Source organism: Capricornis sumatraensis, chromosome X (genome assembly GCF_032405125.1).
Source record: "Capricornis sumatraensis isolate serow.1 chromosome X, serow.2, whole genome shotgun sequence".
Taxonomy (NCBI): domain Eukaryota; kingdom Metazoa; phylum Chordata; class Mammalia; order Artiodactyla; family Bovidae; genus Capricornis; species Capricornis sumatraensis.
Window position 1 is genome coordinate 138477649 of NC_091092.1, and position 72089 is coordinate 138549737.

At 45.5% G+C, this 72089-nt stretch overlaps 1 protein-coding gene across 2 annotated transcripts; it reads right to left on the bottom strand.

Moving 5' to 3' along the window:
- Positions 1–8103: 8103 nt before the first annotated feature.
- On the bottom strand, positions 8104–47440 carry CLCN4 (chloride voltage-gated channel 4). Of its 2 annotated transcripts, XM_068962367.1 has the most exons (11): positions 47297–47440; positions 43913–44012; positions 39345–39532; positions 36401–36523; positions 29322–29528; positions 29141–29221; positions 27503–28048; positions 25875–26061; positions 24386–24784; positions 17469–17685; positions 8104–8628 (listed from the first exon to the last, which is right to left on the bottom strand). In XM_068962367.1, exons 1-11 carry the CDS (start codon positions 47438–47440, stop codon positions 8538–8540), a joined length of 2283 nt encoding a protein of 760 aa, XP_068818468.1. In that variant the 3' UTR covers positions 8104–8537. The 2 variants fall into 2 exon arrangements, with proteins under 2 accessions (XP_068818468.1, XP_068818469.1); XM_068962368.1 differs by lacking the exons at positions 29141–29221; positions 47297–47440 and having other exon boundaries at positions 43913–44000.
- Between the last annotated feature and the right edge of the window lie 24649 nt (positions 47441–72089).

The window sequence follows — 72089 nt, forward strand, 5'->3', positions numbered from 1 at the left end:
GAAAGGCTCAGGTCTCTCTGTGGACTGACAGAAGTTTGAGAAATGTCAGAAAAAGAAATCATCGGAAGGGAGCTAGCACCAATTTCCACTTGGTTCAGAATCCCTGGCAGGACACAAGTCAGGGAGCCCTGGGGGCAAGCCTGAGGCATGAAATGAACATGGAGCCACGCAGTAGGGAGGGAGGGATGAAAGATGTTCTACTTGCAGCAGCAGCCCTGGGACTCAACCTGTCAAGCAGCCTGCGGACTGAAATTTACGTGTGTGTTTTCAATTTCTCTGACAGAATCTGTTTGGATTGAGGATGGCTGTTTAATCTTTGAAATATGTGTTCCATCACAAATGCTGGAATCACAGAGAAATTGCTCCCTTCATTCTGGGAGCCAAACCCTGACCAAAGGGGTTTGGAAATCCCCACAAGGTGCTCTTTGGTTATTGCTCATTCAGAAAGAAAAAGCCGTTTCTCTAATGAAACGCAGTGCTGAGGAACTGCCAGAAATAGATGCTCCCTACCTGCTTTCCCAGATGGTAGCTTCTTTCTAGCCAATTAACTATCAGTGAACTGGGGAAGCACTGTAACAACAGGCATGCTGGGCTCCCCTGGGCTCAGCCAGAGCATGGAGTCCTGGGAGGACATGAAACTCTGCCCGTCTTGATTCACAAAAGCCCAGAAAGAAGCCTGCCTGACCCGGACACTTTATTTGCAAGGTCATTCCGGTCAGCTTGAGCTAGAATTAAAACCGGTGGGTTGCCACCTTTCGGACAACTGTTAGTTCACTCTCCCCCCTCTGGCTTCTAACTACTTAATGTTGAAGGAAGTGCTTCCCAGGTGGCTCAGTGGTAAAGAACACATCTGCTAATACAGGAGACGCGGGTTCAATCCCTGGGTCAGGAAGATGCCGTGGAGGAGGAAATGGCAACCCACTCCAGTATTCTTGCCTGGGAAATCCCATGGACAGAGGAGCCTGGCGGGCTATAGTCCCTAGGATCACCAAGAGTTGGATGCGGCTGAGCATGCACATTGAAGGGAAATAGCCAAAACCTATAAAAGGCTGCTCTTCATGAGTTTTACTAATGAGACATCTTTCTATATTAATACCATGCCCCACAGTCAGGTTTCTCTGTCTGCAAGAGTAGTGGGTATAGGGTTTTATACTGTCTGAAAATAAGTCAGTTAAACAGTCTAGTCGGAGAAGGCAATGGCACCCCACTCCAGTACTCTTGCCTGGAAAACGCCATGGATAGAGGAGCCTGGTAGGCTGCAGTCCATGGGGTCGCGAAGAGTCGGACAAGACTAAGTGACTTCCCTTTCACTTTTCACTTTCACACATTGGAGAAGGAAATGGCAACCCACTCCAGTGTTCTTGCCTGGAGAATCCCAGGGACTGAGGAGCCTGGTGGGCTGCCGTCTATGGGGTCGCACAGAGTCGGACACGACTGAAGCGACTTAGCAGCAGCAGCAAACAGTCTTGTGTTTCAAGAACTCTTGCTCTAAATCTGAGGTTAATTAATAGTTCAGCATCCATGTGAATTTATGCTTTTCTGCTCAAAAGTCATTATAAAATAGAATATACGTATGTATAACTGAATCACTTTGCTGTACATGTGAAACTAACACAACATTGTAAACCAACTATACTGTAAATAAAGTCAATATAAAGCCATAGAGAAATGGAATTTCCCATCAAGTGATTTCTTTCCAATAATTTCCCATTAATCTGGAGTCAGTGAGGGTTTTTTTTTTTTAAACATCCCTTAAGAGAGCTGAGATTTTGGTTCTTCTGTTTGCTTTGTTTCATTTCTGTTTTGGGGGTGGAGGGAATGACTGAAAGAGTTGGTGGGAAAGGCAACCAGTTAGTTCAATTTTTGTTTATTTTTAGCAGTCTTAAAATGTCTTATGTCCATTAACTACACAAAATTAAAGTAACTTCCAGTTAAACTTACTGGGAGGACTGCATAACATGAAAAGGCTATAATATTTACCATTTGTATGGTTTATTCCAGGCCAAGTGCTTTACACTGATTAACTCTCACAACCACATCTCTAGTGAAGAGCACTGACCCACTCTACAGTAATGGGGAAACCCAGGCTCAGAGAGGTATGATTCTTTAACAATGTCACACACCCAAGAAGCTGCAGAGCTGGAATTCAAGGGCAGTTCTACAGGCATCTAAGTCAGTATGACTCCCTGAAAACCCAATGCTGAAAATCCGTTAGAATGTTGGTTCTTTTTGCTCTTCAGACACCACTCAGTTCAGTTCAGTTCAGTTCAGTTCAGTTCAGTCGCTCAGTCGTATCCGACTCTGCGACTCCATGGATCGCAGCACGCCAGGCCTCCCTGTCCATCACCAACTCCCAGAGTTCACTCAAACTCACCTCCATCGAATTGGTGATGCCATCCAACCATCTCATCCTCTGTCGTCCCCTTTTCCTCCTGCCCCCAATCACTCCCAACATCAGGGTCTTTTCCAATGAGTCAACTCTTCGCATGAGGTGGCCAAAGTACTGGAGTTTCAGCTTCAGCATCAGTCTTTCCAAAGAACACCCAGGACTGATCTCCGTTAGAATGAACTGGTTGGATCTCCTTGCAGTCCAAGGGACTCTCAAGAGTCTTCTTCAACACCACAGTTCAAAAGCATCAATTCTTCAGTACTCAGCTTTCTTCACAGTCTAACTCTCACAACCATACATGACCACTGGAAAAACCATAGCCTTAACTAGACGGACCTCTGTTGGCAAAGTAATGTCTCTGCTTTTCAATATGCTATCTAGGTTGGTCATAACTTTCCTTCCAAGGACCAAGCGTCTTTTAATTTCATGGCTGCAATCACCATCTGCAGTGATTCTGGAGCCCCCAAAAATAAAGTCTGACACTGTTTCCCCTGTTTCCCCATCTATTTCCCATGAAGTGGGACACCACTAGACCACAGAAACTTCCAGGCATGGCTTTAATACCACAGATATGCCAATGGCTTGATTTCCATCTCCAACTCTAATGATTCCCCTGAACTCTGGACTGGAATGTCCAATAGGTATCTCCAGTGTAGCACTTCCAAAATGGAGCTATTCACCGCTACTAGCCCACCTCAGTAGATGGTGAACTAGCTGTACCATTTCATATCCATCCCACAATAAATCTGCTGGTTCTGCCTTGGAAATACAACCAAAATTCAAGAACCTCTCTGGGACAAGCCTCTATCCCAGCTCACCTATTTGCAATAGCTTCTGGGCTTGCTATAGAACAGCCAGAATGGTTTGTGTACCAGGCAAATTCAATCACATCCTTCCTCTGAATTCTGTATCTTTCCCTGGCCTTCCATGATGGAGAAGCATCTCCTTCATCTCCTCCTCCCTGACAGGAAAAACAAAACCAACTTTAAAACCTCCACTGCCTCCCCAGGCTCCATACCCTGTAGCTACTCACCGCTGGTGGCCCTCGGTATCACCCCAGGCCTGCTTTATGAAGGACAGTTGCTCGTGTGGGCCACGCTGCTGAGGGTGATCCTCCTAAGCTGTCCCTGTTGAAGGGGGCTCCCCTCACTGCCTCTTCCAGGTCAAAGATACATGAGCATTCTTGGTGACTTTTTTTTTTTCAAATTTTCTGTAAAGTTGACCATTTCAAAATACAAAACTGGTCAGAAAGGATGAAATTCAAACCCACTAGGCTAAGAACAAGGGATTTAAAAGCTGAGCCAAGCTCAAATCCCAATCTCGCACGACAATCTTAAGAGTGGATCTTTAACCTTGCCAGGCACTTCCGCAGTCACCAGAATCAGGTTTTGAAGGTTCTCTAGGGTAGCAACAGGCTGGGATATCGCAGCCTCTCTTCCATTTTATAACATGCTGCTTGAGGACGCATGCTCATTTCATTTTTCTTTTCTTTTTTTTTTGTATATTTTCTTTTATTTTTTTATTTTTTTTTAAATTTTAAAATCTTTAATTTTTACATGTAAAAACCCTCCTGCACTGTTCGTGGGAATGTAAACTGATACAACCACTATGGAGAACAGTATGGAGGTACCTTAGAAAACTAAAAATTGAACATATATGATCTAGCAACCCCACTTCTGGGCATATATCCAGAGAAAAACGTACTTTGAAAAGATAAATGCACCTCAATGTTCATTGCAACACTATTTATAATAGCCAGGACATGGAAGCAACCTAAATGTCCACTGACAGAGGAATGGATAAAGAAGATGTAAAGAAGATGGAGTGGATAAAGAAATAATACAATGGCATATTACTCAGCCATAAAAAAGAATGAAATAATGCCATTTACAACAACATGATAGACCTAAACATGGTTGTACTGACCGAAGTCAGTCAGACAGAAGAGAAATACATGGTATCACGCATACCTGAAATCTAATTTTAAAAAATATACAAATGAACATACTTACAAAACAGAAACAGACTCAGATTTTGAAAACAAATTTATAGTTACCAAAGGGGAAAGGTGAGGGGAGGGATAAATTAGGAGTTTTGGATTAAGCTATACACACACTAATATATATAAAGTAGGTAACCAACAAGGACCTTCTTTTTAGCACAGGGAACTCATCTACTCAACACTCTGTCATAATCCACAAGGGCAAAGAATCTAAAAAAGAATGAACGTGTGTATAACTGAATCACTTCGCTGTATACCGGAAACTAACACAACACTGTCAATCAATTATACTCTAATAAAATTTTTAAAAATAAAAAGTTTCTTTAAAAATACAGAGTTCAAACATACAATGTTTAGTAATTTGCCAATGTTTATACAGAGTGTTACAATAATTAAAAAAAAAAAACCCACATTGCTATGTCATCATTCCAACACCAAACGTGAATGTATTTCTTTCCCAGCACAACTAGAACTGCAAATAAATAGTGAGACCCACATCAGTGAAAATGGAGTCTGGTTCATGTTCCCCAGTGCAGACAGGGACAAGCTCCCTCCTCATGTCAACCATTTCAAAGGTTAGAAGCAGAGTCTAATAAAACACTGTCCACATGAAATGAAAATGAAGACATAATATTACAATTACTTGAAATTCAATAGTTTTCCTCCTTGAGTTTCTCACCTTTTCTAGCTCAGCATCAGAATAATGAATACAACGAATGCTGAACAGATTTTGCATGTGTTGAGAATTTAAAGGAAACGGTTCTCACCTAAGTGAAACAAACTGCTGGAAATTTTTTTCAGTTTCTGTGACTTATTAGGGCCAAAAACAAACAAACAAACAAAAAAAAACCTATTGACATGTCCTCTCCTTTATCAAGTCATCTAGAAACTTCAAATAGAGAACTATGAGATTGCCACAGCAAACACTGAATATGGATTTGCTTCTAGCACACTTGCCTTTCTGTAAAAGCCATATGCACATGGGCATTCCCAGGGGATGTGCTGAAAAACACAAGAAATCCACGTCACATTCAGGATGCTCTTTATTTGCCATCTGTCCTTCTACAACACATTCCTTCAGTGATAGAAAAAGACAGCAAGAAGTAGGTCAATGTGCCTCATTACGGAACTCCTTTTCCATTACATATTTATATTTTATTCACATAAAAAATCTATTCAGAGAGAACCCAGAAAGTTCTACAAATGTCTACAAACTTTGGTTCTGGAAAAAGAAACAAAAACAGTATTCAACTTGAGTCAGAGTTCCAGATCTACTCATCTCGTTCGCCAGATCACCAGGTAAAGTGGACGAAGTTCTACATGCGGATACAGCACACTTCAGAATCCCCAACCACGTGCAACAAAGGGCCCAGCGGTATGTTCCCTGCGAGTCTGCCTGAGGCCAGGGTCAGTGGCTAGTCAGGGCTCCAGGGGAGCCAAGCAGTTGGCTCTGGCAGTGGTGCTACAAGGCCCCCATCCCAGCCCTGACCTGGCTGTCTAGTGCTGGCCCTCTGAGCCCCAGTTGACTCTAAGCTAAGGACTGGGGGAGAGGACATGACCATGGTTGACCTCAGCCCAGAGTCAACTCCCCCCTCCTCTCCTCTCCTCTTCCCAGGCCTCAGCTGGAGGAGGGGGCATTCTGTGGTTTTACTGAACTTTGGCTGTCTGTTCACTGTTTTGTGTTCCCTTCTGAAGCTCCATGTTTCAGCTAACAGGGTGTCCTGGATTACATAAATCCAGGCTATGACTAAAACTCTTTGAAGAGCCTATACGGGATTAAGAGGGGAACTACATTAAGACTTTTGAGGACTGAAAGCCCAGGAGAATCCAGCTTCACTCGCACTGTTCCATAGAAACCTCAACAGCAACAAAACATTATGACCCACGTAGGTCCTGTGAGTGCGACCACAAATGTCATTCTCTCATAGGACCTAAGATTATATTCTACTACCACAGACTGACCGTTCCACACTGAAGTGGCTATCTGCTATTATTTGGAAGGAGGCCAGTTAATTACAGACACATATTCTATACTTTTGTCAGAGGGATCTGACTTCAACTCCTTTAAGTTTTCAATCAGGTTAAACCCATCAGTATATTTTCTTGTATCTACCAGAAGTTTCACCAAAACCCTCTTATAGTTGGGTTTCTCTCCAGAATAAACATTTTTATTAGGGCTAAGAAAGGATGGCTTCTAATTGGGAGTGCCAGGTCAAATCCAAGAGGGGAGGGGGCAGTAAGGTCACAGGAGAGTGACTGACGTCAGCAAGACAGAGTGGGAAGATGGCAGGAAGAACAATGACAAACATACAATGACAGCATCCAATAGAGTAGACACCATCCCCCTCCCAAGGGCCAATCCCCTTTCCTTATTCAGAGAGTTTCAATCTCATTGAGTGCAACATGCCTACACAGCTAAATACTCTCCTTCCCAGACTCATGTGCAATGGGGGGCACCAGAATTTCAGCCAATGGAGGTAAGCCAATTATCTCTAGGAAAGCTCTGTGTTCCCCACACACACACAAAATACACCTTGTCACCTGCCTCTTCATTCCTCTTCCAGCTTAGAGAGCAGTTATCAGACCTGGCAGGTCAGTGACCATCTTGTGACTACGAGGTAGGAAGCCAACGGGTAAGGGGTAAGGATGTGGAGAAAAAGTACCAAAGGCCACGAGTCATCAAGGATACCGTGGAAACCGTCCTGAGAGCCCACCTCCAGGTTTCTTAGTCCACTCTTCACTGTGTGTTTTCTATTATTTGCAGCCAAATGCACACCTGATACATCAAAAGCCAATGATGAGACTGAAAAGGATGAGGATGACTCAGGGAAAAGGAAAGAACAAAGACAAAAGGGAAAGGACAAGGGGCATCAGTCTTACCGAGGTCACCCAGTGGACCTAAGAAACATAGCTTAATTCCTTCCCACAGACACGACCAAAGTCCTGACTAAAAGAATAAATGTATCATTACGTTCAACTCAAAGATGCTCAAATTGGCTGTCTCAAATTTAACTCTGTCCTCCTGTGCTCTGATTGCTAATATGAAAGTGCATGCTTATACATTAAAGCTGGATGTTTTGCATCCTACAGAGAGGAGAATGGAACAGATTTAGAATCAATTTAGTATTTCTCTTGCAATCCATTTGGAGGAGTTCCCACTGAGAACTCATCTGCCTCACCCTCTCGGCAGCCGTATTTAATAAGATCTGAGAAGAAAAATAAGCACTAACACTGGGTAGTCTGTTTTGACACTTGTATATGCTATTTGGAAATTCAAGTCACTATGGCAAGCTGGCAGAATATAGGACATGGCCCTTGGAAAGCGCTAGACTGATCGATATTTAAGAATGCACAGGCAACAGCAATAAATGAAGCAGATGCAATGGAGATGCAAATCAATGATGGGTATGTATACCCTCAAAATAAGGACAAATCTCTTTCTGTGGCAGGAAACAGCGCAGCACCAAATGCTCAAAAGTTCATCGTGCAGCCCCCAGGTGCTGGTCTTGCAGAGAGAAATGTTTTCTTCATACTCAACATGGCAGAAGACCCAATCTTGGTTCAGAAACTGAGGGATAAGCAACAAAACAGGCTGAGAACAGGAGCCAGCAATGGCTGGTCACAAGTGAACCCACTAGCATACTTGCAGCTTTTGCTATGTTCACATTTAATTTCTTTTTCTTTTCCAACAAAGTAAGTGCAAATATCTTTAGTCTGATTCAGTAACATAGCAGCCAAACCTCAGGAACCAATAAATAAGGACACTGACATGTCAATACCCCTCGGCCTTTCACATTCAAAGCTTTACCAACACCAGCCTGCAACAGAAGGGGCAAATGTTTCTTGACTCAGCAATTGTGTTCCAGATCCTTGTACAAACCACATCATTTACCCCCACCCACATGCCCCCACAGCAGTTACTAAACTCACAACACAGCTTGAAACTCATAAGGGGTTAAAGCTATAAAATGCCTACTCATAGATGTATATTTTTTTAAGTTTCATTCTTTTCCCCTTCCTTTCAAACAAAGCTTTTGTTTCCACTGCTCCCAGTGCATGACGGTTCATTAGGATAATAACTATCATTTGTTTATTTCTTTCTAATGATACAGTTGTATTTTTCTCAAATAAACTACCATCTTGTTTCTAATTAAACATGATGGATTCAGGGTCCTGGTTTGCCATCTGGGCCATATGTCTCAGAACATCTTTTTTCGTGATGATGCCAAGAAGTCTCCTGGAGAAGAAACAAAATAGAGGAAAAAGGTCAGCCTTGCAATATTGATTCACACATCTCTCTGATCCCCAGAGCCCTTCCCACCTGGGCGCAGAGAGAGACCACATTTCCCAGCTATCCTTGCAGATGGGTAGGGCCAACTGAGAGAGCTCTGGACAATGGCATGTGGGTGGAGGTGAGTGATGCCCCTCCCAAGTCACCTGCACATTTCCTCTCTCATTTGATGGTTCCAGACAGAGGAGCCAGTAAAGGACTCTGAGGTCACAGAGGATGAATCGGGAGCAATCAGATTCAAAGACCTGGACCCTGGGATGACTGTGTGGTACAGAGCTCACACCTGCTGCAACTCACACTGGATGTGAGTGACATGGGAGAAAAATCAACCTTTATTGTGTTTGGCCACTGATATTACAGCCTTGCTTATTATTGCAGTAAGCCTATGATGACTAATATATACTCACCCAATTTTTAAGAATATAATCAGTTAAAAAGGGCTTACAAAAGCCAATGTCAAAACTTGATCACACTGCAGAAATCCCATGTGTAAGGCATTTTAAGTCTAAGAAGTTTTAAGTATAACAATTGGTTCAATTTTAAACCTATCTTACTGGAAGGGTTAAGTTTGACATTCATGTCTGACTATTTATATAAATTACCTCCTTTTCCAAAGTTCCATGGCTGTCCCCTTACAAAAACAATGCCACTTCCCAGAGCCCCTGGTATAGGGCCACCTATACTGTAAACTGTCCAACTCCTACTTTTTACAAACACAATGTGAACAGTGTTCCTGGGTCATGAACACACACTTGCACAACTGTTCATGGCAGCCCTTGCCTCTTCTCAATTTTATTAAATATTTAAATGAACATCTGCTGGGGTCAAATCATGTCCCCTGGGGAAAGTGAAAGGAGTGAAAAAAGGGGATGTACACAAGTTCTCCAGGGAAAAGAAGTTCCACTGCAAACTTAACCTGCAAAATTCTGCTCACCTCATCTTCATCATCCCCAAGAAGAGGAGAAGAGAGAAGGAAGGCAGTCTCACCCTGCAATATTGTATGGCTATTAAAATGAAAGGTTTCTGGGGCTTCCCTGGTGGTCCAGTGGTTAAGACTCTGCTTCCAATGCAGAGGGTGCCGGTTCAATCCTTGGTTGAGGAACAAAGATCCCATAAGCCACACAAGGTGCGTCCAAAAAAAAGAAAAGATTTTTTTTTTAATGATAGGTTTCTCCTATCTGTGAAAAATGATGATATACCAAAAAATATGAAAACAAAGCTGTACTACACTGTCATTTATTTAATTAAAGCCAAAGTATCAAACTCATCTCTTACTAATAGGAAGTGAACATGAAGACGGGGGCACAAGTACTCATAGCAGTATTGCAGTAAGGTATAGCTGGTGAAACAGACAGTGGTTAGTGAAACTGTAAGGTCAGAATTCTGACTTCTTTGTCCATGACCACGCTGGGCCTTAACCTTGAAAAAGCGATTGATTTTTTGTGTTAGTTTCCCCATCTAACACACCCCGCGACAGAGAGGGACTTCTTTCCCTCCATCTCACTGGAACATCAAGAGAGAGAGGGAAAGAGCAAGAAAGGCCTTTAAAAGCATGATACACAGAGGCTTCCCTGGTGGCTCAGTGATACAGAATCTGCCTGCCAATGCAAAAGACATGGGTTTGATCCCTGGTCCGGGAGGTTCCCACATACGCCACAACTACTGAGCCTGTGCTCTGGAGCCAGGGAACCACAACTGCTGAGCCCACGTGCCACAACCAGTGAAGCCTACACACCTAAAGCCCATGCTCCACAACAAGAGAAGCCATTGCAATGAGAAGCCCACACACAGCAAGGAAGAGGAGTCCCCACTCACTGCAACTAGAGAAAAGTCTGTGCAGCAACAAAGACCCAGCATAGACAAAAACTAAATAAATAAGTTTTTTTTAAAAAAGCATACTACTAATGTATGTCAAAACCACTACAATATTGTAAAGTAATTAGCCTCCAATTAAAATAAATAAATTTATATTTAAAAATAAATAAATAAAAAGCATACTAAACTAATTACAAATAGAACATGCATAGGATCTAATATAGTTTCCATACGTGAAAAGGAATAGTAGTAACTCTCTTCCTTCTTCTCAGTAACACCCATACAAAATACAAGGTAAAGAGAAAAAGAGCAGATATGACAGTAACTTCTGTGTGACTGAGTCAAATTTGCTTTTCCTAGTTGTCTATTAACTGCAAAAAATGAAGATAACTGGAAATTAGCCAGCAGTTTACCTCTAAACAAGACAGTAATAAGTTTTATAATAATCACATTTATAACATATTTATGTTAAATTGCTTGAAGTGTTTAAACAAGCCACATTAAATTTTAGTTAATGTTTAATATTTATACATTGTCAATAGAGAAAGTAAATAATTGACTATGAATCTTTAGAAATATTACAGGTAAAATGCTGAAAGTGTTTTTTAAAAAAACACGCTGAACAAAAAGAATAATGGCAACACAGATGACAAAACCGAAAGAAAGCACCACAACTAAAGCAATAGTCTCAAAAACTGGAGAAAAAAAGGTACCAAGCACAAAAGAATTAGAAAATCAACATTCTGCAACTCCCAGGGCAATCATTAGTTTAGTCAATCATTTATCAATGGATTCCAAAACCACTGGGTAAATGGTTGCTGGAAAACAGAAAATTCACATGGTCTCAAAATATCCCTCCACAGATTACGTACAAAGAGAAAAATGTCCCCTTATAACAGAGGGCTCTGGCCATCACCACCTCATCCCAGTGATGGAGCTTATCACCAGTCAAGTCAGAAAAGCTGACATTATGACGTCATCAATATTGGAACATTGCCCGAAGCTACTTAAAAAAAATCAAACCATGAGGAAGCAATCAAACAAATTCACAATGTGGGACTACTGGTCTGAACTCTTAAAAACAAATCTAGGTCATAAATAACAAGGAAAAAAGACAGGAAGCTCTTCTAGATAGAGACTAAAGAAGCAAAAGAAACCAATGCAATGTGTGAACACTGAAGGAATTCTGGACTGAAAATGATATGAACTAGATAGTGAATGATATACGTAATTACTGGTATGAAAAAGAATGTCCTTAGTCTTTTAGAAAATGTATGCTTCAAATATAACTGCCCAAACTTGGAAACACTTAAGATGTCCTTCGGTAGGTGAGTGAATCAACAAACTGGTCCAACCAGACAATGGATATTACTCAGCACTAGAAAGAAAAACAAGCCATCAAGCCAGGGAAAGACACGAGGAACCTGAAATGCACACCCCTCCCTCCCCTACACACTGTGTGACTCCAACTCTATGACGTTCTAGAAAAGGCAAAACGATGGAGACAGTAAAAGGATCAGTGGTTAGCAGAGGTTGAGGGGAGGGAGGGATGGACAGACAGAGCACAGAGGATGTTTAGGGTTGTGAAACTATTCCTGATGATACTACAATGGTGGATACATGTCATTATCAATTTATCCAAACCCACAGGATGCACCACACCAAGAGTGAACCCTAAAGTGAATGATTACTGTTGTTTAGTCACTCAGTCGTGTCTGACTGACTCTTTTTGCAACCCCATGAATGGTAGCCCTCCAGGCTCCTCAGAATACTGGAGTAGGTTGCCATTTCCTCCTCCAGGGGATCTTCCCAAGCCTGGGATTGAAGCTGCATCTCCTACATTGGCAAGTAGATTCTTTACCACTGAGCCACCAGGGAGATGGATCATAGTTAATAATAACATCGCAATACTGGCTCACTGAGGGCAACAAATATAAACCATAAATATAAGATGTTAACAGGAAGAGAAACAGAAAAGACCAGAGAGGGAACTCTATGCTTTCTGCTCAATTATTTCATAATTCTGAATGGCTCAGAAAATACAGTCTATTAATTCATGAAGACAAAATTCTCAGGAGGGAAGAAAGTGGTTGTCTGAATGGAAGGGCCAGGGGTGGTGAAGGAGGACAGAGCTAAGAACCATTGCCCCTTCCAGCTGTGTCGGGCTTTCCTAGTGGCTCAGATGGTAAAGAATCTGCCTGTGATGTGGGAGATCCAGGTTCTATCCCTGGGTTAGGAAGATCCCCTGAAGAAAGGAATGGCTACCCACTTCAGTATTCTTGAGCTTCCCTGATGGCTCAGACATTAAAAAATCTGCCTACAACACAAGAGACCCAGATTCAATCCCTGGGTCAGGAAGACACCCTGGAGAAGGAAATGGCATTCCACTCCAGTATTCTTGCCTGGAGAATCCCTTGGACAGAGGAGCCTGGTGGGCTATAGTCCACGGGGTTGCAAAGAGTCAGACATAACCGAGTGACTAACACTTTCTTCCTTCCGCTATTTGAAGCTACTTGACTTTAACCATTTTTATAGATCAGTGACTAAAACACACTTCTAAAATTTATAAAAATACAGTAAAATCAAAGATGCCCCATAAAACAAGATGCTATTATCCTAAATCTGCCAAGGTGAGTCTGAGTTCTGATGGAGTCAGCTTGTACTGCCGTAAGAAAGTACCACAAACTAGGTAACTGAACAACAGAAATGTATGTTCTCCTGGTTCCGAAGGCTGGGAAGGCCGAGATCGTGGCACTGGCCAGTTTGGTTTCTCCTGGGTGTGGAGACGGCCACCTCTTTGCTGTGTCCTCACACGGCCTGTTTCTCTACGCAGGCATCGCCAGTGTCTCCTTTCCTTCTAAGAACATCAGTCCCATCTGATTAGGGATGGGGCTTTTATGACCTCATTTAACCTTAACTCCCTCCTTAAAGTGGGCTTCCCTGGTGGCTCAGTGGTAAGGAATCCACCTGCCAACGCAGGAGATGCAGGTTCAATCCCTGTGTCGGGAAGAGCCCCTGGAGGAGGAAATAGCAACACACTCCTGTATTCTTGCCTGAGAAATGCCACAGACAGAGGAGCCTGGCGGGCTACAGTCCATGAGGTCGCAAAGAGTCAGACATGACTGAGTGGCTCAGCATGCATACACACACCTGCATACAGACACTGTCTCCAAAGACAGCCATATTGGAGGCTGGAGCTTCAGTCTATGAATTTGGGGCCTGGGGCACAAAATTTAGTCCATTACAGTCCTTCAACTCCCTTTAAACTAAAAAATGAATAGTTAGAAGGCAAGCAGTTTATGCCTATAATACACAACTAAGAAAGGTGCGATCATCAGAGAAGTAACAGCACGTGAAAGGAGGAAGAACCTTTTCATCTGAGGTGGAAGGAGTTCTGAGGCTGGTGGCCACCAATCAGCAGAGTCATTCAGCTTAAAAGTCTCTTTGGTCCTTTCGGACATTTGTATTTGAAAGCCTGGCTCAGGACACTACCCTCCAGAACACTTGGAGAACGTAACTCAAACTGGATGATACTCATGTTCCTTGGTGGATGACAAGCTCCTTGATTTTCTTTTTTGTAACACTCTTTGAGCCTCCTCCAGTTCTCCCTCACACAGAAGCTCAGTGAGATGCTGAAGAAACCAATATTGCTTTCAAAAAAAAAGACTTGGTAGCATCTGCAAAGTGACAAGAACTTAACTGTAACACACACAGGCACTCTTCCCATATCTATAAAGCCTGGGTTTTGTTTCCTTATGTCCATCCTTAAGACAGTATCAAAACACTAGGCATCTGCAGTCCTGACAGCCCTGTCTTAAAGCTTGGTAACTATAATGTCTGAAAGTCAAGCTGGTTGTAACGGTTCTGGGGAAATACGGATTCAGGAGCTGCCTTGGCTTCAGGCATAAATTGTGCCTTGGCCTGCAGAAGTAATTCAGTCCAGTTCAGTTGCTCAGTCATGTCTGACTCTTTGTGACCCCATGGACTGCAGCACGTCAGGCTTCCCTGTCCATCACCAACTCCCAGAGCTTGCTCCAACTCATGTCCATTGAGTCAGTGATGCCATTCAAATATCAAAAAAGAAGAAAGATGAGCAACCTCCCAGAAGGAGGCAGCATTCAATCCAAGGGGGTTTGTTAGTGGTATGAAATGTCCTACTTGAGCTAAATCAACTGTTTCAATGTCCAGCCTCTTTGGGTAGCAGTTCAAGTGAAACTCTGGAATGATAAATAGTCCATCTATGACCATGAACATAATTCAGATTAGAGCACTGGGGCTCTTGTAAGAAGACCACCCTGGTCAGGACCTAAAGACCCACCTAGCATCTCCTCTGCTCCCTTTTTCTTTCTAGGTCCCCTATGGGGAAAATCCAAAATTCACTCTTGGCCACTGGACGCTTCCAAGACTTCAACTTTATGAGGACAAAGACTTCTCTGGCTCCTGGTCTGGTTTCATGATCACCGTAGAGCCCAGGCCCTGAGCAGTCCTTCAGACTACACTAGTCAAGGGTACGAGCTGTGGGGTTCGGCCAAGAGCTGGGACGGTACACGGTGATGGAATAGATCAAAAACACGAGCTGGCTTGAGCCGGGCCTGCCCTGGCTCAAAGCCCAAGGAGATGAAAGGCCCCGCAAACAAGGATCTCCTGCCAGCACTAACGTATCAGCATCTGTGTTTGTTTAAAATATGTACAGCGAGAGAGAGTGAGAGCGATTTTGTGTTCTCACAGAACATTCGGAGCCAATTTTGGCACCCAGATCTTCACAGGAAAAACTCATGGGGCTCCGTGAGGTGTGAGCGAGCGTCAAGGGCAGAATTTCCTGGCAGAACTGAAAATTCCAATGATAACTGACATGGGATTATTATTTTAAAGGGAAAGAGAAACTGCAAGACACTTGAGAAGACACGGGTAATCGCGGTGGTATTTCTGCCGAGCACTGGAAATTCAAGCACATCAGTGGGCTTCAGTCGTTTATCAAGTGGGGACCTCAACCAACAGTAGCCCCTGGGAGCTGGTTACAAGTATAATTCTCAGGGCCCCTCCCAGATTGGAAGGATCAGTAACTGCAGGAGGGCCTGGTACTCGGGGTTTAACCTGAAGGTTTACTCCTCTCAGATTCTGATGCCCGCTCAAGTTTGAGAACCACTGGGTGCCTTTAAAAACCACCAGTAGAGGGGAAGTCCCGGGCAGTACAGTAGTTAAGACTCTGCACTTCCACTGCAGGGGGCCCAGGTTCAATCCCTGGTCTAGAAACTAAGATTCTGCAAGCTGCACAGCTGACCAAAAAAAAAAAAAGAACCCACCAGGAAAAATGATCTCTAGCCTCAAATGCTTATTCAACTGTTCATTGACTGCCCCTCCTCAAGCACAAGACACCCACCAGCTGTAGTCAGAGCTAAGGAGGACACTCATCCCGTCAGCTAGGAATTCTCTGGGTCAAGTGCAAATTCAGCCCCTTGCAGAGACCCGTGCTGCCCGCCATGAGCAAGGCGGCAGGAAGAAATCTCTGTGAGGGGTGCCTGCTGTGTGCTCAGTCGCTCAGTCGTGTACAACTCTTTGCGACCCTATGGACTGTAGCCTGCTGACAGAGGCTCCTCTGTCCGTGGGGATTCTCCAGGCAAGAATACTGGAGTGCATTGCCATGTCTGTCTCCAGGGACTGAACCTGCATCTGCCTGCGTCTCCTGCATTGAAGGCAGATTCCTTACCCATAAGTCACCTGGGAAGCCCAAGTGAGGTGTGCTCTGTGGCTACCCCAGGCCGCCAGCCCAGGGACACTCAGCTGGAAGAGGACTATCACTTGGGCCTGATGAAGTCTTTGCTTTGACGGGGGCTATGCTGTGCACTGGAGGGTGTTAAACAGCATCCCTGGTCTCTACCCACTGGATGCCAGTAGTAGCATCTGCCCCCTCCACTTATGACACCTCCAAATCTCTGCAGGGCCAATCACCCTGCTTGAGAACTGCTGGGTTAACCAGGAGCGAGGTAGCCCTAGAAACTGTGTCAGAGAGTTGAGCCTCAGGATTCTAAAGGCCAAAACTGCTATTTCAGGTACCACCTCCAGCTCATAAAGCAGTCAACTAGGCAGAGAATCCCGGATTCCAAGCTACCTGAACCAAACCAATTCCTTCCTCCACCCACGTTTCTAAGGCCCTCACATTTAGGGAGAGCCCCTGAGCCCAAGGCACAGCCACAGGGCACTGCACCTCTCACACCATCATGAACCTTTGATCTCTACAGCACTGGTTTTCTGCTTCCTGATAACATGGTGCGGAAGCAATACTGCTGTGGCAGAGATTGACCCACGAGCTACCAAAGCTTACGGCTCTGCGGTCACATGGGGAAACGTCAAGTCATTTTCAACAGGCTGGTGCATCAAGGAACAACTTGAGCACAATGTGCACCTCACGTTTGTGCATGGTGATTTGTCTATGAGAAAAGTCCAGAATGGAGCACCCAGTGGCATGGGAAAACCCAGCTGCAGCCCTCGCCATGCCCGCTTCCACAAGCCAATTGCATGGCTTTCTCAAGGTGAAGGGACTGATATCCTTCTTCTCAACCACTGCATGTGTGAAAAATGTGCAATAGTTTTTATGAGATTCCCATCTCTCTTAGTGTGTCACCGACGGAGTGTTGGAGCATCGTGCACCTCAAGCTATTTTTCTCATCAGCTCTGAGATTTTCCTTGCTCATTTTAGCAGAACAGGGTGAACCTTCTCCAGGAACCTGGACCACTGTGGGGGCTGGGGTAGGGAGCCCCAGCCCCTCCCCAAGGGCTCCCCCCTTTAGACTCAAACTTCAGCCTCAGGGCAGAAGACAGCAGCCCCACTTGGAAGCCTGCCTCCAAGCCTGCTGGCATCTCCTCCTGCACTCGCCACAGCCTACTGACATTTCTTAGGAGGACTGGTCCCCTGTCCCCATCAGCCTCCCATGGGCCCTTCATCTTATGCCACCCACGGTCCGGCCACTCACCCGCTCCGGGTCACCAGGCACTGGCGGAGTCCCAGCTTCCGGAAGATGTCCACCACCGTCTCCATCGGGGTGTGGTCAGTGACCGTGAAAGGGCTGAGGTTCAGGACGCGCCGCAGCTTCAGGGGCTGTGGGCTGTTGGCCGGCAGTTCGGGGGGCTCCTCGGTGAAGTACATGACCGAGTCGCTTACGATGCCCTCCTGCCTCTGTCTGGCATTCTCTGGAATGGGCCAGCAGGACAGTGAGCTGCACAAGACTCCCGTGTGAAGTCCCTCTCCCCATCCCAGCCCAACCCACCCCACCCACAGCCATACACGACTCCCCCTCCCCAACAACCTCAAATCCCACAGAGAAGGGGAGCAGAGGGCAAACTGTACACTCCTAATGAGGGGCTTCAGCCAAACAGCGGTGGAATTGGCATCTCTTTCTCTTAAGCTAATGCTGTGCGAGACTCCCCTGCTGTGTGTGACCTGATCATCCATTGCAAAGACTTGCAAGATGGGCCTGAGCAGGATGGCTCCTTCCTGGGAATGCACTGCCTTTGCCTGGATGCCAGGGCACCCCTGCTTTCTTAACACACCTCATCAGGGGCTGAACTCTGACATGAAAAAAAAAAAAAAAAAAAAACCTAATGAGCTGCCCAATGACCTTAATACATTGCTTTGTTGTACTTTCACAAACTAACTTATAATGAGCCCAAATGGCATTTATAAATCCTGAAAGGAACAAGAAACCGAGAGGACCATCCCAGACTTACAGCCCAGAAACACAGCCTAATTCCAAATATAAGCCTTGGGACCAAAAACATAGCCCTAGAAAAAGCTGCATTCCCCACTCCTCCCCCACCGCCGATCCTTTGGATTGTCTCTCTTAAAAAAAAAGGGGGGGCCGTTTTGTGGATTTCTCAAAGAAAGACAGTAACACTGATATGGTAACAATTAGCCTATTTCTATCTGTAGACAGGCCCATGTGAAAAAAAGCTGCAGAAAAAGTAGGGTAACAGGAACTCATTAGAAATACAGCTTTATGTGGTACTAGAAACCCAGGCTATTTTAAGTCACACATGAAATAAATCCATCGGTCTCCAGATATTTCTCCAAGGCGATTTTCCTTCTGTTGGAATTTTAATCTTTCTTTTGGTTCATGGGAAAAGGTTAGGGAAAAGGTACAGCAAGGCTTGCCTTAAAATGGATTCTGGTTTCTATAATACACTTTTTTTGCCTTCTCAAAGACGACTATTCACCTATATTGTTCTTTGAAAAATAAAAATTCTAACTGCTGGCTCTAAAGCCATTTATTGCCACAGAATACTCTAATGGAAAACTGGCAGCATTCGGGATCAGACTGAGTTTGAAAAGGGGTCTCTGTTTAAAAGGGGAACAGAGGGCCCGCTGGGCAAATGCCTGCACAGTATGTGTGTCAGGTTCAATCGAGTTACATCAAATGGAGTAAGATTCAACCCCAAATACCAGATGACACTGGTGCACAACGTGTTTGCAGATGTAGATGCTACATGATACAGACCGCACACTTCTCTCCTAAATCAAGACAGTCCTATCCTAAAGCACTATGGTGAGAAGCAACAGTCAACACATACTTACTACTCATTTTCATGAAAGTGGAAGCATTAGCTGCTCAGTCGTATCCAACTCTTTGTGACCCCATGGAATGCAGGCCACTGGGTTCCTCTGTCCATGGGATTTCCCAGGCCAGAATACTGGAGTGGGTTGTTATTTCCTTCTCCAAGGGATCTTCCTGACCCAGGGATTGAACTTGGATCTCCCGCATTGCAAGTAGATTCTTTATCATCTGAGCCACCTGGGAAGCCTACTCATTTTCATCGACAGATTGGTTTTCTCAAAGTCCCACATAACAGGAATTTCACCTATTTCAACAGTCCAGTTGAACATCAGGTTTGGATCAATCCACAATCCCCAATCCGGAACTGATCACATGGATTTGTTGCTGCTGCTGCTGCTGCTAAGTCACTTCAGTCGTGTCCGACTCTGTGCGACCCCATAGACGGCAGCCAACCACGCTCCCCCGTCCTTCATAAAATCAAACACAACTTAGCCAACTGTGGATCCACTTGTTGAAATAAATAACAAGCTTCTATTGCCTCTGAATATACTGATTGAGTTAGAAGCCCTGATTCTAACAGCACTGAGCTCTGTCATTTCTTGCTCAGTGCTGTGTTCCCAGAGCCTGGACAATACCTAGAATACAGCAGACACAAAACAGATATTTGCCAAATGCACACATGAGTCAATCATTCAAAATGAATGAATGAGTGAGTAGGTCTACTGACCATCAGTGCCCTTGGCTCTGCCTCCCATACACAACACAGTCTATCTCACAAAGGAGGCATTAGAATGAAAGCCTTGAGCTCTCCGCTGCTCAACAAAAAGGCACCACTTCATCAACACTTTCCTCATCATGTCAGGTTCACAGAGGGTAATGAGGAAAGTGTTGATGAAGTGAATTTCAAAAACTGTCACAGGCCAAGGAATTTTAAAAGACTGAGATGGTTAGATAGCATCACTGACTCAATGGACATGAATGTGAGTAAACTCCAGGAAATAGTGGAGGACAGAGGAGCCTGGTGTGCTACAGTCCATGGGGTTACAGAGTTGGACATGACTTAGCGACTCAACAAGTTACTACAATGGCTTCAGAGCAATAGTTCTTAACTGGGAGTAATTCTGCCTCCACCCTCAGGGTAGAGAGCAAGGATAATACTACAGCGCAAAGGTAAGCACCTCACAACAAAGAATGATCCAGCCTCAGTGTCAATGGTTGAGAAACTCTAATCATATTTTTAGGGAGGTAATACTCTATCATCCTGTTCATTAAAAATGCTTCCACAGATAAACAAGGTCCTACTGTAGAGCACAGAGAAGTATATTCAATATATTGTGATAAACTATAATGGAAAAGAATATGAAAAAGAATGAATGTATATCTATGTATAACTGAATCACTTTGCTGTATAGGAGAAAGTAACACAAGATGGTAAATCAACTATACTTCAACAAAAAGTCAAAATTTAAAACAATTTTAATTTTAAAAAAGCTTAGGCAGATACCAGATATCGAAGTTTAAAAAAATAAAAGCTTCTATAAAACACATATAACTAACAAGAAAGGTTAAAAAGGAAAACTAGAAGCAACTATAGTGGTGGTCAGTACAAAGCTGTTGTGGTTAAAAAAAAAAGAAGTAAAAACTATTTAGAAGAAAAAGTAGAGTATTTTGTGACAAATTATAGCTTATAAGGGCTTTCAAGGTTGCATCAGTAGAAAAAAAAAAAAAAGAAAAGAAAGAAAAGAAAACCTGCCACCTCAATGCAGGAGACACAAGAGACACTGGTTCAATCCCTGGGTCAGAAGATCCCCTGGAGGAGGGCAAGGCAACCCACTCCAGTATTCTTGACTGGAGAATCCCAAGGACTGAGGAGCCTGGCAGGCTACAGTCCGTGGGGTCGCAAAGCGTTGGACACAACTGAAGGACTTAGCATGCATATAGCTTATAAGGCATGGAGAAGTTCCTCTGCACATATGTTTTCATCCCCAGCAGAAAGAAGCAGATGACACCACTGTTCCCCATGGCCTCTCCCATCATTAACAGCACTCTCAGGAAGACTCTTCAGGGACAAAGAGCTCACCCAACAGATCAGACATGTTTCTTGGTGCTCAGTTCTGGACAGAGAGCTTTTGTAAGCAAGCCTCTTCCATACGCTGGAGAATCATCATCAAATCATCCACCAGGCAAAAAAAAAAAAAAAAAATGAGAGTTCCCTTAACTCTGGCCCGTGATTCTAACTTTCCATCCCTTTAATCATCTTTGTGGCTTCCCATGGAGTCCTCTCTGGGTCTGTCCTCACTTAATTGCAGAATTCAATACTAGAAAAGCCTCAGCCTACTGAATGCAGCAAGAGCTGCATCATTGCAAAGAGTGCCAAGAAGTAAAGTCCCATGTCCCAGGACCTTGCACAGGGCCATATACTGCCTCGTGTGTATGTGATGGTGAAGGGGGCCACATGTACTAGCTGCTCTCCAATAAAGACAGCAGCTATGGCTTGGCATACCAGAGATGGACTGGATATACAACATTCCCAGCTTAATAGGAGCAACTTATATACTATTTTAAACATGATACATAAGAAAAAAAAAATTGTTCTTTGTCTCATCTACTGGGCTTCCTTGGTGCCTCAGTGATAAAGAACCCACCTGTGAATGAAGAGGCATAAGATACTTGGGTTTGATCCCTGGGTCAAAAATATCCCCTGGAGAAGGGCAGGGTGCTCACTCCAGTATTCGTGCCTGCAGAACTCCATGGACAGAAGAGCCTTGCAGGCTACAGTCCATGGGGTCGCAGAGAGTCAGACACAACTAAAGTACACCAGCTTTTTCTTATCTTGGATCTATCCAAAATCTCTGCTCCTGAGTTCCCTGGAAGGAAAACTGGCTTGGGATCATTACTAGCTCAGTTGTGCTCAAGCTCAGTCAAGTCAGACTCTCTGCGACCCGGTGGACCGTAGCCCACCAGGCTCCTCCGTCCAAAGGGATTCTCCAGGCAAGAATAATGGAGTGGGGTGCCATATCCTCTTTCAGGGGATCTTCCCGACCCAGGGATTGAACCTGCATCTCCTGCATTGGCAGGCAGATTCTTTACCACTGAGCCACCTGGGAAGCCCCTACTAGCTCAATGTTCAGGTCCTTTTTCTATATCCACAAAAGGGCATCTCATTCCACAAACACTCCACCAGGGTACTGGACTCTTCTGGAAGGAAAACAGCTTTTCTGACTGCTCACACCCAAAGACACCTTACCTTCCCAGAAACCATGTAAATAGCAGCTTTTACACTATTTTCCATCTGATGGAAAGCACATAGGTACTATTTACACTGCGTGCTGCCTCTCCAAACACTTCAAACATAGCTTCTAGGAGAGCACTCAGTTGGCAAGCTGAAATTTCTTCTCGAACTGGTTGATGACAATTACTGCTTCCCACTTGATTACAGTAATGGGTTTCAGCAAAATTAGTAAGCTGTCTCTTAGCAGGTGTGCCTGCAGCTACACAATAGGTAATGGATTCTGTGACATTTATTACTTGAGTTTTAAAATTTCAACCTTTGCTTAAAAGATTTTAGGGATTGAATAAATTTTTTTAAAGGCTGCTGATTACATTAATTTAAAGAAACCCAACCTACTATACAACTTTTTAAAAATTTCATTATTTATAAGGCTATAGTCATGCTTAAAGGCACCTACCTATTAAGTGACAGGACCTATAATAAAGAGAAAGCAAATGTGCTTTTGTGTCTAAAACATAAAATCAATTGTTGCTTTGGAAAGAGGTAAATATGTTTCAGGAACATGATAAAATTAGACACTATAGCCTGCTTAAACTTATTTTTATAAAGCCTTTGATGAAGATACTTTAAAAATATTTTAAAAGCTACTTAACATTGTGAAAAGGTTCTAGAAATTCAAATGGAGAGCCTGAGAAATAGTTAACAAAGGGCAGGGATAAGCAAAGGTATGTTCCCAGTGAGGCGCTCTGCCATCGCACCTGGAAAAGTCCCTGAGGCAAACTTCATAAACGTTCTGGAAGTTCAATTATCAAGGGCACACGGGAGTTAGGCCATGGGCCCCCAGCATACTGCGAGACAGAGGGACATGCTGAGCGGGAGGGCATTCGTGTTGACCTCGCATTGAGGATGCATTCTGTGGCTCCTTGCCCTGGCTACATCAGGAGGTCTGGCAGCACCACCACGGGGACAAGGGGAACGCTTCTCCCTGCCAGGGCCTTCACAGACTCACACCTAGGCCTGTCTTTGTAATCCTTCTGCCTCTTGCTCCCCTTTCAAGGTGCCCATCCATAGGTCAACAGGGGACCTCAGGCTTGAGCCGCCCATCTCTGGGACATAACAAACAGCTGGGCACCATTTCCTTTCTCCTCTCACAAGTGAATAGCCTGCCCTTTGGCACAGCTCGCCCAGTTAGCCTGTGAGGAGGAAAACCATCCCACAGTACTGACTTGACCCACGTGGAACCCACGTGACTTGACCTGCTAGAACCAGATATGACGTCATGAAGTGACATCAAGGGCTTGAGCCCAAGGGAGGTTTCTGAGGCAAAGAACTCAGCATCTAGGTTGGTGAGCCCCCTGGAAGTCCATGGGCACTGGCCCATTCACAAAAACCTCACCAGGGAGGAGGGGATGGGGTTTCACTGTTTCGTTGAATGGGAACTAGATGAGGGATTGTGTCTTGCTAGGTGCCCTTCCCAGGAAGGGGGATGCCATGATCGCACTCCTTACTGGCCACTGCTGTCAGTCACCCTACTCTACTGGCCTCCCTCAAGAGTTTGAATAAATTCAGGTCAAAGCTACAGGTGCACAGCCCTCAAGCATCGTGGTAAAGCTGCTCACTGATCACTCCATTCAGAGCATGCACTCCTAATATACAGTGACGAGATATTGCTATTTTATGATCTTTTCATTAAAAGTTTGATCGAAAAAAAGAGAGAGCTTGGGAGAAATGCAGGGTCTCAGGTGGCGCTAGTGGTAAAGAACCCATCTGCCAATGCAGGAGATGTAAGAGACGTGGGTTTGATCCCTGAGTCAGGAAGATCCCCTGGAGAAGGGAAAGGCTACCCACTCCAGTATTCTGGCCTGGAGAATCCCTGGACAGAGGAACCTGGAAAGCTACAGTCAATGGGGTCGCAAAGAGTCAGACACAACCAAAGCGACTTAGCAGGCAGGTACCACCCCAGACCTCCTGCAGTCTGGCCAGATCCCCAGGTGAAACGAACAAGCCTTCAGCTTGGCCTGAAGCCCTCTGACCCTCATCCACCCTCTCCAACCTCTTGGAGAATTTGGGGGCACATTTGTCCCTGGAGACTCCCTACTTTACTCACTTATGGCAAGAATCAGCTCTCTCCTCTGGGCAAAGCCAATGAGGCGCTCTGAGTCCCTGGAGACGACCACGGGGAAGCCGTTGTAGTCAGTCTCCTTGATGAGTGTCTCCACGTCCTCGACAGTCATGCTGTCCTGGGTGAGCACGGACAGGGGCGGTTCCCCCCGCCGCGGCCGCATGACATCAGTGGCCAGTGTGCGGTGGGTGAACTCGTCCTTCACGTCCAGGAACGGGTATCCATTCAAGTGGATGTGGGCCTCGTAGATGCCTTCCTTCCCGAAGGCATCGGCCACCCACTTGCTGGTCACAGCCGCTGCCATCAGGGGCACGATGTACTCGAGGCCTCCCGTCAATTCAAACATGATGACCACCAACGACACCGTCATCCTGGTAACACCACCTGCAACACAAGAGAGGAAGGGAATCACAGGACTCCACTCCACACCTGCAAGAGGACACAAACTGTGGAGACCGACAAGCCGGCTCCATCCTCCTGGCCCTTGTTCTACAGGAATGGTCCTACACGGTGCCCATGCTTGGACCTTGGTAAACACAGCCTCGCATCAGCACCATAAGTCACATCTGTCTGGGTCTCCTCCTGTGAATGACAGTGAGGTGTCTATTCATCCAGGACCACACCCTCTGCCTGCAATGCGGAAGACCCGGGTTCGATCCCTCGGTCGGGAAGATCCCCTGGAGAAGGAAATGGCAACCCACTCCAGTACTCTTGCCTGGAAAATCCCATGGATGGAGCAGCCTGGTGGGATACAGTCCACAGGGTCGCAAAGAGTTGGACACGACCGAGTGACTTCACTTTCACACCCTTTGCATTTTGGTGAGTGGATCCTATATGGGCTCTGCAGGTTTCTGTCTCAGTACATGTGGCTCTTTTCTCGAACCCCTCAAGCTGGAAATGGTAGAGATTTCTAAGGGCTATAGATAGCCATGTCCCAAATGGCTCAGTGGTAAAGAAGCCACGTGCCAATGCAGGGGACGTGGGTTCAATCCCTCGGTCAGGAAGATGGCCTGGAGTAGGAAAGGGCACCCCACTCCAGTCCTCTTGCCTGGAAAATCCCATGGATGGAGGAGCCTGGTGGGCTACAGTCCATGGGGTCCCAAAGAGTCAAGCACAACTGTGCAGTTAAATGATGACAAACAACAGACAGGAGATGCACCCATCCTTGTGTCCCTTGGTATTCAAAGGAAGAATCCAAACTAACTCCCGATCTTGCAATGAAGAACAGTTAGAGCCGGGTCATTCTTCCTTCACTGGGGTGGGGGTGGGGGAGGGCTGTCCTATAGATTCTAGGATGTTGAGCAGCCCCCTGCTGCCTACGCACTATTTTAGATGGTACAGTGGCAAGATGGCAGAGATCCCATCAGCCTGGGTCCCTGGATGACTAAGCAAAGAAAAGCCCTGCTACTCACATCTCTCTCACACACACAAACCCACGCCCACACACACACCCACACCCACACCCACACAGTACCTAGGCAAGCTGCAGCCCCCACCATGGCATAGAGCCCTGGGGTGACACAGTCTGCACCAGGCCTGCACCAGTTCCTGAAGATGATCCAGTCATGGTGATGGTAAGCCAGCTGCTCCACACCAATTCCCACCATCCTGCCTGCCATGGCCCCCACAGCCATGCTGGGGATGAAGAGGCCGGACGGGATCTGCAGGGAGCACAGGAGAAACATGCATGAGGGAAGGGGTCCCCATTCCCGCCGCCACACCCCCAAGGAAACTCGGCCTCCCTCAACAAGCTGGTATCTTCCTTCAGTCTTCAAAGGCAGCGCAACGCTTCAAAATATGGGTCAACTGGGAAACCATGGACCAGTGATCTACTGTGACTTGGAGAGAATGCAATTTTACACTTTCATTTCCTTGCCTTCAAAAGCTGGCCTGGTTTGCCTGCTGTGGATTAAAGGATGATAAGCCCCACTGCAAATAACATTCAAAGTGCGCATCTGTCACTTGAGATACCACTCTCTCTCTCCTTGCCCATCATTCAGAGCAGCTTTTAAAATTAAATGTCACGCCACCGCATGACAATGGAAAAGCAAGGCCTTTAACTGTGCACAGGTCAAATAAAGAAGCTAAAAACATCAGTGGACCTGCCTTGCATCTTCCAAAAACCTTGTCATGAACTTACTGGCCTCTTGAAAATACAGTGGCCAAACACCTGTCAGAGAGACTATATAAACTGAAAGGCCTCAGTAATAGCGCATTTTGTATTTTGCTGTGTGAGAATACATGTTCATCCCTCTAGTCATCGGACACATGGTACAGAAAAGACTTGACTCTGTTCACAGAGACTGCACATGGCTGCCGATTGTGACCAGCAGCTGCATTTATGAACCGCAACCCCTTCCTGGCTGATTGTCCTGAATCTGAGGATGGAAGTGGGTCTTTAACCAAATTCAAGTTAAGTTTGGATCCTCCGGTGTAATTTCAAGAGTGTGTGACATTCCTGAGGAAATTATTCCTTGAACATCTCTTATCCCCACCCCCGTTCATCTAATCCCCTGTGACTTCAAAGCAGACTTCTCCCAGCAGGCACCAGAATGAAAATAAATCCCTCTGCATCACAGTCACCTGTTTAATAACGCCTATTCTTCCTTGTTCTCAAAGCAAAAATTCAGGTTTGTGTTTGACCACTGCACCCAAGTACACAGCTTCTCAAGACTTTTTTAAAAAGAAACAATTCATAGAAATACCACAAAAACAACTGTGGTGGAACACAATTGGATTCTGGAAGGTTCCCAGTGTTCTGCTCCTGGTCTGAGGTGCTGGTCACACAAGTGTATTTTGTGAATGTTCACCAAGCTGTACACATCTCCGTATGAATGATATACTCTGAGCCTTAGGTTCTTCACTTGTAAAATGGGGTTAAAAATCTCTACTCCAAAAAATAAAAAAAACTACTCCACAGGCTTAATGTTTCTCAAAAGCATTGTTTTTTGTTGGTTGAAAGAATGTCAAGTGGCTGGCACCTGAGACCATTCAGCAAAGCTCAGCTCCCTCTTTCTCCTGGCATGACTGGATTCTGGGGTCCCATCTTCAGAAGGACAGGGTTGCCCACCACCCCTGGCACCTTTCCTCCCCTTCACTGACCTTCATGCCAAAGGTGAATATGGTAATGATGATCTTGAAGATCAGCGCCAGGGCCAGCTGCCAGATGGCCGTGTAAACCCCAACCCCGGCTGGCCGGTCAGGGATGTCATCCACGGGCCGCGTCATGTTGGGGTCGTTGATGTAGTCACACAGCTGGGAGGACTCAAGGGCCCCGCAATCATTGAAGAGCTCGGAAATGAGCTCACTTGTGCTGCGGCGTGTGTAGGGGTTGGGGTAGGCAACAATGGCGGTGATGGCAGTCACTGCGATGACCTCCAACACTGGGTACTTCCCCAGCTTGGTGGTCTTGCGCCTCCGGCACCAGGCGATGTTGCAGCGGATGAAGAGGGTCCCCCACAAGCCCCCGAAGACCCCAAGCAGGATGAAGGGGAAGAGCTCAGCCATGTACCAGGGCGTGTGATACTCCACGTAGAAGAGGACAAGGCGGCTGTTCCCGAATGGATTGATGGATCGCAGCGTGAAGGCTGCCACCAGGGCCGCAAAAAAGGACCGCCACAGGGTCTTTAACGGAAAGTAGTAGCTGACCTACAACCAACGAGTGAAAAGTAAGAGGCTGATAGACAAAAGAGCTGCCCCAAGGCCCCAGACCCACTGATCAGCAGCCCCCTGGTGGCATTTGCCATGAAAGTCACGTTCAAATCAAAGATGGGAGGAACTTACTTCCTCAATCAGTGGTGTAAATAAGGCCCAAACACACGAACAAAGATATTTTAAAGGACTCTGTCTAAAATTGGAACAGATACCATTTAAGGTGCATTTGAGCTATTTTATAAGAGAAATGCGAACACCGTATCATAATTCTGTTTATGGCAGAGAGAGCCTCCTAAAGGAAAATCAATCTCTGATTTGATTCTCCAGACAACAGAGCCTGGGTTGAAACTCCTGGCTCAGCAGATGTATCTGGAAGGTGCATGAGTTAAGAATGGTTTTTACACTTTTAAATGGTTCAGGGAGAAAAAGAATCTATATATATGTAACTGAATCACGGTGCTATACAGCAGACATTAACACAACATTGTAAATCAACTATACTTTTTGGGGAGAAGAGAATATTTTGAGACGTGAAATATTCAAAAGGAGGACAATATCTGGTGACAGTGATAGAAAAGTCAAACTTCAACTTTCATAAGGAAGGTCTCTTTGGAAGACAGCCAGGCAGCACACGTGCACGTGGCCTGCTGCACCCTCCAAGCTACAAGGGCTGAGATCAGTGGCTGGGACTGGGAACCAAGACACGCAAAGCCTCAAGTATTTACTGTCTGGCTCTTGACATACAACATGGGCCAAGCACTGGACTAGATCCATTCCGGTGGCAAAAAAATAAAAATTGTTTATTCATTACGTTGCTTATGGAAGAGAAAGGAGACCAAATTTCCACCCCGCCCCCTCAAAATCACACTGGCAATTTTTAAAACAAGACTTAAAAAAAAAGGTATTTCACGGAGAATACTGTGGCTCCTTCATGAGTTGTAGGAATCTTTCAATCCTCCTTTGGATCCAGTCCTCAAGGGGGTTGAAGAAGAACACCTCCTGCCTTGCTGACACCCCATGTGTTTCTCCCCGCAATGTGTTCCTCAGTGCTCAGAACCATGGGGCCCCTCCACTGCCCATGCTCACCTCTTCCAGACTGAAAAGCACACCCCCAATCGGGGCACCAAAGGCCACAGAGACCCCGGCAGCGGCTGCGGCTGACAGCACCTGTGAGGCAAAGAGCTCCCATCAGTTCTGGGTCTTTCGAGAAAGTCAGCAGGTGCAGGTAAGCCTGGAGAGGGCGGGGCTTCACCCTGAGCATGCTCACCTCACGCCTTTTGCCCTCGTTCTTGCTGTACTTGGAGAAAAGGCTGCTGAAGAAGTTGCCGCAGCAACAGGCCACGTGCACCAGCGGCCCTTCCTTGCCCAGGCTCAGGCCTGAGGACACCACCAACACCAGCGTGACAGTCTTGATCAGCAGGGTCCACTTGCCCAAGTAGCCCCTGATGATGAAGCCACTCAAGATGGTCTTTATCTGAAACACAGGACGGAGAAGGTGGGGGAGTGAGCCGCCTCAGTGCCTCTGCCAGGAAAATAACACCTGCCTCCTCCGAGAAGCATCTTTCAAGCTGAGATTCACTAAATTGTATGGAACAGAGGCTGCTTTCGTTGGTAATTTAGCTATAATTTGATATTATAATTTATATTAATGCATACTTTTATATAGTAATGGAACCCTCGAGACAACTCACTGCATAGTAAATCTTAATAATTCCAGAGTAATGACATCATTCAAGGAATGAATAAGTAATTATCAGTCTAATTTTATGTATAGCATTTTATCCTATGCAGGTTACCCTCTGTTGTGTTAAAGATACATGTCTCTATTTTTTTTAACAGATTAATCATTTTAATCAAACAATCACAAATCATTAAATGATTGATGAACACATTGTCAATAATGGAGCAAATAGAAATCCTGATGCATGTATCTATTGATTTTAACTGTCAATTTTTGACTACTGAAAGATGGCCAATATAGAGACATCTGGCTAGCTTTGTTGCAAAGCAAATACAATAAAATATCAATGGAACTTTAGATAAGGGTTGGCTAACTATGGCTGGTGGGCCAAATCCAGACCACAGCCTATTTTCATATGACCCACAAGCTAAGATCTTTAAAACCTAAGCTTTTAATCATTTTAAATGTAATATGAAAACAAGGTAAAAGAAGAGGGCAGCAGAGGACGCGATGGTTAGATGACATCACTGACTCAATGGACATGAATTTGAGTAAACTCTGGTTGACAGTAAAGAACAGGGAAGTCTGGCGTGCTGCAGTCCATGGGATCACAGAGTCAAACACGACTTAGCTATTAGTGAGAACAGTTCCTCAATTTTGCCTCTTGACTCACAAAGCCTGGGCTTCCCAGGCGGCACTAGTGGTAAAGAATCTGCCTGCAATTTAGGAGATGTGCGTTCGATCCCTGGTGGAGAAGATCCCTGGAGGAGGAAATGGCAACCCACTCCAGTATCCTTGCCTGAAAAATCCCATGGACAGAGGAGCCTGCTGGGATACAGTCCATGGAGTCACAAAGAGTCGGATATGACGGAACATACACGCATGCACTGGATACAGAAGCATCACCAACGGATAAATAACATTTTATCTTCAACCTCTCCCACAATTGGCTGAAATGAAGTGAATGTTTACTGCCTAGCTAGCAATTTACAAGCCTGTAATCAGAGATTCATTAGACACAGAGTGAGCCAGCCAATGAAATTTGTGGTCAGTATCCATTTTCCCATTGTATAATGCATAATGGGACAATCTCAGCTCTTGTCACCGTCAGGATGTTTATATAACATCAAAGTGCCTCCTAGTGGGCATTGCTCTGCCAAGAAATCAGTTTCTTGAATAGCTATCCCAGTCCTTCTTGAGCTTGGTGCTCAACAGCATCCTCTGGGGACTTAGAAACCAAGGAGGACTAGTTAATCCCCTCCCCCGGAAATCTGATGTAATTGATCTGAGGTGTATCATGGGCACAGGGGGTTTACAGACTCCACAGTTCAGTTCAGTCGCCCAGTCGTGTCCGACTCTTTGTGACCCCATGAATTGCAGCACGCCAGGCCTCCCTGTCCATCACCAACTCCCAGAGTCCACCCAAACCCATTCTAAAAGGCAGCCCAGGTAGAGAGGCACTGTTCCCCTCCTGAGAAGAGCAATACAAGTATTCCTAATTTCTCACTATTTAAGGGCAGTCCTGAAATACTCTTTGGCTTTTCCTCAGCTGTAATGCTAATACTGGAAATTTTACAATGGGTTTGAATGGACCATTTTCACCTCAGGAATTACTGACAGAGATCTGTTTTTCTTAATTCAAAGAGAAAGACCAACAGTGAGCAATCATGTGGGCATCTGTTTGAAAGAAATCACCAAGCTCCTTCCTAGAAAACACAAGGGAGGTCTTCCAGCTCTCTAATCAGATAAACTAGCCTTTAACTAAAGGTACACAAACTAGCAGTGGTTAAACTGGTCTTTAACTAGTGGTAGTGGGCTTATTTGAGCCTGTGCTCTGGGGAGCCCATATCCCTTTATTTAAGGGATGTTTTATTATGCCTGCCACAATCCTGCCCTTTTGTATTGCCTAGAATAAAATTATCTATAATTTTTTGTCAGTTAATGTGGATTTGGACCCAAGGGTACACTTGAAGAGCATGATACCATTTAGAAAATTATAAGCATCTAAATTACCTGAGCCATTGCCAGCCATGACATGTGGTGAACTGAACAATGTGAGAGGTATTTCATAATTCTTGAAAGTGACTGAATAAAATTGTCATGATCAAATTAGGGATTAAAGAAGGCAAATTTGTTCCCAGCAGATGCCAAAATCTAATCACCCGCTTTAATTTGAATTAATAGAGACTGAATCAAGCAGGGCTTTAAGGCAATGTATTGCAGCACATTTGTGAATTGATGATGGTAACTTTAAAACCTCTGTGCTGTGTGCTGTGCTTAGTCGCTCAGTCATGTCCGACTCTGGGACTCCATGGACTGTAGCCCGCCAGGCTCCTCTGTCCATGGGATTCTCCAGGCAAGAATACTGGAGTGGGTTACCATTTCTTCCTCCAGGAGATCTTCCCGACCCAGGGGTCAGGACCTGCATCTCCTGCATTGCAAGGCGGATTCTTAACCACTGACCACTGCATCCCAGATCACCTCCTATGATGGGAAATCTATTTTCTAAAAAAGCTCATTTAGTGTCTTTGCCGAAATGCAGATCAGCTCGGTATCTCAAACTGAGTGGAGTTGGTTGCGTAGTTAGTTGGGTTTTGACTGGAAGGATGTTATTTGTACCCATGAATGATTTCTTTGCATTTACTTTTTACTCTCCTCCTTTCCTCCAAGAACTGGGGTAAATGTTAGGAATTTCTAGCTCTACTATAATAACAATGAAAATCTGCTACTACTGAGTCATAATAACTAAACTTCAATGATAAAATCTCCATTGGGTTCCTGACACTTGAAAAAATTATTGTGAACTCTTTTATAAATAGAGACATGAATCTGTTACATACTATATACAGCTGAAAGCATATTCATGTACCTACTATCATGTCAGTTCAGTCCAGTTCAGTCACTCAGTCATGTCCAACTCTTTGCTACCCCATGAATCGCAGCACGCCAGACCTCCCTGTCCATCATCAACTCCCGGAGTTCATTCAGACTCACGTCCATCAAGTCAGTGATGCCATCCAGCCATCTCATCCTGGGTCGTCCCCTTCTCCTCCTGCCCCCAATCCCTCCCAGCATCAGAGTCTTTTCCAATGAGTCAACTCTTTGCATGAGGTGGCCAAAGTACTGGAGCTTCAGCTTCAGCATCATTCCCTCCAAAGATATCCCAGGGCTGATCTCCTTCAGAATGGACTGGTTGGCTCTCCTTGCAGTCCAAGGGACTCTCAAGAGTCTTCTCCAACACCACAGTTCAAAAGCATCAATTCTTCAGCACTCAGCTTTCTTCACAGTCCAACTCTCACATCCATACATGACCACTGGAAAAACCATAGCCTTGACTAGACGGACCTTCGTTGGCAAAGTAATGTCTCTGCTTTTGAATATGCTATCTAGGTTGGTCATAATTTTTCTTTCAAGGACCAAGCGTCTTTTAATTTCATGGCTGCAGTCACCATCTGCAGGGATTTTGGAGCCCCAAAAAATAAAGTCTGACACTGTTTCCACTGTCTCCCCATCTATTTCCCATGAAGTGATGGGACCAGATGCCATGATCTTCGTTTTCTGAATGTTGAGCTTTAAGCCAACTTTTTCACTCTCTTTCACTTTCATCAAGAGACTTTTTAGCTCCTCTTCACTTTCTGCCATAAGGGTGGTGTCATCTGCATATCTGAGGTTATTGATTTCTCCCGGCAATCTTGATTCCAGCTTGTGCTTCTTCCAGTCCAGCGTTTCTCATGATGTACTCTGCATAGAAGTTAAATAAGCAGGGTGACATTATATAGCCTTGACGTACTTCTTTTCCTATTTGGAACCAGTCTGTTGTTCCATGTCCAGTTCTAACTGTTGCTTCCTGACCTGCATACAGATTTCTCAAGAGGCAGGTCAGGTGGTCTGATATTTCCATCTCTTTCAGAATTTTTCACAGTTTATTGTGATCCACACAGTCAAAGGCTTTGGCATAGTCAATAAAGCACAAGTAGATGTCTTTCTGGAACTCTCTTGCTTTATCGATGATCCAGCGGATGTTGGCAATTTGATCTCTGGTTCCTCTGCCTTTTCTAAAACCAGCTTGAACATCTGGGAGTTCACGGTTCACATATTGCTGAAGCCTGGCTTGGAGAATTTTGAGCATACCCACTCCCAAGTTTAGGACAGACGAGCAGGAACCTGTGAACACCTTGTCTTTGCTTTCTCAGTGGACTCTTCCAATCATTTCCTTGCCTTTCCTGAGAGCTGTAGCACATCTGGGTATGCCTAAACAGTATGCTTGTTTCATAGAGGCTGTTTCAGAGCCTCTACAGAAATGGAACCATACTTCACATATTCTTCTCTAACTTACTTTTTCCACTTGATATCACTTTTTTGAACTTTATTCACATCAATGTGTTCCTTGCACTTTGTCACACAGGAAACAATGCTGAACTTGGTATTTGACTCATTTTGGGTTCAGCTGTCATAAATGAAGTTGCCATCTGTGGATGAACATCAGGTCCACCAGACACCCTCCCAGACAGAATTCCCTGTCTATGAGCTGGACCATGCACCTCTGGTTCTTGGAAGAGGAAGATGGTATCCCCACTTGCAACACCTTTTATTGCTGCCTTCAATTTCCCACCAACTCCCCACTACCCATCTCCTTATTTTGACAGGCAGCTTGAGTCCAAAAGCACCTGCTGCTGGGTACTGAGGTCAGAAACTAAGATGCCAATAATCTGTTTTCTTTGTCTCAATATCCAATAAAATGCAGTCAGTTCTGCCCGGACACTTGTTTGGAAAACACAAATTTGTTCCAATATGATTCATGCATCAGGGCAGAACTTGAGCGTGATGCCAATTTCGCGTCTGTTTCTGCACGATTTCCTCTGAGAGAAACACAAGGCAGAAAACTGCAGCTGCCAAACTGAGCCAACACACAAGCACACGTCTCGGACTACTCCCAGCTTGCATGCACACTAGGGCAGTATTCATACATTCCTTAACCATTTAACATGTGTCAAACTGTGCTACTGGTTCTGTGTGGTTCCCATCTTTTTTATGTGCCACCAATGAGGTTTCTGGGCACTGTGCCCCTAACTCCATCTTCCCAACAAGCTCTGTGGTTTTGGTGATGCAGTTTCACATCGCCCTATGACTTGGCATGCATATAGTACATTAGGAAATTCCCAGGTGGCTCAGTGGAGACATGAGTTCAATACCTGGGTGGGCAAGATCCCCTGGAGAAGGAAAAGGCAAACCCACTCCAGTATTCTTGCCTGGAGAATCCCAAGGGCAGAGGAACCTGGCGGGCTACAGTTCATGGGGTCACAAAGAGTCAGACACAACTCAGCACGCACACACAGTGCATTACAGCAGCACTGGCTGTACGGAGCAAATATGTTGGTACTGCAGCTTATTTTTTAGGTTCCTCCAGCAACGTGTTAATATAAACTATCCAAAATTCAGCATGAAATTGCCTTCTTAAAACATCTTTTCCTGGAACAAGATAATGCTGAGCTTTCCTTTCAACAATCCTTTAATTACCCCAGCCCTTCCCATGAACCGCCCGGACCAGCAGTGCTGTCGGCGGCGCTGCCAAAGACTGTGGGTCCGCTGCCATGACTGCTCACATCTTTATAAACTCAGCATCTCCACTCTGGGAGCTGCTAAAGCACCAACCTGAAGGAGAATGCAACAGCAGTGATTACAGTGATCATCTAAGAACTTTAAAAATGATTTCTGGCTCAAAGCTGCACTGTCTGGGTTTTTCGGGAATTGGCTCAATTATGGTTTTTTGAACCCAGCAGATCCTCTGTGGTTTGAAGTTTAGTCTCGGGCATTCTTCCTGATCGATGAGGTCACTTCCCTCATGCTCTGGTTACCAGAAAGAGCTGAAAATACTTATAAGAACTCTAAACTCACACGGGTGCATTCACAGCACATGTAGTGAACATGGAATTTACTTTTTAAAGATTGCTATTATCCTCTCACAAGCAGAGCAAAAATGTGGCAAGGGAGTTTAATCAATAAACTTTCTGAACACCAAACTTCCACTGTTGCCCTTTTTCACATCTTACCATTGATATACTTGCATACGTGCATGCTCAGTTGCTCAGTTGTGTCTGACTCTTTGTGACCCCATGGACTATAGTCTTCCAGGTTCCTCTGCCCTTGGGATTCTTCAGGCAAGAAAACTGGAGTGGGTTGCCATGCCCTCCTCCAGAGGATCTTCCAGACCCAGGGATTTCGATCCCTGGGTCTCCTGCACTGGCAGGCAGATCCTTCACCACTGCACCACCTAGGAAGCCCTAAATGCACTTAAGGGTTACTATAGGACCATGCCTGCGTGTGTGGTTAATGAACTCCAATTCCACAGGCTTTAAAACTTCTGCCTGGTATGCAAAGACAAGAATTGAAGCATCTGAGAATAAACAGAGCATAAATCCTGAAGCCAGACAGCTGGGTTCAACTCCCAGCTGACCAGCTTAGTGACCTTGGGCAAGTTACTTCACGTCTCTGCACTTCACTTTCCCCAACCATCAAATGAAGAATAAGAGTACCGACCTCATAGGCTCTCTGTGAGAACAAATGAGTAAACAGATGTCCAATGCTGGGAACCATGCTTAGCACCTAAGCGCCACATAAGTGCTTGCTCTTCTAATAATTGGCACAAAAAGCCAGTCCCCACTCACCTCGGGTATACCAGAGCCACAGGCATATGGTGCAAACACTCGTACCAGGGAGACAGCCAGAAATGCAAACAGCAATGCCCACAGGATGTACATTAGGTAATTCAGAATGTAAGCACTGGCACCCTAGACAAGACACAGAACAAGAAAAGACACGTGAGCCACTGCAGACCCAAGCAACACGCCTACCCCTCTAGAATGAGAGAGGACCCTCTGACCTGACTGGGCAGCTTCTCACCTGGTCCTGTGTCAACAAAGAGGCAGGTTAGTTTTATCAGCTGTTGCTATTGCTACAACGGTTCACACAGACACAGCACCAGGTGCTTTTCCGGGAGCTGTGTACACACATCTTCCATCAGGTGACACCTCAGCAGTCCTGGAAACTGTGAATGAGGCTTGGTTTGAATCACTCTGTGCGCTCGAGTTAATAAAAGGCATGTAACAGAAAATTCTGCCTTCGAACCCCCAGAAAGTTTGTTTGGTCTCGTCTGTGGTGGATCAGCTTCTTTGCTTTGGTGAAGGCCAAACCCATGCTGTGGGTTCATGTTTGGGAACGCATGTACACCTGTGGTTGATTCATGTCGATGTATGGCAAAACTAATATAGTATTGTAAATTAAAATAAAGGAAAAAAATTAAAAAAAAAAAAACCAAAGAGGAAGTGTGTGAATTGCCTTTTTTAAACTTTTTATTTTGTATTGAGGTATAGCCTATTAACAACGTTGTGACAGTTTCAGGTGGGCAGAGAAGGGACTCAGCCATACATATATCCATTCTCCCCTAAACTCTTGTCCCGTCCAAGGGGAACTGCATTTTAGAATACTGCTACTCAGATGTGGACCCTGGACCGGCAGCATCACCTGGCGTGGACTGGAAATGCAGTCTCAGGCCCTGCTCCAATATTCCAAATAATCTGATGTGTGGGGAACACCTTCTGAACCAACAACACAGACTGGAGTCTTTGAGGCTGAGGACCTGGTGTGCTGGGCAGAGACTACAATTCTCTAGGCCTCAGCTTCTTGCCACCATCTGGATCTGTCACATGATGAGCAGGAAAAGCCAGAGTGCCTCTAAGCCAGGCCACTGACACGGCCATACGTGCCCCTGTAAAACACAAAAACACGCTCCAGGAGATAGCTCTAGCCTTAACAACCAGAGATATTCATTCACACCTGATGTGGTGAGAAATCAGGAATACATTTTACCCGGAGAAAAATGGACTTTTCTGTGACTAAAAATAACATCTCACCTTGGATTCATAAATCTTGGAGATGGTCGAGAAGCTGGATGGCCACAGTTCCCCCCAAAAGTGGGAGCGAAGAAACCAAACATGGCAGCCAGCCAATTCAGCCTGCCTACCTCCATCCATCCAAGTGAGAATCTATTTTTGGAAGTGATGGAGAGCACTGAGGATGTGTGAAATTTCAAGAGCCCGTCAACTTCAGAGATTTGACAGAATTCATTTTCAACTCCACTGAGAAAGGTTGAGCAAAATGGCAAAGTGCATTCCAGAAGTCTGCAACAGAGGTAAATCAACTGGACAAAGGAGAATGCGGGAGCGAGGGGGAGAATATGCATCTTCCAAGAACAGTTATTTGGTGAACGGTCCTCACAGAACCCTGACGTGAATCCTGGCAACCTAGCTCCCTATCACCTGGGTTTCTGATCTGTCGATGACCCTTAGTCATTGTGGCAACCACTGAACTCAGTTAAAAATTAACTCTTTTCCTGGACAAAGATTTGTGTGGATCTGAAAGTCAGAGTGCCATGAAGGCTAGCGCCTGGTCTGTGTTTCACTGCTATAGCCCCTAGGCTGGGATATTCCTGTTACAGAAGGCCCACAAACATCCTCTCTGATGTGTTCCTAAGATGCATTGGAAGATGATAACTGTCTCCACAGGGAGACAGCACTTCTCATCTGCTAGGAGGGCTACGATCCAAACCAGGTTAACAACTGGGGTCGGTGAGGATGTGGGAAAGCTGAACCCACATACGCTGCTGCTGGAACGTAAAAAGGTGCAGCCACTTTGGAAGACTGGCAGCTCCTCAAAAGGTTAAATATAGGGTTGGCATGTGACCCAGGAATTCCCCTCTAGGTATGGACCCCAAAGCAATGAAAACATATGTCCACACAAAAACCTGTAGATAAGCTTTCAAAGCAAAGTCATTCTTAAAAGCACAAAAGTGGAAGCAACACGTGTTCCTCAGCTGCTGAGTGGAGAAATGACATGTGCTGTATGCAGACAATGGCATGTTATTTGGCCATGAAAAGGAATGAAGTCCCAATTTACAGTATGACACAAATGAACCTGGAAAACATTATGCTAAGTGAATGAAGCCAGGCACAAATGTCCATGGATTGTATACTCCATTTACAAGAAATGTCCAGAATAGGCAAATCTGCAGAGATAGAAAGCAGATTAGTGATAGGTACAAGGTTTCTTTGGGGGTGATAAAAATGTTCTAAAATTAGATCAGGGTGATGGTAGCACAAATGTGTGAATATTCTAAAAAGAATATTAGCATATTCATGTAGATGAATATTAATTCATTAATATTAATATTGATTACACAGATTAGTGTATACACATAGAATATCCTCTGGAATATGAATTACATTCACTAAAGCCATTTTTCTAAAACAATATCTTTTCTCCTTAGTTAGAAGTAATAAAAATCAACCCTATTTCTTTAGCATGATCAAAAGACCAATCTCGGTAAGAAAAATAAAACCAAATACCAGGTTTTAAAAACTACATACGTTGTACACATGAAATAGTGGGGAAGGACTTTCCAATTGAAGTTTGAACCCTAGAGCTAGAAAAAAAGCCGAGTGGGAAATGGTACTCATATTAGCCACAGATGAAGGTCAGAACAGAAGGTGAGTGCATGGACATTCCCCAACACCAGCCAGGGAGCTCCCAGCCAGGACACACCCACACACTCACCTCTGACTGATTCACCAGCAGCTCCGACCACTTCTGCCACAGGGGACACTTGTCCCTGTCCTCAAACGTGGTCTCATTGGAAGTCCAGCAGCACTGCTCATGGCTATACCAGAAGGCGGACAGGCAGATGCCCTCTTTCAGGTCGGTCATCCAGTCGACAGCGAGATCGATGACCCCGGCCAGAGTGCCTGGAAGAAGCAGCAAAAGCCACTGAGATGCAAGCCGGCTGGACCTGGGCAGCACGGAAGGCAGGCAGAGATGCCCACGCCCTGGGCTGCCATATGCCCCAGAAGCCTCTTTCAGCAGTCTTGAGGTCACCTGAGCATGTGGTAGGGCCCATGGTATGGCAAAAGTAGCACCCAGCCCACTGAGACACAAAGGCCAACGATATACAGTCCTCGGGGGTCTTCGATCACACAGGAGGGAGAGGCCTGCAGGGCAGAGTTCACTGCAACCCCCTGGGGCTTTCAGAACCCAGCCCTTCTAAGTTTTAGAACTAGGGTACCAACACCCAATAAAAGATGGAACCCCCTCAGCGACTTCCAGGGCAGGATGCTGGAATAACAAACTTATCTCTCCAGAAAAGACAATTCAGACAAAATGGAGAGAAATCAACTATGACAGCCTCATCATTTCAATCAAGTTTTATATCCAAGTGGAACCCAACTTGAAAAATGTCACTTATTAGCATCTTCTGAATTTTTACATTTTGGTTGAAGGACTGAGGAGCAATGTAAGTGAATAACTACTCTAAAGGCCAACAGAAGCAGGATAAAATAGAGTGTGCAGTGGGTCACAAAAGGCCATCTTACTAGAGTAATCCATTCCAGTCCTTTGCGAAGGCAGAGAATACTTTCAAGCAGCCAAAGTTTTCAAACTTTTACTAGCCTTTACTACAATATTATTTCCCTGCCAGCATCAATACCAAAGGTAGCCATACACCAACAAAAGGCCCCCTGGCCCTGTCACTCTCCTGTTGCATCAGCAGTCACCCACTGTTCTTTCCAGCACTGCCCAAATCCTCAGCAGCACACAGGCTCTTTCCTCAGTCTCCGAGTTTCTCTCCAGGCTCCTCTCTCTCCACCACTATCCCCACATGCTGCCCACGCCATGCTCCTGAGCACACCAGGCCCTCCTCTCTGCACTTCCTCAGACAGTGCTACCCTCCCCAAACTGGGCAAGCTCCTATTTATCTTCCAGATCCTGGCATTTCCATCACCTCCTTCAGGAAGCCCTCCCTGATTTCCTAAGTCTGGGCTAAGTATATTTCCCAGGCATCCCACCATCCCCATACTTATTACATCCTGATATGACTATATTTATATATGTGTGTGTATACACACATACACACACACACTCTGACTAGTCTATAAGTGGGGCAGGGAGAGAGTCTCTTGTCTGGTTCATGTGCCACCGTGGGAATCAGGCCAGGGATCCAGATCCTGTGTCCCCTTTAAGTGGGCAAGGGCCCCCAGCCTTGTCCACTGTTGTATGCATGTCAGGTGTACAGCTGGAACTATATATCAGGTTGAATGAATGAGAGCAGCAAATGAATGAAAATCAGAAAACTCAGGTCCGTCCATTCCCTCAAGGGCTACTTACTGAGCACCTGCTTACTATGGAAGTAAGCTCCACACCCTGGGGTACAGCACTGAACAAAGCAAACTCAGGTCCCGGACCTCACGGAATCACACCTCATGCAGGGAGAAACACATTAGACTAAACAAGTAAGCAAGGGGGCTTCCCTTGTAGCTCAGTTGGTAAAGAATCTGCCTGCAGTACAGGAGACCCAGGTTCGATTCCTGGGTTGGGAAGATTCCCTGGAGAAGGAAATGACAACCCACTCCAGTATTCTTGCCTGGAAAATCCCATGGATAGAGAAGCCTGGAGGGCTACAGTCCGTGGGGTTGCAAGAGTTGGACATGACTTAGCTACTAAACCACCAAGTGAGGGGCTCTGACAACAGGTGTAAGTGATGGAAAAAAGAATACAGTGTGCTCCAGGGGCGGCCTCCCCCCACAGTGGTGCTGGAGAACAGGTCCTCAAAAAAGGCAAACCAAGAGTCGCCATCTGACCAAGGAATTCTACTCCTCGGTGTCTGCCCATGAGAAATGAAAACATATGTCCTCACAAAGATGTGGGCACAGATGTTCACAGCAGCATATTCACAAAAGCCAAAAAGTGGAAACAACTCATATGCCTGTCAACTGCTTAATGGAAGAACCAAATGTGGTCCACCTAGGATGGCAATAGAAAGGAATGAAGTATGGACACATGCGACAGTGTGGATGAGCCTTGGCAACATTATGCTTAAATGAAGCAAGTCAGAAAGGATCACATATTATATGATTCCATTTTATGAAATGTCCAGAATAGGCAAATCTACAGAGAGAGAAAGTAGATCAGCAGCTGTCTAAGACTAAAAAGAGGCTGAGGGCACTGCGGCTGATAGCTAAAGGGTAGGGAGGTTCTTTGGGAGCTGGTGAAAATGTTCTAAAATCGACCTTGGTGTTGGCTGCAAAACTCTGTGAATACACTAAAAACCACTTTAACAAGGTGAATTGTATGGCATGTGAGTTACAGCTCAATAAAACTTTTACATACATACACACATACTTACATAATGGTAGGGGAGGGGGATGAAGCTCTGAGAGAGAGAGAGAGAAAGGTACTTTTAGAAAAGGTGGCAAGAAAGATGACCTTCGAACAAAAACGTTGTATGGAGCAACAGCGACCTCCAGCGGTAGCTCTGGGTTAACGCCCCTCATAGGAACCGCAGTTTGGGCCGCTCCATCTTAGGAGTCAGAATACCCAGGCTGCCACTAAGGCGGTGACAGGCCAGGCAGTGGGACTCCTGGGTCTCACCACCATTAGACAGCTGGGGAATGGGAAGGTGAATGGGTCAATTTTCTGGATTTCCTTCCCAGTACATCCAGATCAAAAGAACACTTTAGCTGCCTTCATCGTCAAGATCATCCATTTCTTGCCTCCCTCCTCTATTCATCTCCTGATGTGACCCTTTGCCAGTGGTCCTCATCCCTGGCTGCACATCAGCATCACAGGTAGAAGGGACCTTACTCAATGCTAGGGCGTCATTTCTGGAGTACTATTTAATTGCAATTTGGGCAGTAGTCGTTTTAAATCCCCAGGTGATCCCACCTAAAAGAAGTGAGGGAAACTGGATTACCAGAGAAGCCAGGTTGTTGGTATCTGATGTGTTAAAGTCAGCCCAACTGGGCTCTTGGATCAGTTAATAAATCTAGGCCAGAACATCTACTTGGACTCCTTCATTTCCCACGTCCATCTCTCCTTTCCAGGAACCAAAAATAACCCTGGGTAGAGTTTTATAAATCTATTCTAAACAAAGACATCAAAATTCACAGCAAACTATTTCTCTGCCTTCCTTTAAAGGTCTTCACATTAGCAGTCAAACAAAGGGGTGGCAAAATTTTGTATATCTATGAACTGCTACCAATATCCATGGAGAGCGGAAGGGTAGGATGGGGCGAATGCACAGCTGCTGTGACTGGAGGGAGAGCACTGCCACTTCAGCACTTTTCTGGGCCCTTTATGACCCACCCTGGCAACCGAGCCCCTCCCACCATTGTAGATGTAACAAATGAGAGGTGGCCAGAAATCAGAGTCCTCCAATCACAAAATTTCACTCTGTGCCCCATGGGAGTGCTGTCAGACAGCAAGTAACTACACTGGACCCATATCACAGTCATTCTCTGATCAGTCGTATAACCATAACTATGATGTTACTACAGGCAGAGGGTTTTCTTAAGGAAATCTCTTTAACTTGATCAGTTTTTTTCCTCTTTGACATTAACCTTCACAGCCTCCTAAGAGTAAGGAAATTTCAGGAAACGATTTCCATGGAGGGCTGGAGTGTTTGCGATTAAAAGGGGAGGCGTCCCCTCCAGACACACGTTCATTTGCTCTGAAAACACTGATGGGTCACAAACATGGTGTTGGGATTATAAAAATGAAGAAGGGTCAGAACAACCCAAGGACTGGAGGTACCTCTCCCAGGCCTCTCTCAGACCCTGCAGCATCTCATGTTACTGGGAGCGTCTCTCAATGTTCATCCCAGGGCCTGCCACTGTTAGTCAAGTTCATTCTCACAGGATGTTTTAGAGAGCAAAATGTTCCCATCCTTTCTAGCGTGCTCCATAGCCAAGTCCTACAGAATGTGAAGTGTGTGCTTTTGGTCACTCAGTCACGTTCAACTTTGTGACCCCATGGACTGTAGCCCGCCAGGCTCCTCTGTCCGTGGGATTCTCCAGGCAAAAATACGGGAGTGGGTTGCCATTCCCTTCTCCAGGGGATCCTCCCGATCTAGGGATTGAACCCGTGTGTCTTGCACTGGCCAGTAGATTCTTTACCGCTGAGCTACCAGGGAAGCACAGCTCTCCTGGTGCCGCTCTCCAATGACTGTACCTGGTCCACTCATGCCTTGGGATCTCCTTGCTTCACTGATGATAGATTGGTAAGTCATGTATTTTGCTCTAAGGTATTTCAAGCCACAAACTCCTGGCATGAAGTACAAGAGAAACAGCACATACCTGCCAGCAGGCCGATGAGCAGCATGACTGCCCATCCCGACCAGGCATCCAGCAAACTCTTGATGAACTCCCATATGGACTCCTTGCTTTTGCTGGTTATCTAGAAATAAAAAACCATCAGAACTGATGTGGATACACGTTCCAATTCAAACTTCCTTTTCTGCAACTGTTTCCTCAGGAAATGGTGACTGAGAAAACAAATGTAATTAAGCAACTAGATGGCCACTTAGGTGATTCTTTCAGTTACCGAGCATGATGGTCAAATGGGCTTTCTCGTTCACAGAGCTATGAAGATGACGATCTCCAAGGAATCAGAATCCCCAAAAAAATCACTTAAAAAAACCTTACTAAGCATGACTGGATCCCTGAGTATTCCAAAGTCATTCTGAAGGGAGACATCACTTCGGTGTCAGCATTTTCAATACGAATCACTATTTCAGCTTATATTGTAAGGCCTGTTCACAAAAGACCCTCTTCAACAAAGGTTTCATTTCCTTCTTTGGTTTTCCAGGCTATATGTTAACAGCAAGAACATCCTGGTCAAATACATTTTATTTAACTGGTACATTGCAAGCATAAGAACACGTGTGTGTGTGTGTGTGTGTGTGTGTGTGTGTGTGTGTGTGTGTGTGTGTGTGTGTGTGTGTGTGTTTACAGCTATGGACTTTTGGACATCTTTTTTCTAAAGTGTTTAACTTTTTTATTGAAGTATAGTTGATTTGCAATGATGTGTTAATTTCAGGTGTACCACAAAGTGAGTCAGTTTTTTTATATATCTTCTTTTTCAGATTCTTTTCCACTATAGGTTATTACAAGATATTAAATACAGTTCCCTGCACTATACAGTACGACCTTCTTGTTATCTATTTTATATGTAGTAGTACGTATCTGTCAATCCCAAACTTCTAATTTGCCTCCTCCCTACTTTCCCCTATGGTAACCGTAAGTTTGTTTTCTATGTCTGGGAACGTTTTTGTTTTGTAAATAAGTTCATTTGTATTAAATAAGTTTATTTGTATATTTTAGACTCCACATATAAGCGATATCATATTTGTCTTTCTCTGTCTGACTTACTTCACTTAGTATGGCAATCTCTAGTTGAATCCATGTTGCTGCAAAAGGCATTATTTCACTCATTTTTTACGGCTGGATAGTACTCCACTGTATGTATACACCACACCTTCTTTATTCGTTCCTCTGCCGATGGACATTTAGGTTGCTTCCATGTCTTACATGTAAACAGTTAAGAGTTTTCTCTAATATGCTCAGGAGTGGGATTGTTGAATCACATGATAACACTATTTTTAGTTTTTAAGGAACCTCCATACTGTTCTCTATAGTGCTATACCAACTGACCTTCCCACCAATGGTCTAGGAAAGTTCCTTTTTCTCCGCATTTATTATTTGTAGACTCTCTCTCTCCAGCATTTATTACTTGTGGACTTTTCGATGATGGTCATTTTGACCTGTATGAGGTGACAACCTGTTGTGGTTTTAACCAACAGCAAGAATGCTGAATGAGGCAGCATGGACCACACTTTCCAGGCAGATGGTTAGGTCTACACACACTGTAGGAGCCCCCTTTTCCCTCCCTGTGTTAACAGAATCCTACATCCCTGAGATCATCATTCCCTACACCCTTAAGAGCAAGGGCTGGCAAACATTTCCTATAAACAGACAGAAAGTCAATATTTTCAGCTTGGAAGGTCAGATTGTCTCCGTGGCAACTACTGGAGTCCGGTTGTCGCACAAAAACAGCCATAAAGAGTACGCGCAGGTGTGGCTGTGTGCCAAGGCAGTGGGACTTCTGGGAACAGGCGATGTGCTAGATTTGCCCAAGGGCCACAGTTTGCGACCCCTGTTCCGGACGGAAGGCTGCCCCCTCGCCTCCATTCCTCCAGGTCAGAGCCAATCACCTGCATCAGTGTCTGTGGGACCTCACTCCCTACACATCTCTCAGCCTCCCTTCCCTGCCACTGTGTAACGTGGTGTGACTCAGGCTCACTCTGGATATGGCGGCTCATTCAGACTCTCTGAGCTGTTCTCGCCTTTGTGGCTGCCGCATCTCTGACCTGACTTCTCGGTGGAAGGTGCTCCATCCTTGCCACTCTCTCCCCTTTTCACTTATAGCCACTCTGCTGGTTGCCCTCCCTCACCTAAGCATCCATCCCTGGTCCCCAGCCCCTCCCACGGAACCCACTAAATCCTGGCAACACTCCTGATCTCTCCCTCTCCAGACCCAGGCCACCTGGACCACTTCTAAAGCTTCAGCACCTACTCACATGCCAAGGACACCTCATTCTCCACCACAATCCTGACCATGCCCTTGAACGGTACAGGGATACAGGCTGGACAAACAGCTCAAACTCACAGCAGCTAAAACACAACTCAGTGGCCTCCCCCTAAAATCTGCTGCTCTGCTTTTCTCCCATCTCGTCATCCAAGGCCTCACCCCCTTGTGACCACAGCCAGGCCATCATCCTGACCCCAGTATTGCCATCCTGCCAATGGCTCCTGTGAAGGATCGTGACCCCAAGCCTCTCTTCGTTGGCACTCTTGTCAGATCTTCTTCCTTTCTCCTGAACTCATTTCCAACCTTCCTGTTTACCCCCTGGTGGAACATCTCTCTTGTGGCCATCAAAGGGAAATGTCAACTCTTATACTCAGTCATTCCCAATGTGGCCCCATTGTCCATGCACCCAAACTCATCTCCAGTCCTCTCCTTCCTTGAATCTGCCACCAGACCTCAGAGCTCCTTAAACTGCCTAAATGTGCAGTCTTTCATGTTCCTGTGACCTAAAAAAGGGCAGCTCCTGATTAGGACCCTTTCCCCTTCCTCTGCCTAGCACACTCTTACTCATCCATCAACACGCCATTGAAATACCACCCTCACTAAAAAGTCCCTCCTTCACGGCCCCTCCTAAATGATCCCACAGCACTTGATACACAACTTTATTGGAGTCCATTAAAATGCATCTTGATGCCAGCGAGATGCCAGGTGCTGTAATATGCGCTTTCATACACACATAGCCTCATTTATCTATAGGTATAATTAACTTCATCCTTGCAAATGAGAACACAAGGTCCAGAAATAGCACCCCAGAAGTGACCCAGCCTGAAGGTGGCATGGTCAGGATGTACTCGATCTATCTGGTTCCAGAGCCCCCTTCTCGCCCTCCACACCACACCCTGGTATGACACAGCCTCCCACCCAAAGCACCTGGTACTATAAGTATCTGTTCACATCACTTCCTTCTCTTCTCTCGAACCTGCCTTAGAACATGACACATGAATCCAAGTACTAGCTTGGTAACTATCTGCTGAAAGCAGGACTAAGCCCTCTGAAGGGATTCCCCTCAATGTAGCTTTATGAACAGCACAGACCTTCCTGTGTCTGTCGGTGTCCCGTGATTTTTCCCTCAGCCAATCGATGGTGTGGAAGTCCTCATATGTCCCCACATCAGGGAATGGCTCGTCGAGGAAATCCATCAGGTTTCCAGAACCACTGATCACTCCTGTATTGACCATGCTACTTACATCTGGAAGAGAAAATCTGTGGTTAGAAGTGAAAGCAGGGCATCTGCACAGTCCTGAAGGACAGTCTATGTGCTCTATTTTCTGGTACCAGAAAGACTGATTTCAGCATAAGTGGTTCTGCTGTGATGAAAAGAGTCTGTCTTAGTCAGCATCGACTGCTGTAACAAAAAATACCACAGACTGGTTGGCTTATCAACAACATACATTTATTTCTCACAGTTTCAGAGGCTGGAAAGGCCAAGATCAAAGCACTAACAGATTTAGTGCCTGCTGAGAGTCCACTTCCTAGTTCATGTGGCCGTCTACTCACTGTGTCTTCATGTGATGGAGGTCTCTGGGTCTCTTTCATAAGGGCACTAACCCCATCCAGGAGGGCCACATCTTCATGACCTCATCACCTTGCAAAGGTCCCTCCTCCTAATATCATACTTCCTGGGTCAGGAAGATCTCCTGGAGAAGGAAATGGTAACCCACTCCAGTACTCTTGCCTGCAAAGTCCCATGGACGGAGGATCTTGGTAGGCTACAGTCCATGGGGTCACAAAGAGTCGGACACGACTGAGTGACTTCACTCTCACTTTGGGAAACCCAAACATTAATTACTTATTATTTGACGCAGCTATGTGCTATAAAGTCACCATGGCCACTGAATTAGTGAGTACTGAAGCACTGTCCCTAAGAGAATTTTAAGGTTAGGTTATTTGACACCTTTATCACAACATCAATATATAACTTTATTTTGTGTTTCCTTTTTAAGACACCTTATCAGATACATATGGACTTCCCAGATGGCTCAGTAGTAAAGAATCCACCCACCAATACAGGAGGTGTGGGTTCAATCTCTAAGTTGAGAAGATACCCTAAAGAAGGAAATGGCAAATCACTGCAGTCTTCTTGCCTGGGAAATCCCATGGACAGAGGAGCCTGGTGAGCTACAGTTCATGGCGTTGCAAAAGAGTCACACACAACTTAGCAACTAAACAACGACAGCAAAAATATCAAATATATATTGTTGACTCATTCGCATTGAACTCACAACAACAGCACTGTCACTCATGCTGCAGGAAGCTTGTCTAACACACGTATTTTCTCCTTAAGGCATAGCGTAGCCTTCTCAGGCTCAGAAACACTACAGGCCCTCCTGCCCTGAATCTCAGGGCTGTTGGAAACAATGAAATTACCAGTAAAAAAAAAAAAAAAAGGAACAAAAATGGGAAAAATATGGCACTAAACAAATTGTGAAAAGGACACTTGTTTCTGGTCTGGGAACTAAAACAAGATGGCTGAGCACCACCTTCTCCAACCTCAGCAAGGATCACGCATTTCTGGCAGCTCACCATGTGCACTCAGCAAATGACTGGGCCAGCACCACAAGTATTGAGTGCTCTGGGGCTTACAAATATATTTTAGTGAGAAGGCAAATTCACCAATACGGAGCCAGTTATACTGACAGTCGACTATACATATTTCTGGAAAACCTCACATTCTGCAAAAGCAGGACATCAAAATGAGAGAGGTGGTGGAGTGGAAGGGAATAGGGTTGAGGCCTATCACTCAAAACCAAAGCACTGTAATCAAACCAGTAACCAGCTCCCCTAGGAGATAAAGTGGACCATGCAGGCAGGCAGCCCCTAGGGCTGTAGTGTGGATAGCCAAGACCTACAAAGGTCTGTCAAGTCAAAGCTATGGTTTTTCCAATAATCATGTACAGATGTGAGTATATAGAATATATATATAGAAGGCTGAATGTAATATTCAGGCTGAATATAAAGAAGGCTGAATGCCGAAGAACTGATGGTTCTGAACTGTGATATAGGAGAAAACTCTTGAGAGTCTCTTAGACAGCAAGGAAATCAAACTAGTCAATCCTAAAAGAAATCAACTCTGAGTATAGTATTCTGTGGAAGGACTGATGCTAAAGCTGAATCTCCAATACTTTGGCCACCTGATGCAAAGAACTGACTCACTGGAAAAGACCCTGATGCTGGGAAAGATTGAGGGCAGGAGGAGAAGGGGGACGACAGAGGGTGAGACGGCTGGATAGCATCACCGACTCAACAGACATGACTTTAAGCAAACTTCGGGAGATGGTAAAGGAAAGGGAAGCCTGGCGTACTGGAGTCCATGGGGCTGCGAAGAGTGAGACATGACTGAGCGACTGAAAAACACCACCACCAGGAGCAGCAATGGGTGAGTGAAAATGCTGGTGGGACTTAACTGGTGGGAGAGTCATTCTATGGTCTGAATGTTTGTGCCCCAATCCCAAATTCAAACGTTGAAACCCTAACCCCCAGTGGATAGTATTAGAAGGTGGAATCTTTGGGAAGCGATTGGATGCTAAGGGCAGAGTCCTCATAAATGGGATTAGTGCTCATATAAAAGAGGCCCCAGGGAGCATGCTGGCCCCTTCCACTGCATAAGTACACAAGAAATCTGTGACTGGGAGAAGAGCCCTCAGTCAACCATGCTGGCAGCCTGATCTCAGACTTCCAGCCTCCAGCACTGTGAGAAATAAATATCTGTTGTTTATAAGCCACCCAGCCTGTGGTATTTTGTTATAGCCGCCTGAACAGACTAAGACAAGCCAAGAGCCATGCCAGGCTGGAGGCACACTGCCCTGGGCAAGCTGCCCTGAGTGCAGGCACTCACTTCTAATTTTCCTTAAAATCCAGTCAAAAGGGCGCCTGCTGCCAGGGCAGTAGCAAAGTTACGTGTTTCTTCCTCTCCTGCCTAAGATAACAATTCCGCTCCCATCACCCTGGCTCCCCTCATCTGGAAAACAATCGCAAATAAACCAAGACATCTCCTGCAGTTATACTACCATTAGAACCTGATTTACAGATCGCATAGGAACTCATTCGACCCAGAGAAAACACTCTGCAGCAGGACCAACACTCACCCCAGTTAGCGAGAAAAATCATACACTCTTACAAAGACAAGAGGAATAAGCACTAAATTAAAATTACTTTGGCAAACGGCATGGCAATGTGAATTATAAGGCGGAGACCACAAAAGTGCCAGAATAAGACGGTTAAAGGGAAGGGTGGTTATTAAACTATTTGAGCACAAGCTTCTCTCACTGCTTTATGTATTTTTATATCTGGAGGACTCACCCATGACCTGACAAAACTGCATTTTGATCACACTGAGAAGTCGCTACGGGCAAAGTGGAGTAATCACCCTACACACAGTAAAGTGGCCATAGTAATGGATTTACTGACTGCGCAACTTAGGTGCTTTTAAAACTTTAGAAGTTTGAGGTTTGAGCCATGCCAAGGTGAAAACTATACCCACTGATGAGTGCCCAGCAAAGAATACTGCAGAAGTCATTAGCAACCAATAAGAAAAGAGAAGGCATAAAGTTAGAAAGCAAAGATTTCATTCTCACTTTTACAAAAACAAGATGGTAATAGCCTTGTATTATATGCGGTAAAGAAAATCTCTAATGGGAAAAAAGAAGGCGGCAGACTGTTAACTCACCACAGGGAGCCCCTGTAAGAAAAACCTAACCAGCAGCAGAGCAAAGAACTCCAGACACTTGGATGTTCTATTATAAAGAAGTTCATGTTACCTGAAACTTAACCAAATCTCTAAACAAGCAACAACTCCGGGCAATAATGGTTGAAACAAAAAGTCACTCTGGAGAAGAACTGCAACTTTAAACTTTTTGATAGAGCATGACATGGTCATGACAATCAGACATAATTGGTAAAGGAAAATAAATATGATCTAATCTGTAGATCTAACTGGGGGCCTTTTAGGGGACTCAGAAGGAGGTGGTAACTTTGCATAGTTCCCTGGCCAGGAACTGAACCCAGGCCCCAGCAGTGAAAGTACCAAGTCCTAACCACTGGTTGTTGTTGTTGTTCAGTTGCTAAGTCATATCCAATTCTTTTGCGACCCCATGGACTGTAGCTCGCCAGGCTCCTCTGTCTGTGGGATTCTCTAGGCAAGAATACTAGAGTGGATTGCCATTTCCTTCTCCATGGGATCTTCATGACCTAGAGATCAAACCCACATCTCCTGCATTGGGAGACGGATTCTTTACCACTGAGCCACCTGCAAAGCCCCTCTAACCAATGGAACTTCAGGGAATTCCCCTGGCCACATTACTTTCATTGAGGAAGTCACAAAAACGCCGCTCAGGTTCAAGGGGAGGGAAGGAAATTCCATTACTTTTAAAGGGAATGGCAAGGCTCTAGAAGAGCATTCAAAATCAGAAATATTGTACCATTTTTCAAAAATACAACTTACCACCCAACTTGCAAAAAAAATCTCGGAAAATTCGGAAAAGTAGCAAGAAGAAAATAGCAATTATCTGTCATCATACTGAAAGTGTCAATAGCCTCTGTAGGCAGGCCAGAGGTCCCCAAGCAGCAGGAGGAACTAAAACTGCAAGTGGCAGACTTTTTTCTTTTCTCTAATCCCATGTTGTCATGGCAACACCTGGTTCCGCCCGAAGGTAACTTTATCCCAAACCTTGAGCTCAGTTCAGTTCACTCAGTCATGTCTGACTCTTTGCATCCCCATGGACTGCAGCACACCAGGTTTCCCTGTCCATCACCAACTCCCAGAGCTTGCTCAAACTCATGTCCATCGAGTTGGTGATGCCATCCAACCATCTCATCCTCTGTCAGCCCCTTCTCCTCCTGCCTTCCCTCTTTCCCAGCATCAGGGTCTTTTCCAATGAGTCAGTTCTTCCCATCAGGTGGCCAAAGTACTGGAGTTTAAGCTTCAGCATCAGTCCTTCCGAGGAATATTCAGGACTGATTTCCTTTAGGATTGACTAGTTGGATCTCCTTGCAGTCCAAGGGACTCTCAAGAGTCTTCTCCAACACCACAGTTCAAAAGCATCAATTCTTCAGCAATTAGTCTCCTTTATGGTCCAACTCTCACATCCATACATGACTACTGGAAAAAACATGGCTTTGACTAGATGGACCTTTGTTGATGAAGCAATGTCTCTGTTTTTTAATATGCTGTCTAGGTTGGTCATAGCTTTTCTTCCAAGGAGCAAGCGTCTTTTTAATTTCATGGCTGCAGTCACCATCTGCAGGGATTTTGGAGCCCCCCAAAATAAAGTCTGTCACTGTTTCCATTGCTTCCCCATTAAGTGATAGAACCGTATGTCATGATCTTCGTTTTCTGAATGCTGAGTTTTAGGCCAGCTTTTTCACTCTCCTCTTTCACTTTCATCAAGAGGCTCTTTAGTTCTTTTTCACCTTCTGCTATAAGGGTGCTGTAATCTGCATATCTGAGGTTATTGCTATTTCTATTGGCAATCTTGATTCCAGCTTATGCTTCTTCCAGCCCAGCATTTCTCAAGATGTACTCTGCATATAAGTTAAATAAGCAGGGTGACAATATAAAGCCTGACGTACTCCTTTCTCAATTTGGGACCAGTCTGTTGTTCCATGTCCAGTTCTAACTGTTGCTTCCTGACCTGCATATAGATTTCTCAGGAGGCAGGTAAGGTCGTCTGGTATTCCAGTCTCTTTATTTTCCACAGTTTGTTGTGCTCTACACAGTCCAAGGCTTTGGCGTAATCAATAAAGGAGAAATAGATGTTTTTCTGGAATTCTCTTGCTTTTCTAAATCCAGGTTGAGTATCTGGGACTTTACATTTCACATACTGTTGAAGCCTGGGTTGGAGAATTTCAAGCATTACTCTGCTGGCGTGTGAATGAGTGCAATTGTACGGTAGTTTGAACATTTTTTGGCATTGCCTTTCTTTGGGATTGGAATGAAAACGGACCTTTTCCAGTCCTATGGCTACTGCTGAGTTTTCCAAATTTGCTGACATATTGAGTGCAGCAATTTTTCTTATGGAAATGTCTTAAGCTATGTTAATGAACTATGCATTTGCTTGGAAATTTGCCTTTCTTCAAGATTCATGTCAATTGTTTTACGGCCTGGGATGACTCACCTTGTGCTGATGCCATCTCAAAATGCATGTTGTGGGTGAGGGGCCTGATGTAGCTCTCTCAGTTTTGAGGTGTTTCCTTTCTCTAATTAGCAACTTGCTAATAGCTATATTTCTTTCCCCAAAAAAGGCAATGCCAAAGAATGCTCAAATTACCACACAACTGCACTCATCTCACACATTAGTAAAAGTAATGCTCAAAATTCTCCAAGCCAGGCTTCAGCAATACATGAACCGTGAACTCCCTAATGTTCAAGCTGGTTTTAGAAAAGGCAGAGGAACCAGAGATGAACTTGCTAACATCTGCTGGATCATTGAAAAAGCAAGAGAGTTCCAGAAAAACATCTATTTCTGCTTTATTGACTATGCCAAAGCCTTTGACTGTGTGGATCACAATAAACTGTGGAAAATTCTGAAAGAGATAGGAATACCAGACCACCTGACCTGCCTCTTGAGAAACCTACATGCAGGTCAGGAAGCAACAGTTAGAATGGGACATGGAACAACAGACTGGTTCCAAATAGGAAAAGGAGTACGTCAAGGCTCTATACTGTCACCCTGCTTATTTAACTTCTATGCAGAGTACATCATGAGAAATGCTGGACTGGAAGAAACACAAGCTGGAATCAAGATTGCTGGGAGAAATATCAATAACCTCATATATGCAGATGATACCACCCTTATGGCAGAAAGTGAAGAGGAACTAAAAAGCCTCGATGAAAGTAAAAGAGGAGAGTGGAAAAGTTGGCTTAAAGCTCAACATTCAGAAAACAAAGATCATGGCATCTGGTCCCATCACTTCATGGGAAATAGATGGGGAAACAGTGGAAACAGTGTCAGACTTTATTTTTGGGGGCTCCAAAATCCCTGCAGATGGTGACTGCAGCCATGAAATTAAAAGAAGCTTACTCCTTGGAAGGAAAGTTATGACCAACCTAGACAGCATATTAAAAAGCAGAGACATTACTTTGCTAACAAAGGTCCATCTAGTCAAGGCTATGGTTTTTCCAGTGGTCATGTATGGATGTGAGAGTTGGACTGTGAAGAAAGCTGAGCACTGAAGAATTGATGGTTTTGAACTGTGGTGTTGGCAAAGACTCTTGAGAGTCCCTGGGACTGCAAGGAGATCCAACCAGTCCATTCTGAAGGAGATCAGTCCTGGGTGTTCATTGGAAGGACTGATGCTGAAGCTGAAGCTCCAATACTTTGGCCACCTCATGTGAAGAGATGACTCATTTGAAAAGACACTGATGCTGGGAAAGATTGAAGGCAGGAGGAGAAGGGGTTGACAGAGGATGAGATGGTTGGATGGCATCACCAACTCAATGGATGTGAGTTTGTGTGAACTCCGGGAACTGGTGATGGACAGGGTGGCCTGGTGGGCTGTGGTTCATGGGGTCAGAAAGAGTCGGACATGACTGAGAGACTGAACTGACTGACTGACCAATAGGTATATAACTCCTTGCTAAAACTAGCAAGGGGGCACTCTTTCTGTCCCCTCCTGATGTCTGTGTCAGAAGCTTTCTCTATCTCTTTTATATTTTCAGTTCAGTTCAGCCACTCAGTCGTGTCCAACTCTTTGCGATCCCATGGACTGCAGCAATGCCAGGCTTCCCTGTACATCACTAACTCCCAGAGCTTGCTCAAACTCATGTCCATGGAGTCGGTGATGCCATCCAACCATCTCATCCTCTGTCATCCCCTTCTCCTCCTGCCTTCAATCTTTCCCAGCATCAGGTTCTTTTCCAGTGAGTCATCTCTTCACATCAAGTAGCCAAAGTATTGGAGCTTCAGCTTCAGCATCAGTCCTTCCAATGAACATTTAGGACTGCTTTCATCTAGGATTGACTGGATTGATCTCCTTGCTGTCCAAGGGACTCCCAAGAGTCTTCTCCAGCACCACAGTTCAAAAATCTGTGGTTTTTTTACACTTTAATAAAACTTTGTTACACAAAAAGTTCTGAGCAATCAAGCCTCGTCACTGGCTCTGGATCGAATTCCTCTCCTCCGGAGGCCAAGAATCCCAGCGTTGTTCACGGCTCCTAGCAGCAACCTTTCAATACTTAAGAGAGAGATTCACTGTAACATGCTGGTATATTTTCTTCACAGATATATTTTAAAATAATTCAAAGTATCACATATCTGGCTGTTTAATTTCATGCTTTTCCCCTCTACATTTTTTGAATAATTACCACTGGAAAGGCACCATGGCATAGTGGTTAAAAACACAGGCTTTGAAACAGCACTGCCTTGGTTCAAATCTCAGCTCTGCCACTGAGTAGCTCTGTGATCTTAAGCTAGTTGCTTAACCTTACTGTGCCTTGGTCTACCCATCTCTGAATTTGGGGGCAGGGGCAGGGGTAGGGGTGGTCTAACAGCATCTACCTCCGAATTTTGTTAGCACACTTAAAGAGCAGACATTTGTGAAGCACTTTACTCCTGATACAGGATTGCTGGGGCTTCACAACTGTTTGTCAAATGAAAAACCTGAAGTGTTTCATGAAAACACGTTTCCTTACCACCCCACACGTTCCCTTGTTCTCACAGTTTATCTAATCCATCCTTTGATGTCTGCAGCTGACAGAAGCAACCTGATGGATCCCATTTCTACTCAAGGAGATTAAGCAAAGTCAAACTGAACTTCTGGGGGACCCTTGGTGATTTCTGTTTACCAAGAACCCATGAGGCCATTAAAACATGAACCCATGCCTGGCATTTTAAATATCTTTTCCTGAAAACTCTTCAAAGTCTTTACATTTATCAGAGACTATTTTCTTTCAAATGAAAGACATCTATTTTCACTAACAGAGAAATCTGCATTAATCCCATCTGGCTGTGTGAGCGCCACTGATCTCCACTGACCCTCACTCCCTCCTCTCAAAACCCAGAGTCCTGGGCTGGACTGTTTCTCAGGTGCTTTCCACTCCAGAGCGCACGCACATGACACAGAGCCTGAAACTTACTACTAGCCCCTTTCACACGCGTGGGGACAAGCAAACATTTTTGAATTCCTCAACACTTTTTGTCTCTGTACAGATATTGGTTAAGCTTAGGGGACTTTCCAGAAATTTCAGAGCTATCTTCACCGCCAACTGTTTATATCAGTTATTACAGAGCAGAAAAGCATCTTTTAAAAAAACATACTCTTCCCTGTTGGCAAAGTTAAAATGAGATCATCTGAGTGATAATCTCACATCCTCAAAAATTATAGTAATATATGTGAGCATATTGCCCTTCATACTTACAAATGGGAATCCAGAAGTATAACACACAAGAGATTACTAAACACATAGAAAAAGTGAGCCCCAGTTAAGTAGGGGGATCTTCTAACCAGCAAGAAGCCAAGAGTCCGTGTTCCCTTCTTTGATGGAAGTGCATGCGTACCAGGAGCTGCCACAATCTAATTTCTCTCCAATCAGACCAGATAGAAAGAGCAATCAGGAAAGTGGGGTATGGGGCTGGGCATATGGGCATAATCACCGGGGAAGTCCAAGAAGCAAGTTATTTACAATCTTCTGTTATGCCCTGGTTTTGGTAGAACTCCAGTTTTAGTAAACAGAAGCAGCAAATCTAATGTCCTCATTATAGCTACATTCTAGAAACTGCTCTGCGCTACTCAGCTGGCCTGGGGGCAGGTCTGGATTACCCTGTGGAAAAGTCAGACCTTCCCCTGGTCAACCTTTGTGTCACCTGTATTTGGAAGAGGGGCACGGAAGAGCAAGCAAGGTGGCTGCCGTCTTGGAACCTTTTCCTTTTGGCTTACAGAGATGCACAGGGGGTGATAGCGATTGTTCTTTTTCTACATATTTTTAGATATAATTCACATACCATAATATTCACCCTTTTACAGTGGGATTTAATACACTCACCAGGTCGTACAACCATCATTACTATCTAACTCCAGAACTTTCATTCTCTAAAAGTAAGCTCATGCCCAGAGTAGTCACTCTCTTGGCCTAGCCCCTGGTAAGCACTCATCTGGACATTTCATAGAAACAGAATCATGTCATATGTGTCTTTTGTGCTGGGCTTCTTTCTCTTATCATAATGTTTTCAAGGTTCATCCATGTTGGACCATCAACGCTTCACTCCTTTTTATGAGTAATATTTCATTGTGTGGCCAGACCACATTGTGTTTATCTGTTCAACAGCTGATGGACATCTGGGCTGTTTGCAATTGGGGGCTATTGTGACTAATGCTGCTATGATCATTCAAGTGTTCATGCAGACATGTATTTTTAGTTCTCTTGGGTAGACACTTAGAAGTAAAATTACTGGGTGATATGGAAACTGTATGCTTAACTCTTTGAGGGGCTGCCAGACTGAAACCACTTTTCTTAGTGAAGTCTTTTTTATTGAAATAAACATGTTTATAAAAAGGCAAAAATCCTAAGTATACACCTCAACAATTTTTCACAAACTGAAATCCCCTACATAACTGGCATCCAGATCAAGAACAGAACATGACCAGCCTCCAGAAGCTCCCTCATGGGCCCTTCCAGGCCCTCCTCCACCCTTAAAGGTATTCACTATCCTCATACCACAGATTAATTTGGCCTGTTTTTGAATTTTATATAAATGGATTCTTTTGTTTCCAGCTTCTTTTATTCTATGCTATAAGATCTATGCCTGTTGTTGAGTTTGTCTGATTACCATTTGCTCATTCTCTATGCTCTTCAACAGCAAATTTTCTCCATTAAGGGCCAGACAGCAAGGGTTTGGAGGTTTGTGGGCCACATGGCTTCTGACAAGGACTACTCAACTCTGCCTCTGTCACGTAGAAGCAGCCAGAGACAATACACAAATGAATGACTGGGACTGTGCGTCAATAAAACTTGATCCATGGACACTGAAGTTTGAATTTCATATAATCTTCACATGTCACAAAAAAATATTCTTTCAGTTTCTTTTGATCATTAAAAATGTAAAAACCATTCTGAGCTCATTCTTGGCTCAGGGGATGAGCTGGATTTGGTCCACAAGATGACGTACTTTGCCTCTTTCTATTCTATGGTATTCGATGCTGGAAACAAACCCCAATGAGTTTATCCATTCTCCTGTGAATGGACATTGGGCTGATTTCCCACTTGGAACCAATATACATGGTGCCTCCATCAATTACACATCATGCCGCCATCATTTTCCACGTACATCCCCTCCAAGAAGTTGCAAAAAACCCTTCCACCCGTCCCCTCCTCTCTCTGCCCAGCAGGGCCGGGTGCCGTGAGACCCTGACAACGTTCATGCCAGTTCTTCTCCCAAGTCAGACTGTGACAACTTATTTGCCTACCGACTCTACTAGCTAATCCCCAGATGACTTGAGCAGGTGGAATGCAAAGTCATAATTCAGATTAAAAGTCTCCAGTCGACAAGGAAGGCTGGTCACTTGAGGGGGAGTTCCAGCAGGTTCCTTTGGCAGCGTGGGCATGGTAGAAACTGCTACCAAATTCTCCTCCTGGCTTCATAAACCCTTCTAGCAGTCCGGCTTCACCACCTTTCTCCTTCCTCCTCACAGTAATGTAACTGCCCTTCAGGGCCTGGCAAATGTTTCCTACAAAGGGCCAGATGGGGACTCTTTCAAGCTCAGGGGGCCATACAATCTCGGTCACAATTACTCCAGTTGGCCCTTTGGTCACTGAAGCTCAAAGCAGCCCAGACAGAATGGAAAGAAGGTGTGTGCCCGGGTGCCCCAACATGTGTCTTACAGAAACAGGCAGCAAGCTGGTGGCTGGGGGCTGCCGGCCCTGCTTCACACAAGCACTCACGGGGCATCTGCTACCGGCCCAACCCCTATCCAAGCTGTCAGAGTCACTGACAGCCCTGAAAGCCTCATCTACCAACAGAAACAGCAAAAGAAGCATCAGAATCCACTGGGAATTCACAAAGATAAAGAGGCGCAGCCATGTCGCACAGGATTCTGGAAGGGAAGGATGAGACCCCGGAAATGCAACCACAGGACCTCACTAGCAACATTTCAACCTGAAAGCTTCAGGGAAACAAAAGGTAGTTCTTCTCACACACTCACACTCACACACACACACACACACACACACACACACACGTTTCTATGACATCTTACTATCAGAGAAGTTTCTCCAACTAATTAGCTATCCTAATGCTTCAAGACGGCAGATGCTCCTGGCATGTCAATAAAAATAAGGTCATAGCATATCTCTGACAAAGTGGTCAAGGTCATCAGGGCTAGAGGTCACACATATTCACAGGACATGGTGGAAAAGGAAGAACACTGAGTTCAGAGCCAGACCTTGGATGGCAACTGAAAAAAAAAAAAAAAAAAAACTGCAAGAACACTGCAAGTCTTACAGATTTTCCAGAGGCTCCATCAACCAACCACAAGCAGCCATCGCTTTTCTTGCAACCTGCATGGATTACACCAGGCACTAACCTCAGGGCTGATGCCTGCCAGCCACTCCTCTGAAGGCCACCAGCCTAAGCGCCCCTGGGCTCAGAGAGGGTGTCATTGCAACACTGGGCCACCAGAGGGTGCTCTACAAGCAGCCCTGCTGCCACCAGCAGATGAGTCTGCTGGGCAGAGCCTTCCTCTTTTCTCCATCTGCTGCAACCAATACCCTTCCCTGCCTCCCCTGCCTCCCCTGCCATCCTTCCCTCAGCTTCCTTTAGCCCTGACTCCTGCCTGAGGTCACGGGAAGTCCTGTCTCCACAGCCCACAGCTTGGGCTCTGTGCCCTGAGCCAACTCAAGAGCAATTTCCACTGTGACCTGTGGTCACTCCTCTGTCACCTTCAGTGGCTTCTCAGCTTCTGTTGCTGCTGTTGTTCAGGCACTCAGTCGTCTCCGACTCTCTATGACCCCATCGACTGCAGCACGCCAGGCTTCCCTGCCCTTCGCCATCTCCCAGAGTTGGCTCAAACTCATGTCCATTGACTCAGTAATCACCCTCTGACTCCAGTGCTTCCCTAAATGTACTTGTAATGGGCAGCTCTCACAAGCCTGCTGATCAGAGTTGAGACCTGTTAGAATCTGGACTGTGATCTCATCTGTGAGTGCTCAGCCACTCAGTCGGGTCCAATTCTTTGAGACCCCATGAACTGTAGCCCGCCAGATTTCCCTGTCCATGGGATTTTCCTGGCAAGAATGCTGGAGTGAGTTGCCATTTCCTCCTCCAGTGATCCCATCTACAAGGAATCATATACATTATAAGTGGGGTGGAGGCATGGACGCTTCTTGTACAATCCATTAAGCCATACACTTAGGTGTTATGCACTTCGGGGAGTGTTTGCTATACTTTGCAATTTGAAGAAGTGTCTGAAAATGTGACCTGCTCATCAGTAAATGCAGATTCTCAGGCGTGATTCTCATCTGTGGCTTTTGCCCAGGGCATCTATTACTTCTTTCAGTGACGGTAGTGTCATTTTTCCTTGGAACACAAGCCCTTCCCCACTCTTCATGGTCATGGAAGTTTGGGTCCAAAGGGACTATGGTGGCAAGGGAAGCTCCCATTCGATGGGCAGGTACTCGGGCTGTCTAAAAAACGCTCGCTTCTTTTAAAAAAGTTTTTTTTTTTTTTTTCAAGGCAGATAATCTTTAAGTCTGTATTGAATTTGTTACAGTGTTATTTCTGCATAATGTTCTGGGGGTTTTTTTTAAGATATTTTTTGATGTGGATCATTTTTAAAGTCTTTACTTAGTTTGTTACAATATTGTTTCCATATTATATTCAGGTGTATTTTTTTTTTTTTTTTTTTTTTAGCTTTGAGGCATCTGGGATCTTAGCGCCCCACCAAGGATGGGACCCATACTCCCTGCACTGGAAGGTGAAGTCTTAACCACTGGATCACCAGGGACGTACTGCTCACTTTCTTCCGAAGCGCAGAAGTGTCCAAAGAACAGGATTCTCTGAAACAGCTCTGTGACAGCCCTGTGGAAGGCGACCTGGGGGGAAGAAACTGAAGAGGGATTAGGGGATTAGGATCCCGGGGCCCTGCAGGCCAATGTGGGCACATCTTCGGCCCGGTGGAGTCCAGGTTGCTCACTTGAAAAAGGGCTGAACACCCTCTGAGGGTAGCCTGGGGATGGGTCAGGAAAGGATGGCACCTGGCATTTGACAGATGAGCTTGTTACTGAGTGGATGACGGCCCAGTCGAGCATTTAGCTCCACACAGGGGTGCAAGAGTGGGCCATTCTCACCCCCTAAAATCGTCCCTCCGCCCATTTGGTACCAAAGCTGCCCCCACTCCCTGCCATGTGGGCACATGACCCAGGCTGGCCAATGAAAGTCTCCAACCACCGTGCACAGCCACTGACTGGGGAGTGAGCAAGGGACCCACACAAAGCCACGTGCAGATGGTGGGAAAAACCAGGTCCCTCCTTTGAAGGAAGTGGCTAACCTGGGAGCCACCACTGTTAGGGCAGGTTTGGGGTTGCAGGAAGGAATGAGGCCGAGCAGCAGACACCAAAGATGGACAGACGAGTGCAGTGGTTCACATTTGATGAGGTATGCTGCTGGCATCTAGTGTAAGATGCTGCTCAATATCCTACAATGCATAGGACAGCCCCAAATGCCAACAGCACTGAAGTGGAGAAATTCTTTGCCTTAATCCAAAAGTGGATCAAAGGAGCCTTTTAGACACTTCCCTGTGAGGGTAAAGAATCCACCTACAATGCAGGAGAGACCCAGGTTTGATCCCTCGTTTGGGAAGATCCCCTGGAGAAGAAAATGGCAACCCATGGCAGTATTCTTGCCTGGAAAATTCCATGGATGAAGGGACCTGGCGGGCTACAGTCCATGGGGTTGCAAAGAGTCAGCGATGACTGAGCAACCAAGCACTACACAGCCACAAAGAGGAACGAATTTGAGTCAGTTCTAATGAGGTGGATAAACTGCGAGCCTGTTATACAGAGTGAAGTAGGTCAGAAAGAGAAAAACAAATATCATATATTAATGCATATACATGGAATATAGAAAAATGGTGCTGATGAACCTATTTGCAGGGCAGCAATGGAGATGCAGACAGAGAGAACAAACTTGTGGACACAGTCGGGGAAGGAGAGGGTGGGACCAACTGACAGATTAGCATGGAAACATATACAGTACCATATGTAAAATATATAGCCGGGGGAATTTGCTGTACGACCCAGGGAGCTGAAACTGGGGCTCAGTAACAACCTAGAGGGGTGGGATGGGGTGGGAGGTGGGAGGGAGGTTCAAGAGGGAGGATACATATGTATACTTGTGTCTGATTCATGTTAATGTATGGCAGAAACCTACACAACACTGTAAGGCAATTATCCTCCAATTAAAAATAAATTTTAAAAACTACATCCATCTAGACCTAGAGATGATCCCACTAAGTGAAGAAAGTTAGAGAAGGGCAAATATCATATGATATCCCTTATATGTGTAATCTTAAAAAATGATCCACTTGAACTTATTTACAAAACAGAAATATACCCACAGATTTGCTGTATGACTCAGGGAACTCAAACCAGAGCTCTGTAATAACCTAGAAGGATGGGATGGGGTGGGAGGGAGGTTCAAGTGGGATGTATGGCTGATTCAAGTTAATATCTGGCAGAAAACAACCCAATACTGTAAAGCAATTATCCTTCAATTTAAAATAAATAAATTTAATTATAAAAAAAGAAATAGACCCACAGACACAGAACACAAACTTATGGTTACAAAAGGGGAAAAGGATAGGGAGGGAGTTTGGAATTAAAATACACACACTACTATATACAAAATAGATCAATAACAAAGATCTACTCTATGCCACAAGGAACTCTATGCAATATCTTGTAATAACTTATAATGGAAAAGAATGTAGGAAAAAGTATATATATATATATATGTATATATATATATATATATGTATATATATATATATATATATATGTATATATATATATATATATGTATATATATATATATATATATATAAAAGACAATCACTTTGCTATATACCTGAAACTAATACAACACTGTAAATCAACTATATTTCAATAAACACTTTTGCAAAAAAACAAAAAATTTACATCCATCAAGACAGAAAACTCTATCAAGCAGTGAGCTCAATGCTTTGGCCATCACTGCAGAGGCAAACTCAAAAATACAAGAAAAACAGCTTGTCTGTGCATATATACAAGATAAAAAGAATATGTAAACCATACTCAACTCACTAGATGAAAATGAGAGAAGTTGGGACACGCTTCTTTGACTGTATGCCTTTCCCATACCAGTTCTATCCTTTGCCCCAATGTGAGTTTGGAAGGCATGGCTTGCTTTCCCCTACTAGGCTCTGGGGGTTTCCTTAACTGCTCAGTTCATCTTGATTTTTCCCTTATTGCTTTAAACCCCAGAAAAAAACTGGGTTGACAAATATAAAGACACATCTCCTCCTCTGAGCAGCCGGCCGGCATTCTGGCTGACACCCCACCATAGGTGTGTGATCCAGAATCACAGGGGCCCAAAGGAGTGGACTTTGGACCTGTCACAGCACGGGCGGCGGGGTGGGGGACGGACTGCAAGCTAGCAGTTCCTGTAGCCGCCCAACAAGCCAGACTGCTCTTCATGCTCCAAGACATGCTGTCCCTTCCAGCATGCCCCACTGGTGGCAGAGTCACTCCTGATGGATTCAGTGTGGATGAAGACTGCAGTGTGATGAATGCAGGAGGCAGTCCTCGGCCTTTTTTGTAAAGCAATGTCTTGGTCACTTCCCCAACCACTCAAAGCTTTTTCCCTCCCCTCTCCATCTGACCTGAAACTCCACCAACTTCAAATCCCCTTGAGATGATGAAGTCTCGCTTTTAAAATGTAGACACCTTTAGGACAGTGAGGGGCCATGCTTTGTACGCCCTTCTAGCCAATCCTCCAGCCTCTGAGTGACGCCCCAGTCCTTTCCCTGGGCAGGGAGTGGGGATTACACAGAGAGGCACCAACAGTGACAGGAGCCCCCTGGTGGCCCAGCAGAAAAAAAGCTCAAAGCCACAGGAGGCCCAGACAGAGACACAAGTATTAACCTTTGTCAATTTCAAACTGTTGCCTGGCGCTGGCAGAGTCAAGCAGGGTGACTTCCGCCTCCAGCTCCTGCATCCCCCTCGGCCCCCGCCCAGCAGCCCCCTCTGCCATGGCACAGTTCCTGTGGCCCCTTTCAGGGGGGCTCTTTGTCCCCTTTCAGAACACAGCCTGTGTGTGGGAAGGGGATAAGGCCAACTGCAAACAGCCTCCTCCGGGTGACACAATGGACTCAGTGTTCTCACACCCCCCACTCCAGAGGGCAGGGAGAGGGCCCTGAGGTCTTGGCGTTTCCGGTGCCTAGGATCAAGGATGGAGAACGTCCCCAGGGCCTCGTCCTCGTGTGCTCAGTCACTCAGTTGTGTCCAGCTCTCTGCGACCCCATGGACTGTAGTCCACCAGGATCCTCTATCCATAGAATTCTCCAGGCAGGAATACTGGAGTAATGTACCATTTCCTCCCCCAGGGATCTTCCAGACCCCAGGATCAAACCCATGTCTCTTTCATCTGCTGCATTGACAGGCAAGTTCTTTACCTCTAGTGGCACCTGGGAAGTCCTCAATTAATTTATCATCTTCATGATAATTAACAACAATCCCGGTCTAAGCACTTCACACGGATCAGTCACCAGGGCTCCTGACACTCTCTGAATTAAATACCGTCAGCCTCAGGCCCATTTGACAGATTAGCAAACTGAGGCAGAGGAGGGGGTGAGATCCCTGGCCCAAGTTCCCCAGATAGTGAGTGGGGAGCCAGATTCCCACCAGGGCCCCAAAGGCCCTTCCTCTTGGGTCATGGGAGGACCAAAGAAGTCTCGTTCCTCTCAGGAAGCAAGAGCTACCTGTTCCCACAGAGAAGGTCCTGTTCGTCAAGCTTCTAAACTGTGCAGAAAGCACCAAAGCAAAGGCCTGCTGGGCTCTCCTCCATTCTCCTAGGTGAACAAAGGCACCCATGCACTGGGAAACACTGCTGGGCTGGTTCATCAGGGCTACCCTGACAATCCCCACAGACTGGGCAGCTCAAATGCTTGAAACTTGTCTCCCAGTTCCAGAGGCAGAAGCTTGAGGCCAAGGTGCCAGTAGGATTGGTTTCCTGGGGCTGGATACAGCCACAGTCTCTCTGCTTAGAGTGCTGATGGCCGTCTTCTCCTAGCATACCACATATCCTCTCCTCTCTGTGCCTGTCTGCAGAAAGTTCCTCTTATAAAGACCCCAGTCAGGCTGGACTGAGGCTGCCCTCATGCCCTCATTCTAACTTGATTACCTCTATAAAGACCCTATCTCGGCTTTCTCTGGTGACTCAGTGGTAAAGAGTGCACCTGCCAACGTAGGAGATACAGGTTCAATCCCTAGTCTGGGAAGATCCCACATGCCGTGGAGCAACTAAGCTCGTGTACTACAACTACTGAGCCTGTGCTCTAGAGCCTGGGAGCTGCAACCACTGAAGCCAGCACAGACTGAAGCCTCTGCTCCGCCTCAAGAGAAGGCACACCTAGAGAGCAGCCCCATTCTCCACAACTAGAGAAAAGCCCAAGTAGCAGCGAAGACCCAGCACAGCCAAAATTGATAAATAAAAATTATTTTAAAAAAATTTAAAGACTCTATCAATATTTTGGCTGCCTGATGCAAAGAACCAACTCACTGGAAAAGACCCAGATATTGGCAAAGATTGAGGGCAGGAGGAGAAAGGGATGACAGAGGATGAGAGAGCTGGATGGCATCACCGACTCAATGGACATGAGTCTGAGTAGACTCCGGGAGTTGGTGATGGGACAGGGAAGCCTGGTGTGCTGCAGTCCATGGGGTTCCAAAGAGTCAGACACGACTGAGTGACTGAACAAGAACAAAATCTCCAACTAAGGTCAGATTCTGAGGTAATAGGTGTTAGGAATTCAAATGCACTTTAAGACACACGGTTTCAGCCCGTAACAGCAGCTGAAGACAATGCTGGAAAGAAATCCCGTGCAGTACAGTTCCCTCTCCCAAGAGCTCTGCAAACCATCTTCCACCGTAACAATCTAACTTTGTGCTTATGTGGGCTACGTACCCTCGTGGATGAAAACAATGTCATAGACACTCACAACCAGCACCTCCATGAAGGATAAATGCAGGGAGTCCTCCAGCACAGCCTTGAGTTGTCCTCCCCGGCGTCCTAAGTGTATCCCAGCAGGGTTGACCCCGGGGAGGGCTGAAACGTCAGTTGATTCCTATGTTTTGGGTAAAGTGGGTGCTGGTGGGAGGCCGGCCTGTGTTAAGAGGAAAAAGAATATGTCTGTAATCATTGGGGTGGCCCCTCTCCTCCTAACCCAATCAATGCCTCCAAGGGTTCTGGTGGACAGAAAAAGAAAATTTCACCCTGAGTTATATCACAACCCAGAAGGGAGACTAAGATCCCAGAAGGAGGTAACCTCCATTCATCCACCAGGATGTGGTTAAAAAGTGCTGGGCAGGCACAAGAGAAGCAACGGCCACCACAAGAAATGAGTCAGCAGGTCCCTGGCCACCAGGGCGAGGAGCAGACTTCCCGAGGGGACAAACGGAACATGGCATCTTGGTGAGGCTCCCTCTAGCCAAACCCCACAGCCATCCTAGCACTGGTGCTGCTGCTGGTGGAAGCAGCCTGATAGCATCCTGGGGGGTTCGAAGGACCCCAGGAGCAGGAACAGTCACCACCAACGGGGAAGGCTCTGGTCTCCAACTTCCATCAACTGATGGCCAGCTCTCAGGGCCACACAAGGACCTGCACAAGAGCGCTTGCTGAGAGGGGACCATGGGTGACCTGGGCTGGCCAGCATGGGGGGTGGGGGACAGCACTCCAGGCAGAGAAGAGCCACCTCACAGGTGCAGGGCATGTGGTGGGCTCAAGGGGCCTCAAGAAACCTTGGGTGACTTCATCCACAACAGGAGGCCTAAAGGTAAGCCTTGCTGGTGTCACATGTGGAATGCAAGAGCTGTTGCCTCTGCTGTCCCTGTGCACCGCTGCCTAGCCCCAGTGACACTGTCCTGAGAGGCTGTGCAGGTGGCCTCCACCTTGAGGCACCATAGTTACAGGGTTACAGTGTGACCCGACCCACGCGCTCCTGTGATAGCCAAGGCCTGCCTGCTGCTGAGCACGACACGGCTGCTCAATTAGTCAGGGTCACAGCCCTCCAAGGGCTTCCCAGGTGGCACAGCAGTAAAGAACCTGCCTGCAATGCAGGAGATCCGGGGTCGATCCCTGATCAGGGAAGATTCCCCTGGAGAAGGAAACAGCAACCCACTCCAGTATTCTTGCCTGGAGAATCCCATGGATGGAAGAGCCTGGGGGGTTCCAGTCCATGGGGTCACAAAGAGTCAGGCATGACTGAGCATGCACGCACACACAGTCCTCTAAGCTCACATGGCCACCCAGCCTCCTCACTGGCCACCCGGCTACCTCGTTTGCCCACCTCTGACTGTTCTTACAGCAGCCAGAGCCAGGCCTTCGAACACAAGTACTGATGTGTTCCTCTCCAACCCAAAAGCACTCCATGGCTTGTCACCACACTTAGTCACCCAGGGTTGGTTTCACTCCCACTAAGTCCCTGCATGGTCCACCCTAGCTACCCCTCCGAGCACTTGCCCAGCATGCTTCTCTGGGTGGCTCTTCTCTGGACATACCCACCTCACAGCCGTTTCCTCAACCCTGAGCTCTCCAGCTCCTCAGTGTTCACATGGCCCCCGTCAGTCCCTGGTCACATGTGAGCCCTCAGAGGGGCCTGGGTAATCACTCCGTCTAACCAGGATTCTGAATCCACTGCTGCCCACCCTGTGCCTCTCACAGTACTTCACACAATCGCACAACCTATCAAATCCAGTTATCTTCTCTTTCCTCCACTTGAAGGTCACTCCCACCCAGGCAAGAACCTTGTCCGTTTGGTTCCACAGCAAACCCCAGTGCCTAGACTTGTCGGTCTCAACCAGTCTAGGGGCAATTTCACCTGCCCCGGAACACTTGGCAATGTCTCGAATTCAGCTGTCACAAGTGGGGGTTGGGGCCGTGGTTGCAACCCCCATCAAGTGGGGGGAGGCCAGAAGATGCTGCTCAACATCTTCCAGGGCACAGGATGGCCCCCCCCAGAGAGTCCTCCAGCCTCAAAGCCCAAAGAGTCCAGGGTGAGGAGCCCTGTCCTAGACACACAGCAGGGACCCAACAAACACTGGCAGAACAAAGAAGTAAATGAGGGAGTGAATGAACAAAAGAACTTGGAGGCTCAAGTCTCATACGAATGTCCCTGCAGTTCTCAGGGATATCAGTGGGCTTTTCTCAGAGGACTAATCGTTCCCTTAATTTTTCCTCTAATTTATATTTAATGAGTACTTACTCTGCCACGAGTTATGTGCTAGGTTTACATTGGTGAGCAAAACACTCACAGTTCCTGCGTTCACAGAGCTCATAGTGCAGGAAAGAACATTCTGGGGACTTTCTTGGAAGTCCAGTGGTTAAGACTCCATGCTCCTACCGCAAGGGGCTCAGGTTCAGTCCCTGGTCAGGAAACTGAGATCCCACATGCTACACGGCATGGCCAAAGGAAACACTCTGTTAGAGGCATCTTGGGACCTGGAGGGTTCCCCAACTGTGTTACTATTGGTCATGTGACCTTGGGCAAGTCACCTGACTTTTCTGGACATCTCTTGGTCATATGTAAAATATGAGTTGCTTTGATCTCGAAGCTAAGTCCCAACATCTATACTCTGTGCATTTAATTAATCCTGAGTGAGTGAATGAAGTCACTCAGTTGTGTCCAACTCTGCAACCCAGTGGACTGTAGCCCACCAGGCTCCTCCATCCATGGGATTCTCCAGGGAAGAATACTGGAGTGGGTTGCCATTTCCTTCTCCAGGGGATGTTCCCAACCCAGGGATCGAACCCAGTTCTCTTGCATTGCAGGCAGATGCTTTAACCTCTGAGCCACCAGGGAAGCCCATAATTAATCCTAGAGAGGTCTTTTCCTCTTTGGCATTTTTACATGAGCATAATACCATGAGCACAGATTACAAAAGCTTGAGGAATCCACATGCCCATCAAAATGAGACTGGTTAAGTAAACTTCCATACCGTCCACACTCTGGAACTCAACTGTAAGTGAGATGATGTAAAACAGCCTCCAAAGAATGAAAAGAAGCAATGTATACCAACTGCCTCCATTCTCTCTTTAAAAGTACTTTCACAATAAAATGAAATGAATGAATCACTGCTACATGAAACAACATGGATGAATCTCACAATCATGCCTGGTGACAGAAGCTGGATATAAAAGTATAAAGATCACAGGACTTGAGGTATATGAAGTTCAAGTACAGGTAAAAGTAAACTGTGCTGACAGAAATCAGTATGGTGGTTGCCGGAGGATTTGGCTAAAAGAGGACAAGATGGAGCCCCCTAGGAGTACTGAGAATCCTGATTTGTCAAAATCAGCTGAATTAAGATCCATGCATTTCCCTCCATGCAAATTACATCCCAATGAAGAAAAAAGAGAAAGGAAAATGCTATACACATTCTACACATGGGTGTCTTTGCACAGACATTTTCAGAAACAATATATAAGAAAGTCATTAGTGGTTGCCTTTGGAAGGGGGATGAGGGACTGGGAATGAGAAAGAGACTTCATTTCATTTTCATAACCTTGATCTTGTGGGAAGTTCGCACAACCAGCAAGTATTACTATTTCAATAGAAAACAAGTCATTCAAAAACCACCACGTTCTGCGAAGAAAATCACCCCTTCTCTTAGAAAGGAAAACTCATTTCCAGTCACCCTTTGCAAGTCAAAGCAAGGGTTTGATAGTCAAGGGTTGTACAGTCAAGCAAGGGTTTGATAATAAGGCCTTTCCCACCACCCACTTGCCAGAGTTTGCCAAGTGCTCACATACATCCCCTCCTCACTGCTAACTCACCCTCCTAGGTCTGGTTCAGGAGGGCTTCTGGGTGAGCTGGGAACCTGCAAGCCAGCAGGTCTCAAGTGGGACCTCAGGTTCCTGCAGTCAAGGGCACCTTGAGCTCAGGTTAAAAATGTTCCCCAGATCTCAATCAGAATCCCCCACAAGCCCAAGGGTCTGTGTTTCTTTTCTAGCTTCTTTTTAACTTTTTATTGGGCACATTTTCAAATACACAGAACATTATGGAGGAGAGTCTAATGAAACACACCAATCAGACTCCATCAGTGTTCCTATTTAACTGTATTGGCCTCTTCACACTGTCTCTCCATTCAACTGAACCATTTAAAAGTAAACTACTGTTACCATAGGTGCATTATATGTGGAATCTAAAAAGAAATGATACAGATGAACTTACAAAGCAGAGACTCACAGACTTATCAAATGAACTACTTGCCGGGGGAAGGGACAGTTAGGGAGTTTCGGATGGACATGTACATCCTGCTACAGTTAACATGGATAACCAACAAGGACCTGCTGTACAGCACAGGGAACTCTGATCAATACTCTGTAATAGTCTTAGTTACCAGAGGGCAAGGATGGGGGGAAGGATAGTTAGGGAGTTTGAGATGGACGTGTATGCTGCTGCTAAGTCGCTTCAGTCGTGTCCGACTCTGTGGGACCCCAGAGATGGCAGCCCACCAGGCTCCCCTGTCCCTGGGATTCTCCAGGCAAGAACACTGCAGTGGGTTGCCATTTCCTTCTCCAATGGATCAAAGTGTATACACACTGCTATATTTAACATGGATAACCAACAAGGACCTACTGTATAGCACATGGAACTCGGCTCAATGTCATATGATAGCCTGGATGGGAGGGGAGTTTGGGGGAGAATGGATACATGTACATGTATGGTTGAATCCCTTCCTTCACTTTCCACCTGAAACTATTACAACATCGGTAATCAGCTATCAGTCAGTCAGTTCAGTCACTCAGTCATGTCCAACTCTTTGCAGCCTCATGGACTGCAGCATACCAGGCTTCCCTATCCATCACCAACTCCTGGAGCTTGTTCAAACTCATGTCCATCAAGTCAGTGATGCCGTCCCAACCATCTTATCCTCTGTCATCCCCTTCTTCTTTTGCCCTCAATCTTTCCCAGCATCAGGGTCTTTTCCAATGAGTCAGTTCTTCGCATCAGGTGGCCAAAGTATTGGCCAAAGTAATCAACTATACTTCAATACAAAATAAAAAGTTCAAAAGAAAAAATAAATTACTGTGGTTCTCAAAGTGTGTCTGAGATTCCCAAGACCTTTTTAAGGGGTCCGTGCTGTCAAAAATATTTGTATAATAATCTTACATTATTTGCCTTTTTCCATTCTCATTCTCTCAGGAGTGTACAGTGGAATTTTCCAGAGGCAACATGACATGTGATATTGCAGCACTGAATGCAAAAGCAGGTTTGAGAATTCATCTGTCTTCTATTCAGAAGTACATAAAAGAGAGCTCCAAGGCATTAAAAAAAAAAACACTTTAATAGTACCCTATAGCTCTCATGACAATTCAGCCCTAAATACTTCAGCATGCACCACTGAAAAATAAGACTCTTCTACATACACACGTGTCAGTTATCTTCTGCTGTGTAACAGATTAGCCTAACAGAGGACAGCAGGAAACAACCATGTCTCATCTCACTGTTTCTGTATCAGGAATCAGGAGTGACTGAGCTGGGTGCCAACTGCACCGTAAGATTATCACATCTAATCAAACTTACAGTAGTCTCCTCATGTCATCTACTAGGCAGTCACATACAAATAACCCAGGTAGCCCC

Excerpts from the sequence above, each read along its gene's own strand:
- CLCN4 (XM_068962367.1), bottom strand. The coding sequence starts at position 47,440 with ATGGTCAATACAGGAGTGATCAGTGGTTCTGGAAACCTGATGGATTTC. Across the intron at positions 39,533-43,912 it reads GCTCATCGGCCTGCTGGCAG|GCACTCTGGCCGGGGTCATC; the intron begins GTATGTGCTGTT and ends TGCTTCTTCCAG. Across the intron at positions 29,529-36,400 it reads GTGGCTCTGGTATACCCGAG|ATAAAGACCATCTTGAGTGG; the intron begins GTGAGTGGGGAC and ends CCTGTGTTTCAG.